We start from the raw sequence: 72,089 nt of genomic DNA on the forward strand, positions 1-72,089 counted from the left end.
TAAATGCTTAAAATTTATAATAATGTACAATTTTAAAACATAAATTCTTAAAAAATATAATTTCTTATTTTTCTCAAGAAATATAAAATAATAGTTTTTAAAACTTCAAAAAAAATAAAAAATCTGTCGTTGAGAATTGAGATAGTTGGGAATTCGGCCCAACATTGTCGAGCGAGCCAAGCCAAGGCCCTGCCCCCCGTTTTTGCTTCTTTTCATTTAAATTTGTCTGTCAAGTGTCAACACTCAACACAATATTAACAGTTACAAGAAATAGATCATACGAGAGGAAAGAACGCAGTGATGGTTCTATCTTCTGAAGATGAAGAAGAAGAAGAAGAAGAAGACAGCGATTGCGAAGAAAGCGATTGCGATGAAGCGTCCGAATCCGATGACGGTGACGTTGATGATTCCTCCCTCTCCAACAAAGTCGTCGCCCTCCTTCGAGGTTTTAATTTTACTAACGAAGTTGATAACGCTGTGTGTTAATGATCAGAGCCGTTGAATTTCTATGTTTTTAGTTTGTATTTGCCAGAAGGAAAAGATATCGAATCTTTGAAATTAAACGAATGCAAAGCGTATCTACGGAATCACGGCTTGAGGATCGCAGGAAATAGAGATGTTTGTGTTGCCAGGATAAAGGAGCATTGGAGGTAAGGGTTTCGGATTCTAGAAGCCTATTGACTATTGACTTAGAAGCATACTTCAAGACATTGAAATTTTGTATGAAATTGAAAACCTAATAATCATATGTAGATGTATTCATATTTACATGGTTCTTGAAAAGACATTTTAATTTAATTTAATTTTTCTTTTCTTGTCAATTTTGCTTCAATTTGTTTCAACCAAGGAATTATGTTTGTCCTATAGTTATTTCTAAGAAAAAATTGTGTCCTAAAGAGCAATATAGTGATTCTTTCTAGAGAAGATAAGGCATGTTAGTTTTGATTTAGAGTTGTTGTATTCACCTCTTAGAAATATATCTCAGGTTAAAACATGGAAGTGGCTACACGCTATACCCGAGATCGTCCTTTACCATTAATTGTACTGGTAAATTGTTTTTCTCTTTTTTCTTTCATTTGCCTTACTCTTATTGTTCTTTGAATAAACACTTGTTTTCTCACTTTCCTCAGGTGATGTCTGCATGGGAGATGTTGTTCTGTTCAGACAGAAAGTTTATGAAAAGTAATTTGTCTGCTCTGGTCATTTTTAATCAATGTTTTCCTTCTAGTCCTGAATTGTTCCTTTACAAGTTAATTACACATTTCACCAGGTTTGATAAAGTGACTCGGCATGGAAAAACTCTAGGAAACAGAACTGTTGCTGGGAGGGTTGTGAAGGAGAGCTATGGTGCAGCTAAACAACAGCATACCTTTACTGTGAGTCTAAAGTTTGCTGCAATAAGTTACATGAAAAAGAGTCCTGTATTACTCCTTGGTCTTTTATTTGGACATACATAATTCGATGATATATGCTCTTGTAAACCGAGGAGAGCAATGGCTATCTTGGTTAATGAAGTAGAGTTCCAGTTTCTCTCTCAAATTTGTCTTGAGAATTTCACTCTGGTATTATGTTTAATTTTTTATTGGTGTTGGTACAATTTTTTCTAAGCCAATAACTTGTACTTGAGAATAGAGAAACAGAGAATCAGAAACCAAAAATAACATACTTGGTTTCGTAGTTGCATTTTATGCCAAAGAAATTTCTTAGCCAAAGTTTTCATATTAATATTATACAGCTTTCTTTTACCAAATAAGGAACTCTTTACACGTTAATAGAAGTCAAATTCTTCATCTATGTCTTGCAGGTTGAGGTGTTGTGGAGTAGTGGGGTTAGGAAATTGCCTCCACTATCTCCTTTGCTTGTAAAGGGCCGGAATCTCTATAAACAGAAAACTTACAGACAGGTATTAATCAGTGCGTACAAGCCTTTATCTCTGTTTTCTTTTCTATCCTCTGGATGTTACAGTTTCTTTCTTACTTTTATTGTTCTTGATGCTCTAGAGATGGAAAAATGAAGCTGATAGAATCGAGGTGCTTCGTGAGAAGCACGGACGTGGTGCAGCAGCGAGATCTATAAGATCATTGAAGCGAAAAAATAAAAGCTGTTATGCAAATGAATCTAAAGGTAATTTTGAACTTTAATGGATGCATTTGTTGCACTATCTTACAATTTTTCACATTATTGGAAACTTGTCACTCATCTCCTGCAATTATTAGGTTCAAAACGGCAGCATGAAATCCATACTAAAAAACAATCAAAAATAGGAAGATCCAATGTAGTAGACAAGGTTAGGCACCAAGATGGCTCCAAAAGAGCAAACAACTTTCAACCTCGAGAGGTCACTTCATCAAGTCAAGCAACACAGAAGGAGAAAGCATCTTCAAGAGCCTCCAGATACACAAGGGGAAGGCACAATTCGGCTGAATTTGACCGCTACCAAGTTCCAGTTTATCCATTACACAATTATCCACAGTACACACCAAGCAGGAATGAGCCAAGTGAGTTCTTTTATCACATCAGAGACCTAATTCCAAATATGACAGAATTCCCACCTTCCAGGCCTCGTGTTGGTGAATTCGCATCTAGATCCCAACTTCCAGTATCCAACGATATTTGTCATGCTCGTACAAACCTATACGACTTTGAAATGAGGAATTATGGATGGAGGAAATACGATATATGATGTGAATTGTGATCTATTTTTCATTAAGAAGACTCAAGAGTACTGAGTTTTGTTTCGCCTTTTCACAATGGCATGGTCTGGGCTTCTCATTTGCGCTTTTCCAGTCTGTTCTAGTGAGAACGTTCACATTCCCAATGGATGGAATGTTAGCATTCTTTTTTTCAAATGTGGTCTCGGGTAGAATGTATAAATACAACATCGATTGATGATGTTTTTTGGTTGAGATTGTTTTTCAGTTGATGTCAGCTAGAGTTTTTTTCAGCCAATGTTGGTTGGACTTATTTTTTGGTCAATGTCATCTAGAGTTTTTTCGGCTGATGTTGACTGATGATTTTTTCGACAGATGTCGATTGTGACTATTTTTCAGTCAATACCAGTTAGGGTTTTTTGCACTCAACATCAATCGATACTATTTTTTGGCTGACGTCGACTGAGGTTATTTTTTCACATGTTGACAAGGGTTTTTTTGGTTGACATCAATCGATGATTTTTTTTTACTGACATCGACCATGATTATTTTTTTGGCCAACATTGACTAAGATTTTTTTGGTCAACTTTGATTGAGGTTATTTTTTGTTGGTGTTAATGACCCTAGTTGACGTTGGCGAAAAAATAGTCTTGACTGACATTGCTTGAAAAATAACTTTAGTTGATGTCAACAAAAAAAAATCACCAACTAATATTGATAAAAAAATATCTTAGTCGATGTCGATCGAAAATAACCTTGACTGATGTTGGCAAAAAAAATCCTAGTCAACACAAATCAATGGTATTCTTGGACAATAACTTTTAAACACAAACCAATATCTAAAGGAAAATTGATTATTTCTCAATACCAGCAACAAGTGGTTTCCTAGTTGTCATCAACAAGGAGCTCTATGAATAGGTGTGCGAGGCCACTACACTATGTACTTCAGATTTGAACTTGTGATGAGAAGACAATTTCATGAGATTTTTTTCAGACAACAAAATATTTGTAGGTATTTTTGTGAAATTATTCTAACCAGTGATTGGCTAGTTTAGGGATGAAAAAGAAACTATTGAGATACCAAGGAAAAAAATGGAAGAGGAGGAAACTCAATGGAAGTTCATGTAGCACCTCCATTTGATATGTAGGAAAGTGAAGATAAATTTTTCAAAAGTTTAAATATATTTTTGCTTCTTGTAATTTTTTTCCATTTTAGTCATTGTAAAATATATTTGTTTTATTTTTCATCTTAAAGTAAAATGCTTTGAATAGTAACAAAAATGGTGCTTCAAACAGTAAAAAAAATGTTATAAAAAATGCTATAAGGATGAGAAACCAAAAAAAAACATATTTTGCAAGGACTAGAATAATTTTTTTTTTGCAAGGAACAAAAACAAAAGAAACACTAAATTGTGGAGACAAAAAATATATTTAAACTTTTTTAAATAATGTAGGTTCGGAGACAAAAAAAAAATGATCTTGTATGTTGTACTTAAATGTAAGTAAATGTAATTAATTTTATCATTCTTAAAATATCTTTTATTTAATTTTAATTATATTTTTAGTGATTATTTTTTAATTCAGGATATCAAATTTTAGTAAATAATATTTTTAGTGTGTGTGGGGGTGGGGGGTGGGTGTACGTGTCTTATCATTCCTAAAGTATCTTTTATTTAATTTTAATTCTATTTTTTTGATTATTTTTTATTCACGATATCAAATTTTAATGAGTAATATTTTAAATATAATAAGAAAAATTATACTCATCTATCTGTTTTATCTTCCATCCCGCTTTCAACTCATTTTTTTCTTTATCTTTATTGATTTCTCTATTCTTTTTTAATCACATCCATTACTTCTTCTTTCTACTTTTTTTTTTCATTTATTTTTATCTTTCTTGTTTTCATCCCATTTTGAAATGTACATATATCACTACTCATATTGAACTTTATGTAAGATGATAAATGAAAAGTGTACCATCTGTTATCTAGCGTGAGTGAGGGTTTCTGAAAGGAAGTTGGTAGCCGTGAACGTAACTTATCACACTGATGTGCATGAAGTGAATGATTCAAGGGCAATTATATTTAAACATTCATAAATTTCAAACAATAAACATTTTATTAACATTCTTATTTTTTTTTCTTTTTATCACATTACATCATTAATTAAATCAATCATTTATCTTTCTTTTCTTTCTTTCTTTTCTCTCAACTTGTTGACACTTCAAAAGATGTCTAACAAACATTTTTTATAACCGAAACATTCCTGAATTTAAAGCCAATTAATTTTAATACCATCTTCCTACACCATAAATGAGAAAGCCAGAAAGGGTAGTGTGATTAAAAGAAACTTTGAATCATATGTGGAATTGTAAATTTGACTCTCTTTTATAGTTATTATTATCAAACTTGTGTATAAGGATACTATTAAAATAAAAATAACCCAAAGAAAAAAATAGCGTGAAAAGACAAAATGGGATTGCAAAATATAATCCCCAAATTATATATAACCAAGTGAAGGTCCAGGGATCTAGACTATTCACTATTCAGAGGTCCAAGTCTTTTAGAAATATTGGGCTGTAAGCTTTTTGGGTGTTGCTATTGGTTCCACCACCTTTGTTATTGGCTCTTACCAATATTCAAAATTTCTAAAAATACTCTTTCCCATAATGCACAATGGAAACACATTTTCACTGCATTAGGGGGTATGAAAACATTGTGTAACAGAAGTTCAATTTTGTTATTCAATGTATAATGAAATTGTGATTTCATTGTACTTTTTTTATACCCCCATTAGTACAGAGGAATCATGATCCCATGGTGGAGCAAATCACAATTTCATTGAGTTACGATTTGTACAACACAATAAAATTATAATTTCGTTGGATTGGCAGGAAATTGTGATTCTGTTGTGTTTACAAACAAAAAAAATACCTTACACAAGGGAGAGCTGTGTGAGGCAAGGAGGGAAGAGAGGGAAAGAGGAAAGGAAGAAAGAAAGGAAGAAAGGGTGGTGGGGAAGGGTGATGCCAATTACTGGAAAGGGGGTACTTTGGTCTTTGTCATGCTCTGGTAGCAGCCAATAACAATTTTTGTTGGGCCAACATCAACTCCCAAGTTTTTTTTTTGTATGAGGCCCACATAGATACAACGAGCCATGCACGCTTGGTCCGTTGTCCTATTCTTCTTCCTTTTTTATAGTTTTAAAAATCGGAGTTGGTCGTTGCGTTGCGCGATTTCGCAGTTCCTTTTCCATTTTACGGTTAAAACTCGTTGTCGTCTTGATTCCATGCTTTCTTCTGAACCCCTGAACATGTTCTGCATCCTCTTCTCGATTCATTGCGTTTCGGCATTCTAAATGTAACGACTAACGAACGATGAAGTTGTAGGTAGAAACTCAACCATGGAGTGGACGACACTGCAGCACCTTGACCTGCGCCACGTTGGTCGTGGCGTCAGACCTCTGCAGCCACATGCTGCTACCTTTCATCCTCATCAGGCACTCGTTGCCGTCGCCATCGGAACCTTCATCGTTGGTGAGAAACTGCTCTATCACTCTCTCCATGTTCATTTCTAGTTTCAGGAATTTACCTTCACTCTGCTTATAGATTCTGGAAACGTCTAAACGATGCGTTTCGCATCATTACGGTAACGTGCTGCTCTGAAATTCGATTCAAATAATGAAGGAGAACCAGAGTTCATGAATGTGTGTGTGACATACGCTAGATATGCCATTGCATTCGTTTCCGACTCTTCGTTTGTACTTATCTTTTTTTTTTTTTAAAAAAAATCTTCCCTGAACCCATTTCATACTTTCTGATAGATAAATTTAAAAAGATTTAATAATTAATTTGGTCTACGTACAGTGTACTTGTTCGCGTTTTGCTATTTTCACTCTACACGTCAAAATTGTAAGTTTTAGCGACGAATAAATTTAGTGCGTTTTGGTCTTTGCTTTAAACATCATTACTGACGTTGCTGTTAACTTAAGACCGCTGCAATTTTTTTTTTGGAGGTGTAAAATTGTCAATTTTTTTTGGCGATTGTTAAACTACTAGAAATTTCTTCCATAATAAATATTTTCTTTTTGGCAGTTTTACACCCCAGAAGAATTTTGCGGCGGTGTTTCAACTGATGGCAGGGATCAAAATGTATTAAATTTGCTTGTCCAGGACTAAAACTTACAATTTTTACGTGTAGGGTCAAAACAGGAAAGTGTGGACAAATATAAGGACCGAGTTAATAATGAAATCTTTCAGAAATTAAACAAAGTCATGTTCCTAGTTTGGACAGTTTCTGAACTTCATAAATTGTAAAGCTATTGTCTAATTGCAATGTTGAAGGAAAATAAAGGTTATAAAGATAACTGCACAATATCCAATCTCAAACTCTTTGGGTTGTCCAATAGTACTGTTAAATTTTACACGACAATGAAATAGAATGGGAGGAGAAATAACAAGTTTGCACCTCAACATTGGAGAATTTAAATGAGAGCTTTCATAAAAGTGAAGTGCTTAAATTGATTTTAACTTAGAAGTCCAATTCATTTTATCTTCTTATTTTTTTTCCACTTATACACAAAAACTACTGTTTGGTTCAGTTTAACAGGTTTTGTGTGTGTGTGTGTGTCTTATAAGTGAGAGAGCTTTCATGATAGTTAAGTGCATAAGTTGTTTTGAACTTATAAGAGAAGCTCAATTTATTTTACCTTTTTAATTATTTTTAATAAGTGTTTATAGAGAAGTTTATCTAAACATGACCTTAGATAAAAAACCACAGTTTGCTTCATTTAACTAGTTTTCTCAACTCAATGGATGTAGCTTAGTTTGCAACACACATTGAGTTTGTGGAGAAAGACTTGAGTTTGATCCCACAGAATACACTCTTGGGGAGGAGAGAGGGTTGAGGAACTTTAACTGGGACTAAGCCTCGAATCAGGATTAGTCTTATAGCCGACCCAAAGGACCGAAGCTTGTAGGGATATCTTGGGGTCCCACCAGGGAGCTAAAAGTCCCTAATTACGGTGGTGGCTGAACAAAAAGAAAACTGGTTTTCTCAACTTGATTCAGTTTTTAAAATCTAGACCAAAGTAGTAGCTTCCATCCCAATGCACTTGCTTAATGCTTAGCTGTTTTTGGCTTTGCTAGGCTCTGCATTCTTTCTCTTTTGTTGCAAAGGAATAAAAAACTAAAGCAGAGATTGCTTCACTTGATTTTATGTTGACCCAAAAGCATGTAGTTATGAGCAGGATGATGTTCACAAGCAGTATGGTTTGCCCTGTCTAGTAAATGCATCAAAGTTATTCAGACAGACTGTTATCCTAAATTGAACTTAATACATGGATTTGAATACATAAATCAAATTCTTACCAGACGAGCTGGTACAATTCATTCATCTAATCATATCTAAAGCATTATCTTCAGTCCTTCTCCTTAAAGCTACCTGCGGTATTCTAGCTCTACTTGTTAACTGAATCTATCCATGCTGCCAGATGATGATTCCATATGTTACTCTATCTAATTCTAAATAAAAAATATTGAGAATGTTTGCATATCGCTCCTTACCTTGAGTTCTTGTCACGTGTAATTGCATTTCTTACTCCTTCTTTACTCATAGCTGCGCTTGTTTCTATTTTCTAAAACAGAGAACAAACACGTGAAAAGCAATGCATCATGAGCAAACATGAGCTATTGTCTTGATGGACGAATTAGTTAGTTTATTCGTAAATAAACCTAAAACACTGATATCCAATTTGATGCTTCAAAGTCATTGTTCACTAAAAAGTCCATCCAGAATAAGAAAGACCTAAGTACATAACTTTGTAAAATGTAAACCACCACAATGGCAATGCCTGGTAAACATTGCTTAACTTACTCTTGAATCTTTCATTTCTGAAGGAATGTACTAATAAAATCAATCCTCCTTGTTGATCCATTACATCTGAGTCATTGGTTTCGTGCACTTTGCGCTTTTGTGAATTTACCGTGCGGAGTAGATTTACCTTTTTTTCTGCTGCATTATTTCATTTTTGACGTATTTTTGGTAAGGTGTTCCTAACTGGTTTGTTTCCATGTGCGCAGAATTTGATGCATTAACAGGAAGCAAGATTTCAGCTCTTGACATTGGTGCTCCAGTTGTCCGCATGTTATATAGTCCAACAAGAGGGCATACTGTGATTGCAATTCTCCAGGTTGGCCCTACCTGAATTTCTATTATGTGCATATTGATTTATTTTATTTTATTTGTAGTTTATAGTAATAGAAGTAATTTTTTAGGATATGAAAGGTTAGTATTGGAGGAGACATTGGTATGACACTGATTGAGGAAATGATGCCAGGAAATCAAATGTCACACCAATGTCATGAAAGGTTTGGGTATGTACAAAGAAGGCTACTAGAAGTACCAGTGAGGAAAGTAGATTGCATGATTTTTAGTTTTATGAGAAGGTGGAGAAGGAGACCAAGAATGACATTGGAGGAAGTTGTTAAGAGGGATCTCACGATGAATATATCTATAAGGATTTGGTCTTTAACTGAGCCCAATGGCATTGTGTGATCAAATATAGCCAGCTTTACTTGGTGGGATAAAACTTTTGTTGTATTTAAACATTTTTATTTTCTGGTGCTTCAGTTCTCAATGGAACTTGTGGATCTTTTTCTCACATTAAAGTATGGACTGTGGAAGGGCAAAATATTACAATTAGGGTTAATGCGTTATTGCCTATAGAGTTGTTCTTCGAAGAGTCGATAAATTTTCAGAAATGGTTTTTGTATTTTTGGCTAGATATGCAACAAAATGCAAATCAGGTCCTCATGGGTATATTTAACATAATGGGGACAACATTGTAGGACCTGGCAGAATTATTTTCCATGGTTAAGTTCAGTTCAGAAAATGAAACAACTTTACGAAAAAAAAATTAGAAATTATATAGGTGTGCAAGATTTAACAATAATGTCTTCCTTTTATCATTTTGATTCTGATGTTATCATTCTCTAACATATGGCATAGATAATCAAGTGTAGTGAATTTCTGTTTTACTTGTTGGGAAAATTACATTATCTAACAGTCTGTTTTTTCTGAATGTAATGTTGCTAAATCCTGTTCTTTATTAGTTTATATGTTGAGTTGTGACTGTGAAGTTCTTTTATATTTATTACAACTATTGCTTTTCCATCTATAGGATTCTACAATACGATCTTGTGATTTTGACTTCGAGCAAACATGTGTATTGCATTCACCAGAGAAGAAGACCGAGCAAATTTCTTCTGATACAGAAGTTCATCTGGCATTGACCCCACTACAATCTATTGTGTTTTTTGGATTCCATAAACGGTTGAGTGTGACAGGTTGGATGTCTGATTTCTTATCTGTGAAGTTATACGTGCTATTGTCGCCAGTTCGATTACTAATCTTGAGATTTTTTGGGCTATATCTGTTTTTGCACAAATGAAGTTGTTGGAACTGTTGAAGGCGGTAGAGCACCCACAAAAATCAAGACAGACTTGAAGAAGCCTATTGTGAATCTTGCTTGTCATCCTCGCCTCCCTGTTCTGGTATTACTTCAATATATTTCTGGTTACTTTTGACAGGGTCTTGACTTCATGTTATATATATGTATTTGTGCTGCAAGAAAGACTTAGTCACCGGTCTTTCTTTTAATGATACTTCAGTTCTGTCCTTCTTGACTCCGTTGCTTTTCTGTCCTAGTATGTTGCTTATGCAGAAGGTTTGATTCGAGCATATAACATTCACACTTATGCTGTTCATTACACACTTCAACGTGAGATGATTCCTGACATATTCTATTCTTGTTGACATGGTTTATATTTCTCTTGTAAGTCACATCCTTAGTGTTATTTATATTTTGTTTCTTATTCAGTTGACAATACTATAAAGCTTAATGGTGCTGGTGCATTTGCATTTCACCCAACTCTAGAATGGATATTTGTTGGTGATCGACGTGGTACACTACTGGCATGGGATGTATCAACTGAGAGGCCTAGTATCATTGGACTGTGAGTAACTGTGGCTATGGTTGAGATTTCCCCATTTTGTAACTGAGAGACCTTGTATCATGGTTATCTATTTTGAATTTGTTGTTTTCTTGCAGCCAATCACTGGAAATATTTAAATTGAGGCTTGTTAGTCTTGGGTTCTGATAGTTATAATATTTCATTTTCAGAACACAAGTTGGATCACAACCAATAACATCAGTTTCTTGGCTAACCACATTGTGTTTACTTGTAACCCTATCAAGGGATGGAAGTCTGCAAGTTTGGAAAACACGGGTTATAGTAAATCCTAACACACCTCCTATGCCAGCTAGTTTTTTTGTGCCTGCTGGTTAGCTAACTTTGACTCTTTCAGTCTCTAGTCTGATTTTTCTTAGTTTTTGACCGCTTGTTTCTGTTATATAATTTGTCATGCAAAATTTCTGCTGCTACCCTCCCCCCTCCTGTATAGAATGTTTTAACATAGAGAAAGATACAGAGAAAGAACATGCCAACAGTTATCTTGCTTCACTCTCTTATTATTCATTTCATTAAACTTTGTTGGCTAATAATTTTTACATTCGATGCAGCAATTGAATCACTTGATATCCCTCGCATCCTTTCTCAACAGGGCGGAGAAGCAGTGTATCCCTTACCACGAATTAAAGCTTTAGAATTTCATCCAAAATCTAATTTAGCGGCACTCGTGTTTGCAGTTACGTTCAACCTTTCATTATTTATATCTTTTTTGCCAGTGTATATTGGATTTATGAATTTGTTGTTTATTTCAACAGAATGTAACAAGTGGAGACCCTTTGAAAAATAAGACGACATACAGTAGAGAAAGGAGAAAGCAACTTTTTTCAGTTTTGCAAAGTGCACGCGGATCGTCAGGTGATTCATTTTTATTTAGCTAGCATCAAGGTTAAAGATCCTTTAATATTTGAGGATATTTTCTTAGAATTTGGATTTGGACCCTAACTCAATCCTACAAAATCGGCTTATAAGGAGAGTATTGTCTCTCACTTATATACCTTAATTTGGCCATATTTGCATAATAATTACTGCTGCAATCTAGCTCTTTAATGTGATATATGCTAATGATAGAGATTCTATGCAGCATCTACTTTGAAAGAAAAATTGTCGGCCTTGGGTTCATCTGGAGTGTTAGCGGACCATCAGCTTCAAGCTCAATTACAAGAACATCATTTGAAAGGGTGAGTCAAAATCTGCAACTGGGTAGAGGAAAATATAACTAGTATTTTATGGAAAAACTGGTGGTTAGAATCCACTGTCTTATATTATGCTGTTCTGATTCTAAATAGCCCTATTATTTGTGCTTATTTTTAGTCTTGAAACTTGATTGGGTACTACTAGATTATATTTGGATTATGAAATTGCACTTGATATCTGTATTTTCACATTGGGCTTAGTTGCAACAATACTGTTTGAGTATTAGATGCAGCTTCTACTTGGATATGAGGTCCACTGATGACACAATTTAGGTGCTTTAATTAAAAAGGTTCAAATTGCTTTGCTACTCATTACTTTTGACTCTTTTCTCCATTAGTTTGTTATCCAGTACATGTAATTAGAGACATTTCATAATTATATTGTGCTATTGTTGACTGTCTCCTTTCTTCCTTAATTGCAGCCACAATCATCTTACAATATTAGACATTGGAAGGAAGGCTTTTCTTTACAGTGTATGTTTCTTATATTTTCTCTTTCTTATAGTCATGAACGATGCAATGGTTATGATGTGACTTTGACCACCAAATTTGATGGCTCAAATTTCCTTACAATCCTGCACTTAATCTCCTTAGAAAACATTTAAAATCTCCATGCTCCCTGACTTATATTTTGTTCTTTTACATCTTTCTTGTAGCATTTTATGGAAGGCAATACAAAAAGTGCTCCAATATCTCGCTTGCCCCTCATCACTATTCTAGACACCAAGCATTATCTGAAGGACTTTCCAGTTATACAGGCAAGAATCCTTTGACATTTGATTTTGAGATTGATTTATTTTCCATAGACATTTTTCTTCAATCAACCAATACCATTTATGCACTACCAGCCATTTCATTTGGAGCTAAATTTCTTCAATAAAGAGAACCGAGTTCTTCATTATCCCGTCAGGGCTTTCTATGTGGATGGACCCAATCTTATGGCACATAATCTTTCCTCTGGATCTGACAGTATCTACAAGAAACTTTATAATTCGGTAATGTAGAGACTAGAGGGAGTAGTAAGTTTAACAAATTTCATGTTGTCTATCTGATTTCTATAGCTTTTATCATTTGCATAATATTGATGAAATTTTAGGAGAAAAAATGATATTTCTTATTATTGATTGATCACAATTACATGACAGTTATATAGGTAGAGTTGGCTAGGAGAGATCCTAATCACCTTGATTACAAAAATAAATATAAGGATAAGATAAAGAGATAAATAAAGGAGAATCATTTGAGAACGTTTCTGAATAATTTGATCTTGATCTTAACTACCTAAATCTTTTATAATCCTTAATTGAAATTTAAAATAAAAGCACATATAGCTGTAAACACCTCCCTTAGATGTTGAGCATGTCCAACTTTCTTATAAAGAACTCAAATTTAGGTCTAAACAGGTCCTTTTGTTAGAACTTTTGCTGCTTGCTGTGAAAAGATACTAAAGTATAGCAGAAAAGGGACCCATATTGCCTGCAGTTGCTTTTCGACTGCAGGGTCCTGCAGTCACAATCCAAAGGTGCAGTTTTTTTTACTTGAATTATTTAATTTATATATTTTATTTTTAACGGTGGAGATTTCATGCAGTCACCGCAGTGACTGCACTGAATCCGTGTCCGTAGAGAAGGTACCATATGCAATTTTGACCTTTTTATGACTTGCACAAGGACTATACATGGAGAACAACTATGAACAATTTGCATGTGGTGAATAGCTCTGGAATCAATGATCCGTGGGTTTTACAATTTTCTTTAGTACTAAGAAGAGCAGTAGAAAAAGAGGTACCTTTTTGGTACTAACAGATACTTTAGTGGAAAGGAACAATTACAAGAGTCTGATTGTTCCTTAGACCTTAGTGAAAGACAGTGACTCAAAGTTGCCCTTCTGTTCCATGTTTTCTTCATTTGAGACTTGAAATGCCTGGCCTTCTCCATTCAGCTTTTGGATTATAAGCTGTGAAATGGAACCGAAAGACAGAGCATCTGCCACTAATGATGATGATGACCATCATGCAGCTTCGTCGCCTTCAGAATTCATGGAAGACATGGTGGACGAAAATAGGATCAGAGCCGAAGCTCTGATAGGAGAAAAAAAGGATATGTCTAATTATTGATTGATCAAAATTACATGAGCTAGTGAGGCAGCTAGCTAGGAGAGATCTTAATCACTATGATTGCAAAATAAATATAAGGATAACATAAGGAGAAAAATAATGGAGAATCAGAAAAGATCAGATTTGAATAATCTAATCTTGATTTTAGGTACCAAAATCTACTAAAATCCTTATTTGAAATTTTGAAATAAAAGCACATACACCTCTTGACAATTGATATGTTATAACTATTTATATTTTACAAGCGAAAATAATATTCTATCTTCTAATGTTCAGCAACTTTGTATAGATTCCTCGAAGTGTGGAGTATCAAGCAAAATACTTGATTTACAGTAAAAAGCAACACCTATTTCTTGTGGCTTATGAATTTAGTGGTACTACAAATGAAGTTGTACTTTACCGGGAAAATACTGATGCAGAGATATCAAACAGTAAAAGCAGCACAGTGAAAGGTATTATTTATATGAGCGGAATACATTCTTTCTGTCAGGGTTTGGTCATGCATTGTGTGCTGTAAATAATTTAAGTAATTGTCTACAGGTCGAGATGCTGCATTTATTGGTCCCAATGAAAATCAGTTTGCTATTCTTGATGATGACAAGACAGGGTTGGCAGTATATACACTACCAGGAGGAGCCTCCCAAGAAACTAAGGAAAATGATAAACTTTTTGAAGAAAATCAACCTACAGAAACTACCGTTGGTTCAATTCAGGGCCCAACGCCATTTATGTTTGAAACTGAAGTTGATCGTATCTATTCTACTCCTTTAGGTGCTTGAATACATACATATTTACTTAGTTCTTGTATGTTTTTTGTGAGCGTCTGTAGGGATGGGATCCATTGATACTGGAGTAAATCAAATCAATCTTATGCAAAATAAATTGCCTCCTATAGGGTTTAATTCCCATAAAATCCCTATTATATTAAAATTTGTATTACATTCATTATGCACATAAAATTTCATATTGAAGAGACTTTTTAAACTCCATCAAAAAGGCTTGAAGATATTTGTATACCATACTTTTCAAATAAGTGGTAACATTGCTAGGACTATAAGGAAGGGGGAGTTAGTTACTATAGTTAGGATATTGATTAGTTAGTTAAGGGTTTAGTTAGTTAGTTGGTTGGTTAGAGGGGTTTACGAGATATAAATAGGGGAAGAAGGATAGGAGAGAAGGGGATCTTATCATTTGTAGATTGAGCATTAGCTCTTTTGAAAGGAGAAATCCTTTGTGAAGGGAAAACCCTTGAAGGAGAATTTTTTCTCCTATTTTTTGTTCTTCTCATCCTATTACTTGAAAGATAATAATCTGAATATTACTGTAATTTTGTATTTCAAAGAGTGAATACAATACTTGTTTATAAGCTGCCAACGACCTAATTAAGGAAAGAAATACAATGGAACAAAATCTATACAAATCAAAATACAATGGAGCAAAATTTGTACAAATAAAAAAAAATCAAATTTGTACTAATTACAGAATAAAATATGTGCTAATTATGGAATGTGTCACAACACTTCCCCTCAAGCTGGTGAATGTATATCTATCATTTCCAGCTTGCAAGTAAGGTCTTGAAGCTGCTCTGTGGGAAGTCCCTTGGTGAACATATCTACCAAATGAAGCTTTGAAGGGATGTATTTGGTGGCTATAAGACCACTGTCCAATTTCTCCTTAATGAAATGTTGATCTATCTCTATGTGCTTTGTTCGATCAAGTTGAACTGGATTGTGTGCAATTCTGATGGCAGACTTATTATCACTAACCAGACCCATAGGAGCTTCATATTTTATTTTGAGGTCATCAAGTATGATCTTCATCCATAACAACTCACAAACCCCTGGAGCCATAGCTCTGAATTCTGCTTCTGCACTTGATCTTGCAACCACATTTTGCTTCTTACTCCTTCATGTTATTAAATTTCCACCAAAGAACATGCAGTATCCTGTGGTAGATCTCCTATCAACAATTGATCCTACATAGTCAGCATCAGTATATACTTTCATGGATAAATTTTCTCCTTTTTAAACAACAATCTCTTTCCTGGAGAAGACTTCAAGTACTGAATGATCCCATTCAACCAAGAATGTCAAGAAGACCATGGAAGGGAGTGGGTCAGAATGCTGCAATAATACAGAGGTCCATTCTTGGACAAGAAAGCATGTCAAGAAGACCATATTAGGGAGTGGGTCAAAATGCTGCGATAATACAGAGGTTCATTCTTGGACAAGAAAGGTGCAGTTAGCAACCTTTGGGGGTTGCACCAAGGGAGAAACAAAAGAGGATCACTTTGTTTGTGTGTTACATCAAGCATGAGAAACAGAACAATACAATGAAGTGTTGAATGAGAGCAAGATAGGGAGATTATCAGAATCCTTGAAGCTAGAGAAGAAGCTTGTTTTCTTTGAGGAAGAGTCAGTCAGCCCATCATCATCCTTGGAACCACCAAACAGAAAATCATCAGAGGTAGACATTTCTATCAAAGTTACTGGAGATGCATTGCTAGTTGTTGAAGACTCCCCCGTCAAAGACCACCCAATGTCTCAAGTTGGAAACCTCCCATGGGCTCGAATTGGATCTTTGTTTCAAACTCCAACAGTGTGCCTCATACAACACTCACCCAACTGAAGTCAAGGTCAAACTGCATTGTTCCTAGTCAAGAGCACCTGTGGCCCAACACATAATGCAAACAAGGGAAATCAATGAGTGGCTACAATGTGATTCAGTTGACTGCAAAGGCCAATGAAAGTCTTCTGTCAAAATATGCAAATTGGGATGAAAATGGGGGTGCGAGTAGATTTCGGGGAAACAGTTATATGAAATCTATATGTTATCAATTTGTTGTTTTCAACCTTGAGGACAAGGTTGTGTTTTAGGAGGGGTGGTATTGTTAGGATTATGAGGAAGGGGGAGTTAGTTACTACAGTTAGGATATTGATTAGTTAGTTAAGGGGTTAGTTAGTTAGTTAGTTAGAAGGGTTTATTAGATATAAATAGGGGAAGAAGGATAGAAGAGGGGAGGATCCTATCATTTGTAGATTGAGCATTAACTCTTTGTGAAAGGAAAAATCCTTTGTGAAGTGGAAACCCTTGGAGGAAAGTTTTCTTTCCTATTTTTGTTCTTCTGATCCTATTCAATAAAATTCTTTCTTTGCCATTTCAATTTTTGATTCCTAACAAACATCTACCATTTTCTGAAAATTTTTCTTGTTTAAATTTACTGGTGTCAGCTGATCCCTTCCCTTACAAACCAATACACATTTTTACATGCTTGCCTTTATTCTATTAGCAGTATAAAGTATTGATTTTTTTCTGGTTGTAGACTCAACTTTGATGTTTGCTTCTCATGGGAACCAAATTGGATTAGTAAAGCTCATACAAGGATACCGCCTTTCCACTTCATCCTCCAAATCCAATGGCCATTATATATCAACCAAGAGTGAGGGCAAAAAGTCAATCAACTTGAAAAGAAATGAGATTGTACTTCAGGTATCATCCAGTAGCATGCTTATTTAACTATGACTAGAACTAGTAGTGCACAGCTGCTTTGTGCAAGTTAAGTAGGAAAAACAAACAGGGATAAGATTGAATATTTTATATCCATGAATTTTAGAGTAAATATTCTTTTAGTCCCTCATACATAGTCTTCTCAATTATGTCTCTCAAACTCTAAATTTTAAATAATGCAGTCCCCTTGCTTCCATCTTATGGAGATGAAATGAACTAGAATTCTTGATCATGTCAGAGTCAACAGTCTACTTTTGAGAATTTTCAATTTAACATGGTTTCCATAAAATGGGAGGGACTAAATTTTGTAGATTTTAAGGGACAAAAAGATAGAATTTTGTATTATGCACTGTCACTGTCTGTCATTCTATGTTGAATTGCTATAGATCTCGTGTTCTGAGGCTAATATGGGTGGACTGAGGATGTCATAACCCACACCACATTGACATTTCCATAGGTAGAATTTAAACTCTTGGCCTCTGCCCCTATTTGGAAGTCTTCCAAAATGTGTGTAGAGGAATAAGTGTGCGGGTCGGTTCGCATTTCTGAATGTGTTAAGTCAAATGCATGTATGTTTATTCAGCCAATTATTCCCTTGTCTTATGGGTATTATAACCAAAGGCCTTTTCTTAGCATCCAAGGGCCCCTTCAGAGCCATGCCTCCCTTTGGTAGAGGTCAATACTCATTAGTTTTAGGGTTCCTTGTTTGTGGAAATAATATCAAATGACTTTATTATGGTTCTGCTTGATAGCAAATACATGTTTGTTCAAACTTGGCAGGTGTACTGGCAAGAGACTCTTAGGGGACATGTTGCAGGAATTTTAACAACACAGAGAGTACTTATTGTTTCGGCAGCATTTGACATACTTGCAGGCACTTCGACAAATTTTGACAAGGGGCTTCCTTCAATATCCTTTGATTTTTTTTTTCAATTAAAATCAAGGAGCCATTTATTCCTAACGCTTGATTGATTAGGTCGAAAATATGGAAGCAGATGAGGAGATGGAACATAAACTGTCCTCACTTTCACTTGAAGTCATTACTTTGGTTGAAAATCATGTTCACTCTATTCTCTATTTCTACCTTCAGACTTTCCACACCTACTCAGCCAAGAAACCATAAATTTCATATTTCAGTTGGATATATTCTCGTTTTTAAAGCCTTAACTGATGCCTACTTTAGATCACTCTTATGGGTTGGCCCTGCCCTTCTTTTTTCTACTGCCACTGCAATTAGTATACTTGGCTGGGATGGAAAAGTGAGGACTATACTGTCAACTAGTGTGCCTTATGCAGGTAATTTCTTACTGCATGCTTGGATATCACAATATCTTAGCGATCTGTTCTGTGGTTTCTGTTTTCTCAACTAATATATTACTTGAGATATGAGGAAAAGATGAATATTTATTTTACTGATTATTTCTGCACAGGCTGATTACAGATATATACTAATTGACTAATTAATTCTAACCTAGTATTTACACGAATGAAGGAATCTTCATATCATAATTACAGGAAATAAAATGGAAACTAATTACAGGGAAACAAATTTGTACAAATAGAAACAGAATCAGGGAAATTTAAGGATTAACGCATGCTTCAACACTCCTCCTCAAGTTGGTGAATGGATATCTATCATTCCTATCTCATAAGAAAGACCTTGAAAGTGCTCTATGGGAAGTCCCTTAGTTAGTATATCTGCCAATTGATACCCGGAAAGGACATATAATGTTGTTACAAGCCCACTGTCCAGTTTCTCCTTAATGAAATGTTAGTATATCTCTATGTGTTTTGTCCTACCATGCTGAACTGGATTATGTTTTGTGCAATGCTATGGCAATTTGTTGTTGCAGATAAGTGTCATAGAAGCCTCATACTTTAAAATCATCAAGAATGATTTTCATCCACAACAACTCATAAATCCCTTGGGCTATGGCCAGAAATTCTGCCTTGACACTTGATCTTGTAACTAAATTTTTCTTCTTGCTCTACAAAGTCTCTGCCCCCCCCCCCCCCCAAGAACGTATATATCCTGAAGCGGGTCTTTTTGTCTACAATACTCCCTGAATAGTCTGCATCTCACTACAAATATATACTAAGTGACTAATTAATTCTGACCTAGTATTTACAGGAGAGAATCTTGCTATCATAATTAAAGGAAATGAAATCGAAGCTAACTACAGGGAAACAAATCTGTATAAGTAAAAACTGAAACGGAGAAATTAAAAGACCAAGTAGCTCATGCTCTAACTTTTTTTTTTTGTGTATTGTCCTGCTGATCTATTTTTATAAATTCCTTATGCAGTCTTGGTTGGTGCTTTGAATGATCGATTGTTGCTTGCTAGCCCTACGGAAATAAATCCTAAACAGAAGAAGGGGGTTGAGATCAAAAGCTGTCTTGTTGGTCTTCTTGAGCCTCTTCTTATTGGATTTGCCACAATGCAACAAAGTTTTGAGCAGAAGCTTGACCTATCCGAAATACTATACCAAATAACATCAAGGTGTGCTTCTTTGCTACCTATTGCTATCAGAAAAATCTAACTTCTTTCTATATAGGGTAGAATGTTTAAGACTTCAAGATTTATTTCAACATTTCTTTATCTATGTTAAAGCTGGTAACAACTGACACGGTGACACTTTAAATTCTTATCTGAATGAAGGTTTGACAGCTTGCGCATAACACCTAGGTCTTTGGACATCCTAGCTAGAGGTTCTCCTGTTTGTGGAGACTTAGCTGTGTCATTATCTCAATTAGGTCCACATTTCACCCAGGTAAGTGATAGAATTCTCTGTCTTTTTAGTTTTGGTCTATCTGATCTTCTAAGGATGTTGAGTTTTGACATCAGGTGATGCGGGGTGTCTATGCTGTGAAAGCTCTTCGTTTTTCCTCTGCTTTGTCTGTTCTGAAAGATGAATTTCTACGTTCAAGAGATTATCCGCGATGTCCTCCTACATGTCATTTATTTCACAGGTTCAGGCAATTGGGTTATGCCTGTATCAGGTTAGTAGCGGTAACTAGGAAACTTCATTGTACTTATGATGCCTGCTACTGTATCTAAAGGAACTGCTGAAATACGGTGATTACGTGTTCCATCATTATTGATTTTCTTGAATTATTACTTGTTATTATTGGTAAGGTTTTACTCTCTCATCCCAGCCAATAGCTAAGCTATTATGTTTCTAAGATTCTATATTATGTTTGTAAACTGTAGTTTTTATTTTAATTAACTTTTTGTAAATGTTTCAATTGCTTGTCTATAGATATGATTTACAATAGACCGTTATGATGTCTTTCGATTTATGTAGCTGACCCACCTAGCGAGAAAAGGCTTGATTGTTGAACTTTTTAGTGGTTGTTGCATATCATCAATAACATACACTAATGATTCTGGCTTTGACACTGTTTGGATAAACTTCTTCATAAGCATTTATAAAAGAGGAAAATAAAGAACTAAAATGAATTTGAGTTTCTCCCATAAGTTAAAGTCAACTTATGCTCTTAATTTATATAAAACCTCTCTCAATAAACTTCTCCAAAAGCTAAGGTGCATAAATTGATTTTAGTTTATGGGAGAAAATCAATTCATTTTACCTTTTATTTTCTTCTCTTAAAGTACTTATGGAGAAATTTATCTAAATAGGATCTTATTCTTGTGTGATTTATTTACTCATTTGATCATATACCTACACATTGTTTACACTTTAGTCCCAACAGCTAAAAAAAACTTGTTTTAGTCGCTATACATTCACTTTTTAATCTGTTTTAGTCCCTTTCCTCTAAAATTGTAGACACAAAAAACACATCCCAATGCCGAAAGGCTCCTCACTGTGCGAAGAGGGGGGAGGCGGGTAATTGAATGCAGCCTTACCTTTGCATTTGCAATTCGGATTGGAACCCCTGACCAACCAATCATCGTACCTTTACCATTGTGTCCAAAATTATAGACACTAAAACAGATTAAGAAGTGTATGTGTAGGGACTAAAATGAGTTTAAAAAAATGTATTTGTAAAGACTGAAACAAGTTTCTAAGTGTAGAGATTAAAACGAGTAGTTTCTAGGTATAGTTAGAAATAACAATCTGTAACAGCTTATAATTCCATAAACCTTCTCTTTTACAAATGTGAAGTTAGCGATTTCGATATGCAGATCTCTCATCAAGAAAGGAAAATATAAAGAAACAAATAAAGTGGAAAATTCAAGATTTAAATAAAGAGATATGGTAATCCTAATTAGTGGTCCGCATCATTATTCTACTCATCTCATACTATCATACTATTTGATGAGCCAGTGTATAATGATGATACTTTAGTCCTTTGAATAGTTATGTGATTTAAAGGTTTGTTCACTTTTTGTTATTTAAGATACTTGCAGGTTTGGCCAGTTTGATAGAGCAAAAGAAACCTTTGAAGTTACTGCAGATTACAAAAGCATGCTTGATCTATTTATATGCCACCTTAATCCTAGTGCTATGAGGCGTCTTGCTCAGAAGTTGGAAGACGAAGATCTTGACTCAGAATTGAGGCGACACTGTGAATGGATTTTACGAGTTCGATCTTCTGGATGGACACAAGGCATATTTGCCAACTTTGCTGCAGAAAGTATGGTTCCTAAAGGACCTGAATGGGGTGGTGGAGACTGGGAAATCAAAACCCCTACTAATGCAAAGGATATACCTCAGTGGGAGCTAGCTGCAGAGGTGTTGCCATACATGAAGACTGATGATGGTGCAATTCCATCCATTATTTTAGATCATATAGGCGTGTATGTAGGCTCAATTAAAGGAAGAGGAAATGTTGTTGAGGTGAGGGAAGATAGTTTAGTTAAAGCCGTCATCCCTGCAGGAAATGATTTTAAAGCAAATGGTCTTGAAATATCTTCAGTTAAACCCATATCTAATCAACGAGTTGATAATTCACAAGGTGGTCCATTAAGTCTTAACAAACAGCTTGCCAGTTCCTCTACTGATGAACAGGCTAAAGCAGCAGAAGAATTTAAGAAATCCATGTATGGAGCTGCTGCTGCTGATAGTAGCAGTGATGAGGAAGGAGTATCGAAAACCAAAAAAATACGTGTTAGAATACGAGACAAGCCAATTGCCTCTTCTACTGTGGATGTGAATAAGATTAAAGAAGCCACTAGTAAATTTAAACTAAGTGGAGGGTTAACTCCGACGAGGAGCAGGTCGTTTACCAGTGGATCCCAAGATCTTGACCAGATTTTATCTCTGCCACCTGCAGCTACTGGAGTGTCTGCTCGTACTGTTTCAACTCCAGGTGACCTGTTTGGTACAGATGTCTTTACTCAACCAGAACCAATTTCACAGCCAACTACTGGGGTTGCAAGTAGGGGAAATAAAGTAGGACCTATTCCAGAAGACTTCTTTCAGAATACAATTTCATCCCTTCAGGCCGCTGCTTCACTGGCTCCTGCTGGGACATATCTCTCTAAATTCGCTGCAGGGGCTGAAAGTGGCAAGGAAACTCGTAACCAGGTTAGTGCTTCCAAAGCTGATGTTAGTCTTCAAGGTGATGTTCCTCCTCAAGTTGTTCAACAACCTGCGGTTCCTATTGAGTCCGGAGGACTTCCTGATGGTGGTGTCCCACCACAATCCTCAGCTCAGGCTTCAGCCATGCCCCCATCACAGCTGCAGGAACCAACTTCTAGCCAACCTCTTGATCTTAGTATATTTGGAGTACCAAATGCTTCTGATTCAGGAAAGCCTCCACAAACTGGTTCTCCACCATCTTCTGTACGACCTGGACAGGTATAAATTCATACATGCATGCCTATATATTTACATGTGGGATGAGTAATGCTTTGCTAACCAGAATATTAAAATTATCAGAATACATGCATGAACTAGATGTACTGGATTGAACAGCCATGTAGCATAAACAGAAATTCTCATTTTATGATTTTTCCTTTAATCATTTAGTGGATGCTAGGTATAGAGAAAAAAAAACTAAATAGGTTTGTAAGGAAAAAAATTCTGATTGAGCTGGTGTGCTTATAAACAGTGATTACTTATGATAATGCCACAGCCGAGAAATCAACTTTACTGAACCTGGTGAGTGTTAGCCTCCCACATATAACTATTGTGTATTTTAGGAAGAAAGGAAAGGACAGCAAGGAATTAGAAGCAGGTGGGATGATGGGGGACATGACATGAGAGAAAATTAGTTTGGGAGAGTATTGTAACAACTCCACAGATGGCAGGTGGGGAAGTGACTTGATTCTGTTAGTGAATTAGAATAAGGAGAAGGGAGGTGAGTGAGGATTGGGTAGGGAGGAAGCAAAGCCCTTGAAGAGTCTTAGCATCTGTGTCATTTTTCTTCAGTTTGAGTCTTTATCTTTGATATTTTATTTTATACAAATTATTATATGACATTAACACCAGAAGCTTAATGACCTTGTAGAGATTCCTTCAATAAAACTGTGATATAGTTCTAGTTTGCTATCTCTGAGTTTGTATAATTTTGTTTTAATTTGGTTCCCCATCTCATGGCTCACATGACAGGTTCCCCGAGAAGCTGCTGCTTCTGTATGTTTCAAGACTGGACTTGCTCACCTTGAGTTAAATCATCTTTCAGATGCTTTGTCTTGCTTTGATGAATCTTTTCTTGCATTAGCTAAAGAACAATCTCGTGGAAGTGACATAAAAGCTCAAGCAACAATCTGTGCTCAATACAAGATAACGGTCACTCTTCTTCAGGTACAATTACTATGCTTCAATTTCTAATGACATGGATAGAATGGAATCTGACCTACAAGTAAATTAGGCAATTGAGCTTCTGTTTCTCTAGGCCATAATGCAGTATTGTCGTAAAACTTTAGTAACAGATTTCCCATGCTGTGAATATTTATTGTGTAGCTAAGTAAGCAATGACAGCTCACTTAAAGCTGCGTTTATTGTTGCATTTGAAGTCTTTAATCCTTTATTACTTTAAAGGTGTCTTTGTGACTGCAGGAAATTGGACGTTTGCAAAAAGTTCATGGTCCAAGTGCAATTAGTGCAAAAGATGAGATGGCTAGACTTTCACGCCATCTGGGTTCATTGCCTCTTCTCGCCAAGCACAGAATAAACTGCATTCGAACTGCCATAAAACGAAATATGGAGGTGCAAAATTATGCATATTCCAAGCAAATGTTAGAATTACTATTGTCTAAAGCACCTCCAAGCAAGCAGGAGGAATTTAGGAGCCTCATCGACTTGTGTGTTCAGAGGGGTTTGACTAATAAGTCCATTGATCCATTGGAAGATCCATCACAATTCTGTGCTTTCACATTGAGCAGGCTGTCAACCATTGGATATGATGTCTGTGATCTCTGTGGATCCAAATTTTCAGCTGTGACTGCACCTGGATGCATAATATGTGGAATGGGAAGCATCAAAAGATCAGATGCGCTCGCAGGACCAGTTCCTTCACCATTTGGTTGAGTCACCCGGATTATATTTGCTTCTACCGTGTGTTCCCTTGCAATGCTGTTGTATTGAGAGACGCAACTCCATTGTAGGGAGGGGATATATACAACTGGGGAAAATTCTCACAAGAAGTCTAGGAAAATTATAGTTTCTACATGTTGAGAACACGGCTTTTCAGTTTTGTTATGATTATTTGTGATGGCCTGGGTTTTCCTTTTGTTTTTTCAATTGCCATCCAGGTGACGCTTTCTAATGTAATAACATAATGTTGTTTTTCAAAAAAAATTTAGGTTTAAATATATTTTTTATCCTTATAATTTAGTGTTTTTTGTTTTTAGTCCTAATAAAATTATTTTTTTGGTCTTTGTAAATTATATTTGTTCTGTTTTTAGATAATGTTTTAAACAGTAAAAAAATATTATCTAAAGCGTTATAAGGATGAAAAAAAAATATAATTTACAACAACTTAAAATAAATTTACAAGAATTAAAAACAAAAAAAACATTAAATTACAAAAATTAAAAAGATATTTAAGTCTTTTTTTTAACATATTGATCATTTGTGAACATAGAAACACAAATGTTGATTCGGAGAATAAACGAGTTTGCTTATAAGAAACCGCCATTTCTATGTATGTATTATTTTCTACAAAAGCCTTTCTACGTACCCAATTACAGTGTCCAAAAAGGCCAAAACCCTTTACCAAATGAATGCATCACATTATTTTGATAATATACTTTATGTGTGAACTATCCCATATACAAAAATCCACCACATCAAAATTCAGAAATCTGTGCTGACTGAAATGGTAGTGGTGAACAGTACCACTCTCTAAGTTTATTGGTGTAAAAGCAACCTAAAACTGAAGTCATAGGGCATCATTTGTACCAGCTGTGAAAGGGGCTGTCTTTCCCTTCTTTCAAGGCATTCAATTGCTTCCTTTCTCAGTTCAATGGGTAGTTGGAGGCAAACCCAATCCAACAAAGTTTCCAAGTCCTTTGCAAAGTCAAGTAAATACCAATCTAGTAACTTTGGAATTATTAACTTGTTTGTTTTTGTAATGCCAACTGTTGCCTGTAAATAATCCCTCTTTGCTGCTTCCAACTCATTGTCAACTTGTGATGCTGTGTATATCCTAACCTTCATACAATAAAAACACATTTGTTCCATCAATTCACCAAACCAGGAAAATACATAAAATAAGATTTTATCCACATCAAGAAAGAAAATTAGCATGTAGCATTTAATAATACTAACATTGTTATTGATCCTAAAAATGAAAAATGGAAAAGTGGCAACCTTTTTACTATGTTTAATTTTGTATTATAATGATTTCGAGAATCGCTTAGCTTATCCACGCGTGTCCTTTTAATTCCTATACCAGATATTTCAAATTTTCATAATATAACACCCGGTCTGGTAATTTTCAACCATACGAGAGATTTTTTTCTGAAAAAAAAATCCAATTTTGATTTAAGCAAAAAATTTAGCAGAACGCACGACATCTTTGGTTTGGTCATACATTGTCAGACTAATAATTGATCGTAAACCAAGTTATAGTTAAAAAAAGCAATTAGCCAGAGTCCACATAACAATATTGTATAATTTGAGAAACAAAGATACCGCAGGTGAAGACCAGCTTCCACAGGAAAGTGCAAATGTAACCAAGGGCTCTGACCATTCCAAGCCAAATATGCTTCGCAATTTCATCTCGCCGTGTTTTGCAGCTTTTGGGCAGGTCTGTCGCAGTAAGGAAAGATGAAAATCAAGGGATGAATTGTAATCTACAAGGCATGACAGGGACTTTAGAAAATTAGAAAAACTTTTTAGACATCTGAAAGCATAGGCAAGAGAGTAGATTATGCACTTACAAACATCAGGTGATAAGGAAGTCTCAAGATGAAGTGCTCTATTGTAATTGCATTGAGCAGCTGCCCCCCCACTTCTATTGTTGCCTGCACAAGCAATCAAGCATTGCCAAGTTTTAGTCAACTTGAATATTTACCTAGAGTTTCATCTTGACAGGACATAAAAATATTTAATAGTGGTTGTGGAGTGTGTGTGCGCGCGTGCATGCATACACTTCAGTTCAATCTGCCATAAAATTCATAGAATAATGATGGGATGTTTTTAATTCATCATCCTATCTTATTAGTGTTTTCTTAATTTCTAGCGGTAAAAAATAGTCATTAGAAGTTTAGATTGAAGAGCACTGAGAAATTCTATAACGTCAGCATGGGATGGCAGCAAAGATTATTGTTTCTGCTGCTTTGAACACTTGTTCTTAAAAGACAAATGAATATTAGAGAGATTATTGTACCTTCTGCATTAGTGCTACAATCATTTCAGGACTCTCGGGTATGCCGTGCTCTAAATATGCCTAAAATATACACCCAAATAATTGTGGTTACCCTCAACATGTTAGGCAAGCTAAGATGATATCAAATTCAAATCAAGTCCTCAAACAATGGCCTAATTCTTCCGCCTTACGTTGTACAGAAAGGTATCTTACATTAAGCATGCAGGAATTATAAGTGTTTATCCAAAATGCAAGTTTCTCTTGATGAGTAAGATCCTTCATGCTCACGGAGGCAAGTTTCCCGAGTAGAAACCTGAATATGTCTGTTAGGTTAGATAGACACCTGAAGTATCAATTATCAAGTATCAACCAACAGCTTAACAACCTGATATAACTTACTTTAACCTACGGATCAGAAAAACTACATATCTTGTTCGATTGAGGTCAACATTGGAGGCTTTGATCTCACACAAACTATTGTATGTACCAATATCCCTCATTTTAGATTCTGAACAGATACCATATGGATCACACAACTGATCCTTTTCCTTGCTGCATACAGATGTAGAACTGAGAGGTGTTTTTGATTCCCCTAATTTTTCCTTGAATGTGCCTACTCTCACAAATATTCTACACAAGCACTTGACAATATCCTCCGAAATTCGGTTGGGTGTGCTATCAACTTCTGACACCTTATCATGTAATGAACTTGAAGAACTCTCAGCTGTTTCTTGATCTACTAATCTCCCCTCCATCTGATCAAGCAAAACAAATCATTGTTAAAATGACAGCTCAATCATTTTTCACATTAAATAGTACTAATTGAAAACTGTTGGATACCTGTAACTTCAAGTGATCTACACACTTATCAGCTGATTCTTTTTTGATTGGAGACTTCTTCACTGGAGCAATGACTTTGGCCGTTTTCTTCTCTGGAGATTGCTTATCCTTCAGAGAGCTATAAAACAGTGGATTCTCTTTTCGCCGTCCCTCTTCTGGGATTGATGATAGTGAATCTTGATTTATGTGCAATAGTTTCCCGTTCACTAGCTTGCCAGAGTGATCAGTGAAAATGTCAGAGAACAGCCTTCTACTGGAAGCACTTCTAGCAAGAGAAATTTGAGGCCTAGCCATGGTAGTTGAATTGAGCTCACTTTGGGACAAAGACTTTGATCTTTGATGTTTGGAGCTCCTGATGGAGTTCTGGTCCATTGAGTCCCTCAAATTTTCTGCATTCCTCTTAGAGGAAATGTAGACAGCTTCCTGATATAGACCTTGTCTGAAATTCACAACCTTCTCTTCTAGTCTAACCACCTCCTCCTCCAATACTGCCACTTCAGCCACAAGCTCTAATGTCTAAAAATTCCATGAATAAAATAAGTAAATAAAAAGTGTATTATAACTGAAATACAATTGATAGCTGACTTCATCTGGGGTTTTCCTAAATTTATTGCTTGAAGCACTTCAATCAGTGTAGAAGAAAAACATGTTGCTTTGCCACTTTTGTGTTCCACCTAAGCACTAAATGGAAAGAAGAGAAATACTGACATGAGGAGGAAGATAAGGAGGAAGACGAGGAAGGGATCCCAAAGGTCTTGTCAATGCTCTTTCTAACGCTCTGTGAACATTCTCTTCATGTCTGAGCTTCCTCTTCAACTTATCAACCTGCACAGTTTGAACACATAATTACACTGCCAGAGGGGTTGTAGAATAAACACTTGGGGAGTTCAATCACAAAAGGAATATGAACATCATGCACATACATCTTGTGTCAAGGCTATTTTCCTTTCTCTATTGGATCGACGCCCATTTTTCACGGTTTTCTCTGCAGCCACCATTGCCTTGCTCCCTCGAGTTTCCATCTTGTCCTGCTTTTTACATTCACTGATGCATCAAATCTGTGATACAAGCTGTATTCATGAAAAAGAAAAAGAAAAAGGAAAAGCAGAAGGACAGGACTACGTTTTTCTCATGAGAAGTGAAAGAACCCAGTTTCAGTTTTGGATAAAAAGCTTACACCTCTTCTTCATACAGAAAGCAATTGCATGATCCATAAGAATAATTCCTAAAGAGAAATTAAAAAAAAAAAAAAAAAACCATGCGTAAGGTTAAAGTACTTCTTTGTTTAAGCTTTGAAACGTTTTATTTTTCAATTATTTAGAACTTTTGTTTATGAAGTATCCTCTTCAAGAAACAATCGTGCTAAAGTCCAGTAAGACCCCTATGAGTAATAAAACTTTTCTCAAAGTCAACATTTTTAGGACTCAAACTCGAAACTATTGATTAAGCACAACAACTATGTGTCAATTGATCCACGTTGGTTTAGAATAACTTATTTAAGATTATGTCATAATTTTTAGGAGCTTTTATGTTATATAGCTTCATTTTTAGAAGAAGCTGACAATCTTACACGACCATTTGCTTCTAAAAATCTTGCAAGTTGCAATCAAACAGAAAAAGAAAGAAAAAAAATCAGCTAGGCTTTTGTTAAACTATAAGAAGAAGAAGATGAAATTACTTTGTCATCATTTAAAGGTGGCTTCATTGCCTGAAGAGTGGTGTGAGCTCTGGTATTCACCTACTATGTGATCACTTTCCCGGAAAACGAGAAAGAAAACAATGCAATCTAGTACTGCAAAAAAAAGATGAAACATGTAAAAGTTTTATGACATTGATAAAGTAAATCTGCAAAAGGGTAATAAGCAATGATAGAAAACACGGACTATGGAAACAGAGTCACATAGAAAAAACTGAGAAAGCAGGGAAGACACGGGAACACAAATGCCGGCTTCTGCGTTTAAAATAAAAGAAGAAGAAGAAGAAGAAGACAACACGGTTTTTTGTTTGCATAACATTAAAAAAATATCGAACAGAGTGAGAACAAAGTAAGAGAAGCCCACCGTAGAAGGTGGAAGAAAAGGACGAGGTTTTAAGCACACTGCCTCATCTAAGGACCAATGTAAATGTTCCAGTTGTTCCAAGTACCAACGTTATATGAAAATCATAGTAAAACCAAATCTGAACTGATTTGGTTAATGATATTTTCTGCTACTATGCAACATTCATATTACAAACAAATAAATGTGGTTGGCAGACATGGAAGAGAGAGAAAGAGATTCTTCAATGGACTGTGACATGTAACTAAATAAATTTATTTTGGAATTTAGATATGAAATTCATGCGAAATCGGAAATTTATGTTTTATGTACAATTTGATTCACCCTCCCTCAATAATATAAATTATTAGATTCTGTCCAATAAAAATGCTTCTAGTTCTTTTTTTTTTAGGTAAAAAAATGCTTATAGTTCTAGAGGATAAGGAAGTGGATACACTAACTTTAACTTCTATCATCTTATTATTATACTGTTTTGTCTGGGCTTCTTCATCGTCAATATCTCTGAGTTTTTCTTTCTCAAATGCTTTTGTTATTAAATAAGAAATTTTAATTTGCTCCTAGAAACTCTAAGTGGTTATGGGATTGCTGTCTGTTAACCCTAAGCCAAAAAATAAGACAATTATGTCGTTGGCCTTGAGAGTGAAAGTAAGACTGTGAGAAGCCAGCTTTTATTATAGTTTATTTATTGCGTATAATGCCAAGTTTTTATTTTTGGTGCTCGTATAGTGCCAAGTTCGTTCTTTGTTTGACACCTTTCCATAAAATGTGACTTATCGTCATCTATGTATACATACAATTATACATGACATGACTTAAAGATATATATATATTTTTAAATTATTCATGTTTCGGCATCGAGTAACTTGTTCAGTTGCATGCTCTACAGCTTATGGAACAGAAAATTTATGATTTATGTTATTGCCAAGCAAAAGTAGTCAGAAATCTGCTCAGAGTCCCGTATGTAATGCATGCTAGTACAATATTTTTATCTTTTAATGTATTGCATCTATGATTCTCAAGTCTCAACAAATACCAATATCATGAATTGATGACTTCTTTTTTTTTTTAACAAAATATCATAAATTAACTACATGTGTTTTTACCAAAAAGATGTGTTGCACCACCTGTTTTTGGAAATATTATGTGTATACTAATCAGGGGCTTGTGGTGTATTTCTTTAACTAGATTATGGATCAGTATGATACACGGGACGAAAATTATGAGAATATAATTTTGTTTTCATGAAATAATATTTTTTTTATAAATTAAAATTTATAAGATGATACATTTAAAACCTAAAGTTTGTTTTGTTCAATCTTTTCCGTTATTAAAAAGTAATAATATGACACTAGTTGCAATACTCTTTTAGTTTTGCATTTAACAACTTGAAACCCTATATTACATTTGAAATCTTGCTCCAATTGTCCCAAGGATTGGTCACATCACCTAACATGGAAGTTTTTTTTTATTTTTGGTGAATTCACCTAACCTTGGAAGTAATAAAAAAATATTGTTTTTCTAATGAAAATACAATTATCATCAAATATTTTAATTGTGTGAGAAAGATCCATTTCAAGAATAGTTACTCTTCTTTTAAAGTTACTTTCCTAGCTATGTCTTGAAATCTAATAGTTGTTATGAGTAATTAATCTTAATCATTAAATTTTAAAAAGATAAATGATGAAGACGAGAAATAACTTTTTTAAAGTTATTTTTAAAGTAATTTGATCTCTCCCTTATTAGAATTATATCAGTCACGAATTAATGTGTATTTTGTAACAATAATCATCTCTGTAAGTGATTGAATAAGTGCATAAATCAATTTATTAGTAATTTTCTCACAAATATATGTAAAATATTATAATGAAAAAGTATCACATAAAAAACATTAAATGGGATAACACGATGTTTAAAGTACCGTAAACCTTCAATAATGTTAGAATTCATTAAAGACAATCATTACAAAACTTGGCTAAACTGTTCCATACACGAACTATAAAAAAAATGTTCCATACTGTTAGGAGGGAGAAAACAATCTAACAGCAAAGCAATATTGAGGGCACAACCACAGACCCAAATGGAAAACCGTACCACCAAATGCTTAGGGAATTTCACTTAACTAATTCTGTTAGAGCTTCTGAGCTGACATGATATTAGTGGCTAAGAAAAGATATTGTTTGTTGCTTGTCTAGGGAATATCCGATACTGGTATTCCATGCTTCTATTATGTTTCTTATTTTGGTTTGGCAGTACCTTGTGTGAGGTTTATATATATATCAATACTTATCATGTAAGGGTAGCAGAAAAAAATAATAGATACTTAGGTGTTCCCCTTTTATCATCTAGATTAAATGTATGTCATTATGCTCCCTTGCTTTCCAAGATTACTGGCCTGATTCAAGGATGGAGCAAAAAGTCTTTATCTTATGCAGGTAAGTTAGAATTGATCAGAGCGGTTATTCAAGGAATTGTGAATTTCTGGATGGAGATTTTTCCTTTGCCGCAATCTGTTCTGGACCGGATCAACGCTTCGTGCCGTAATTTTCTGTGGGGCAAAGCGGATATTGGCAAACACAAGCCCTTGGTTGCTTGGTCAGTAGTTTGTTCTCCGAAAAAGGAAGGGGGTTTAGGCCTTTTTAACAAGGACTGGAACCTTGCGCTTCTTTCCCGTATCCTGTGGGACTTTCATTGTAAGAAATATTCTCTATGGGTTCGGTGGGTTCACCATTACTATTTCAGAGGGAGCGATGTGTGGAATTACAATTCCTCTTCATCAGATTCAGTTTTGATAAAGAAAATCATTCAAATAAGGGACTTTATTATCTCTAAAGAGCTAATTACGGAAGAGGCCAAAAAGAGGATTCAATCTTGGAGCACCAATGAACAATTACTTGTTGACAAAGTCTATAAATACATTAGAGGTGTCAAGCCTACTGTTAGTTGGTGTTCTGTTATATGGAACCCAGCAATCCCCCCTAAGATGTCTTTCATTTTGTGGCTTGCTAAAAGGAATCGGCTGCTTACTCTTGACAAAGTTGCTTTTTTGAACAAGGGCTCTCTCTGCCCTTTATGTTCAAATGAGCCTGAGTCAAATGCTCATTTGTTCTTTTCTTGCAGGAAATCTCTCCAAGTTTGGGCTCACATTCGTGATTTGGCTCCTTTCCGCAGGCGTTTCACTTCTTTACAGCGCATTACTGACTCTTTAATTAGGGGCAGATTCACATCAGGTGTTCAAGGAAAATTACGTTGTCTGGTTATAGCAATTATAGTCTATTGCATTTGGCTGTCTAGGAACAAGCTGATTTTTGAAGATTATCAATTTTCTGTCATAGAGGTTATTAGCAAGATTAAGTTTCTTATGTATAGACAAGCGCACCTGTTGCATTTGTTTTAGCATCTTGATATATGTCTTCTTGTATTAGGGAAACTTTTGATTTTCTTTAACTGCGGGGTATGTCCCGTTTATTATTGTATCATTTTGGGTTTAATATAATTTACATTTTTTCCCCAAAAAAAAAATAATAGAATTCCCTTCTTCTCTTCCTTTCTTCTTGGGAGGGTTGTAGACCTCGAATGCTAGGAATCGTTGAGTTATTCTTTAGTTCATAACATTTGGTGCTTTCATTGAACTCCAATGGCTGCCATGCCAGCCCAAACCACCTCTTCCCACGACATCCTTTCCACACAGCCATCCATCAGCAACAACTTCTGTCGGAACTTCTACCTCTACCCTTGCCATCAACCACGACCGCTCATTACAGCCACCAAACCACCATGGACTACCTGGAGGCCGCCATGGCCAAACTTGCTGCAGCTCAACTCCACTTTGTCGTGACCTAAGCTTCCATGGAATCCAAACTGGATGTTATTCTTCTAACATTACCTATCCTGATAACCAGCCACCACTACCAATCTTCTTCCTCCGTGCAGTCACCACTGTCGCCTCCGCTTTCCAGGCTGACTGTGCCTCCATACCCGATGTCGATGCAACAAAGTCAATCGTCCATGCTGACTCCGTCGTCCATGCCGATTACATTTTCATGCCCCGCACCCATGCAACCAAGTCTCGCACCATTACTGGCTCCGCTTTCTAAGCTGACTGCACCTCCATGCCCCGTGTTGATGCAACAAAGCCAATCACCCATGCCTACTCCCCACCTTGCCGCCAACAACAAGCACCACATGCCCCACGCGCCGTCCTCCATCATCAACCAACTCGTACCGTTGTTTCCCTCAACAACCTCTTAAGTGTTGTTGTTCATTATGGTCGTACAGCGGCTCTGCATGACAAGCTTTTGGAACATAGAGACATGACACTGTTTGAGATGGGAGTTGAGTCCTATGGGTCTGCCATGGTTGCACGCAAGCGCCAACCAACTGTTTTTGCACTATGGATGACTACTAAATTAGGTGAGTTTTGTCGGAACAGACCTTGGAATCCTGGTATTACTTTTGGTAACCATGGTTTGAAGCCCCAACACCTTGAGGACAAGGTGTTTTTGATGGGCCAGAGAATGTTAGGAGGGAGAAAATAATCTAACAGCAAAGCAATACTGAGGGCACGATCACAAACCCAAATGGAAAATCGTACCACCAAATGCTTAGGGAATTTCACATAATTAATTTTGTTAGAGTTTTTGAGCTGGCATGATATTAGTGGCTAGGAAAAGATATTGTCTGCTGCTTGTCTATGGAATATCTGATACTGTTATTCCATGTTTTTATTATATTTCTTGTTTTGGTTTGACAGTACCTTGTGTGAGATTTATATGCATATCAATACTTATCATGTAAGGGTAGCAGGAAAAAATAATAGAATTCCCTTCTTCTCTTCCTTTCTTTTTGGGAGGGTCCTAGACCCCAAATGTTAGGAATCACTGAGTTATTCTTCAGTTCATAACACATACACAAATAATGACTTTAAAGAAATCACGTAAATTAATTTAATAAATCAAATTAATTTCATAGCGCGAGAATCATTTAGAACACAGTGCAAATAAATGGTTAGAATATAGTGCCGTAAACAAATCACTTACAGTTAGAACATCCTGTACGTTGTTTCTTATGCATATGAAGCGAAGCCTCTTCATTAAGGTTCAAGCACCACACACACATATTTAAATAACCCAGTGAATTAGCTTTTGGATATCAATAATCAGAATTAATAGCAACAATCATTTCACCATCTCAGCTTTTTTATGGGCAAATAAGGGAAATGGAGTATAAGTACCGAGAGATAAAATGAAAGATAAATGGGAATAACACCTCTACTGACAAAAAAAATAAAATCTACTTAAACCTTGAGATTTTAATCCAATATAATGAACGCATCTTAAAGAGCAATTGCAGAAGTTAATTGAATCCAATTTAATGCCTTGAATTTATTATATGTGTTGTAATACCATATATAACTAATATTTGATTTTAAGATTTCAAAAGGCTCTCAATTTGAATTGCTTTATATTTAAAAGTTCGTCACTTTTTATAAATAAAGAATATTACAAAAGTATTTTGTTACTACAAATGTAAAATAATATTTCATGTATTTACCATCGATAGTGCATATTTTAATTATTATTTCACAATAATCGATCATTTTAAAAAATCCAAAAACCCAATAAAAAAGATAAGTCAAATAAAGAAACATATCATGTTAATGAAGCATAAGCCGGAAAGAGAAACACAACCAAATATAGAGAATCATACACATCATTAATCTTTAACATGTAAAGGAAAAGTTTAGAATAAAAAAAAAATACCCAAATGTGTTGAAAGTGGCAATGATAGCTAGAAGGTCCTGCTTAGAGAAGACTTGAACAAAATCAAATTGAAAAGAGCAATAAAAATTATTTGTGATTTGAAAAAAAAAACTCAAAAGAGCAAACTTCAACTACCAGCAATCGGAATTTAAATAGGAAGAGATTTGTCTTGTTAGAAAATAAGAAGAGATTAAAAAAAACCACCTCTTAGTATTCCATCTTCCATTCCCTATGGTATGATTAAAATAAAGAGTCACATGTTTGCTAAGGAGAAGAATGCACTTGTTCCAATTTCCAACACATGTATTAAATGGTTTCATTAACTTTTTTCTATTTAATTTTTATTGTGCTCAATTACTTTTCGGTCTCTATAATTAATTTACCATTTCATCTCCCGTTTGAGCGGGAAAAAAGTTATTACAGACTTCCTTCGTTATACATATTAATATAAGAGGGAGATCAATTCCTTGGGCTTCCAAGAATGACAATAAAAGAAACAACAACCAAATAATAACGCTCTATTCCTTGATTTTTTTTCCTTCCATCAGAAAGACTTTTTTTTAATTCTCAAGCTTCTTTGAAACAAAATACAAAATGTTTCCAGTTAAATTCACCCAACTACCCAAGACCAAAGTTATATTTCGGAGTCTCATTATCACATACCCACGCAGACACGTTATTGTGTGCTCTACCTACTCATGGAACATCATTTTGTGCTACCCAGTTTGTCTGGTGAAGAAGGAGAATTTAACTCATGGAAGCAGGTGAGAGGAATGGATCAAGCATTATGATTCTCAGATGATAATATTCTTAAATAATAATTAATAATAAAATATCTAAAATTTGCGTCTATCCAGGAGATATTTTTTTAAAAGCTATCAAAATTTCATTTCAGGCAAAATTGGAACACGAGGTGTGTCCAAAAATTACCAACAACATCACATTGGAAATTTTAACCTCATTTCCACTCCTACCAATACGATTTAGTTAGTTATTTGCTCTGAATTTTAAAGAGGAAAAAAATGAATAGATGAAAGAGAACGAGTGTGAAAGGTTGCAATCAAAGCTTGTAATGTTAGAAGGTTGCAGTCCCATTGTCCCGAAAAATACAAGTATGTGGGGAACCTTCATCCTATTCTCTTGTTCATAATCTGATATTTGTTACCCCACATCACCACACTAAGCACTAAGATTGTGTTTATTTCCTTGAAAATGCCTCATTATATTTGGACAAAAGCTTCTTTATTTAAACTTTAATTCAAATAATAATTTTGAAGTTTCATATGGAAACTAAACTAGGTTACTAGATCATCTGTAATTGTGTACCTTACCCTTTTGTCAGACTCTGTTCACATCTATTTTAATTCTTCCCCTTTATTTCTGCATGCACTGGAAACGTAAAGATCTGAAGGAAGAAAAACAAAAAATATCCATTGATTTATATATTCCTCTATATAATTTAATGCACAATCAGAATGGTTGTTTTTATTTATTTATTGTGGTTTAAGTATTAATTTATTGTGGCTAATACAAACATGCACTAAGAAGAAGGACAATCAAGCATAGGAATGACATCTGTGTGTGAATTTAGGTAAGGTATTATCTACTCATATTTATATCTATATTTTCTTTAAAAAAATCAATTCTCATAATCATATATGTATGGATAACAAATTTAATTATCATTGTCATATCTTATAGGTACATAGACATAAGGCTGGCTCAAATAACGCAGTTAAAGCTCAAGCAATCAAAGCACTTTAGGTCATTGTAGTTCAAATATTCAAAGCTTTTTTTTATAAAAAAAAATCGTATACTATATTTATTCAATGTCGTATTATGCATAAATTGTTATGTCAACTAATTCTATTGAATGAAATCAAAACGAATGAACATGATTATATATGAGAAGAAACTGAAAGATTCCAATTAGTTCAATTGGAACATTTTTTTTCTTCTAAGAAACTAAAATGCCATTAAGCCTATTTTATTTTATTTTTTGAAAAAAAACTAACTTAAAAACATATTTCATGTGTAAGTTGTAGGTATGAACCGGATGGTCCCATCTCGTGTGTCAATGGAGGGTGCAAAGTGTCCCACCATAAAATTTTGGGCTCAATCACTTAGTGGTAACCAATGAGCAGTGATGCCATAAGTTGATCCAAAGCATAAACTCCAACGACAAGAGGTTACTTTGTTGTGATTTGTGTAAAGGAAAAAGACACGGGACTTGCACATGGAAAAAAATAAAAAATAAAAAGTGGTTTAATCTTCTAATAACCATCATACACTCATTTCTTCCATTGGAGTGCAATACTGCTTCTGTTTCCTTATCAAAATATCTAAAACCTAAACCTTATATATGAATCCCATGATAGATATATGGTTTAATTTAAGATAAATGATAATTAGTGAAAAAATCCCATAATGGATATATGGTTTAATTTAAAATATATCATAACCAGTGTCACAAAATCACTATTTAACAATTATAAGTGAATTTTTTTTTAATTAAAAATAAGCTTAATTATCAATTTGATCCTCATATTATATTATATTAAAAGGTTCAATTTGATCCTCAAGTTTTCTTAAAATACACATCAATTTAATCATTTATGTCCAATTAAATTGATATCGTTAGAATTCCAAATACTAACGATTTTATTTACACATAGTTGCGGTTAAAAACTGTCACTATATTTATTATTATTTAAAAAATAAAACAAGTCTCAAGTGTATATGATAATTGTCTTTGGAACTTTATTTTAGTGATCATTTTGTAAGCAATTATCTTAATATTTTAATATATTTAAATTTGTTTGGCCTTATTTATAATTAAGTTTTGAATAAATTAAAATAGTTCAAATGTTTGATTTTTAATCTAATTTTAGTTTGTTTGATTTTTCATTTTCATCTAATTTTAGTTTATTTTGGTGTAGAAATAAATGAAGAAAGAAGATAGTTGGTGCTGGGATCTAATTCAAGGTCCTTTTAAAGAAAATTTTTGAGGTTGAAAGGATCAGACATGTCAAGCTTAGTGTGCACTTCAGGCCGAGCAAATGGTTTCCCCTGCATGGTATTTGGGCTCAGTACGTAATTTATGCTTAGTGCGCAGTCACTTAATCCAATATTGTTGTTGTGTGTGCGTTTAGCGCAACATGTTGGGCTAAGCGCACATGCAATTATGTAGAAATGACAATACAATGTGTTTGATCCTATTTAAGCTCCAAGTGTAACATCCAATTTTTGTAAAATAAATTAAAAATGATTTTATTTAAAAATAAAGAGTTTTAGGAAAATAAGGAGATTTTTGTAATTAAGTAAATAAGGAGAAATAGTTTTATTAATTAAAATAATGGTTTTGAGGTAAACAAAATAATTGTGTTCTTAGAAAATAAAAAGGATGTTTTATTTATTCATTTGATAGAAAGTAGAATAGAATTTCTTTTTATAAAATAAAAATAAAAAAATAGAGTAAATAATAGGCTGGGAGTACCCTAGTCATAAATAGAGACATAGTAGATCAATTTTTACATTTATGATACGTTTATATGCTCTCTCTTTTCTCAAATTCGTTTTTCCTTTTCCTTCTCCCAAAATCCTCTCTTTTTCCCGTATACACTCAAAATTGTCCCAATAAAACTACGATCTCAAACTCGTTAATTGTTGGATAGAAATTTAAACACCTTGTTTGGAACTCATTTTCTCACGTCACCACCGTTGGGATTTGCGAGAAAATATATGTGGTGAGAGAAATGTCTCTCGCATAGAGATAGTGAAATGGAGGCTTCAATCCCTTCTTCTTCTTTCTAACGCTTGGAAACCCTAGCATAACAACCAGAGAAAAAGCTTGAGGAATCTTAGGGAACCTCTAGAGACATCGTTATCACTACTAGACTACACACGTGAGCCCACTTAGAGGTAATGAATGAGTTTATCATAATTGGGGTTAGAATAAACATGTGTAGAGATCCTTAGAGGATCAAATTGAGATTTATTTTGGGATGTTTACTGTATTGTAATTCTTCCTTTATGTTTATAATTAGGAGATTGTTGTGCTTGACAGACTAATTGATGCCCTGATGCGAATTGGTTGATAAAATTGAGTGCTCTTAGTGTTTTCATGTTTTTGACCTATGATATTGATTCATTTGATTTTGATATGATTATGTGAAATTGTTTGATGGGTTTAATCATATGAACATAACATATTAATATTATTATTGTGTGACATGTATATAATGCATGAGACGTGATAACGTGTTGTTTTGGTATTATGGAAGCGTGATGAACTATGTATAAGTGACAAGTTGAGTATGTGTTAAATTGTGAGATCACACATGTGTATTGAGATGTTGTATGCATTGAGTTGTGAGCTATGAACCGTAAAATCATACAACTGTAAGACCCTTTGAGGGCGACGAGTTAATACTCGACGAGTATTGTGATGGGATCCACTGTGGGAACCCAACGAGTTTAATCACTTTGAGGCGTGACGAGTTAAAATTATTTTGAAAACAATTAAGGAGTCGTGTGTTTTGTACAGTTTATAAATAGAGTCTGCGTGCTAAAATGTTTTCTCGAATGGACTTGAATTAGGAGGAAGAGGCTCTAACGGACTCTTCGAAGTGTAGGCCTTGGGGGTAAATACACACGATTTGAATGTTCCTTGAAGCCTATGTTGATCCCATATGGTTGGAGCGTTCTCGCAAACAGAGTGACCCTGATTGGTTTTCCTATGATTTTACATAGTGAGAGTGACTTGACTTATCAATGTGTGATCTGTCTTGTCATGTACTCCTGGACGCCCGATGAGATTTTTCATTGACATGGTACCACATTGCATATAGGATTGAGTCTTAGTATATTTGTTGCATAATGCTTATGTATTGATCGATATTGATTGGTTGAGTGATATTGTATTTTGATCCTTGAGTACGTGAATGATGTGAAAATGAATTAGATGTATTGTGTTGAAATGTGATGTTACGCGACAAGTGGTGGAGTGACGTGGGTTGTGTTTAAGTAAGTTTATTTCATTTATATAATATGTATATCTACATGTTATCATGTTTTTCTCTATTAGTTAGGAATATGATAACTCACTCCCCCATATTATTTGTGTTTGGATCATGTAATGATCTCGAACCTTGTGTTCATAGGAGTAGATGATTAGGTGGATGGCTATGGAGAATTTCATGTTAGAGGACGCTGGAACACAATGCTCTTATAGGATATGACATTGTGTCATGGGTTTCTGTATTAATTGAATGAAATTTTGGATATGTGATTTTTATCATATTGTTTTCCATGGCTTCCCTACCATTTTATATCATTTCTTTCATTTATTTTCTTGTAGTTATGTAGTTAGATTTACCCATTTTAAGGGTTGATGTAGTTGAACTCATCTTTATGTTTACATTTTGATTATTAATCTATGTTTATTATTCTTTATTAAGTGTTCTCTTATATGCATTAATGTTTGTTTTGACTTAATCACCCTTTGCTTGATGTTGTGGTTTGAATTGTCATTGAAAAATATTTTTGAACTTAAAAATGGAGAACACTTAATGAGTTTTGTATCTAGGGATGGAGCAAGACTTGTTAGTCGTCTAGAAGCGCAAATCTCAGAGCTTCAAGCATTGATCTACAATGATTGGGTGGAGGCAAAACTATTGGTGGCTCTATTGTCAAGGTGCGACGCAGACAATGAAGGGGCGACAAGGGGGTGGGGGTGTAGAGGGTGGAGGAAGGGAGAAAAGAAATGGGTTAGTTGTGGGTAGTGATGGTGGCGGAGCCTAGAGTAGAAAGATGTTGGAGATGATGGTGGATGATGTTTAGGGAGGAAGGAGGTGAACAATATTCATTGTGTTTATTTTAAAAATAACAAAAATAGTGATGATTAAAAATCATCACTATTCTTAAACAAAAATCGTGAGAATTTGTTATTCTAACGACAATTAACTTAATTGGACGAAAATAATTTAATTGATCTATTTATAAATAATTTGGAGACTAAAGTAAATCTTTTAAAAAATTGAGGATCAAATTAAATATTTTAATATAATTTAAAGACTAAATTGATAATTACGCCTTAAAAATATTTAATGTACCTCATCGTGATTTGTAATACATTTCTAACATAATTTTTAATAAAAATATCTATCATTAAAAAGCAGCAAGATTCTTAATTTAAAATAATTAATTATCTTATATAACATTGCTTCAATCAATGGGAAAATACCCCATTTCAATGTAGAAAACTTGCCCCAAGACAGAGACTTATTTGATCATCGCCTTCTTCTCATAGTTTTGACTATCGATATTGTTGGTTTAATGTCTTGCTGCCTTTGATTTGTAAATGGGCTTTAGATCTTTGCCGATAGCTGTTATCTTAATCTTCGCACGTGATCCAACGATCAAGCTAAAACTACGAGATAGCATGTGAAATGTTTGTGTCCTTTTTCAGGTGAATTCTAAATATTTTAGCAAAAAATAAAAGATTAATTTCTCTCGATATAAAATTTCTTTAAAGAATTAATTTCTCTCAACGCTATTTTTTATATACACAAACTTGATAATTGAATATATATATATATATATATATATATATATATAAACAAGGTTGCAGTATGTCATTCAATGCAAAACCATAATGACATGTATGTGCCCTGCTCTGCTCAACTATTGAAACATAATGATGAGAGCTCAAAGCCTAAACACCATTCTTGTTGTCACTCAAAGAAACCAGCTTTGGTGGGACATTGCCACGGCCCAATAACTTTTTCCGAGTTAGCTGTCCACTATAGTGGATACTGAACTCCAGTCCAAACTCGACCTACATTTAATTAATGAGTAAAGTTATTAACCTGTATAATAATGCAAGATAAATGTTTCATACGTATTGTTTATATAATATTAGATCTTCGATGCTTCTAAAGGGACAAAAAGGTCACGTGAACTCTAGTGAATATGCCTAGTGTGTTTGGGCACAAGTGCACTATTTTATTTTATTTTTTTAAAAAGGAACAATTTGTGCGTATATAATGGTAAAGCCAATAAATAAGAATTGTGTTGGAAGTATTACTCAATACCCATTGTTTGTACTACACAGTGATGGTGCCAATTGTAATCTTTGAATGCTGTGGAACATGGTCCTGAACTAGAATTTGGACCACCTCTTACTAGTGAATAGTGGTTCAATTACTACCGCCGGGACCAATTGAACGAACTTATAGCCTGAGTGGTACCTTTCAACTTCTTTCCAGACAGCTAATGAGGCCTTAACGGTAGTATAACCAAAGTATGGTTATATAGACGTTCTCAACTTTATGCAACTTTGCACTTCATTATTAACATTTTTAAACTTGAAAACAAAGGATGCAACATGTCTATGTGTGTGTATATTCAAAAAGTAAAGGATTGCAAACTTTCTTGCTTCGTGCATTATGGCCGCTGTGAATTTGTGGAGAGACATGGTCCCAAATTTCACTAAAATTTGATATTCTATCATTAATTGTTAAGTGAAATTAAGTTATGATAACTCTTAGAGAGCGTTTGATTTGCTAAAAAGATACAACAACATTGGACAAGTAGTTGAGTCACATGACAATTTTTTGTACTGTATGTTATTCGGTGGTTGATGCACAATACAAATAATTTTGTATTATATTTTATTTAATGTTCTTATGTACTGGACAAAATAATAATGTAAATTTTAATATGAAACCTTAGGTGCATTAGCAACACCATGACAATGCAACAAAGGAGAGGCACGTCCACAGAGGAGGCACGGCCCCTAATGCCACCGGGCACAGGGCCTAGTGGTGCGAGGCCGCCACAAGGTCACGGCGGCATAGCGGCGCGACGCGAACTCATCGGAGTTGGCAAAAAAAAAACATAGTGAGAAGGAAGAAGATGACGATGGAAAATTTGAATAAATTAACAATGAAAAAAATAAATAATGAGCAAAAAGGAAGCAACAGTAGTTCATACGGTCCTCGTCGGTGACCAAGGTACGGCATTTGGAGAGGGAGATTTAGAGGAGACACATATGGAAAAAGAAAAAAAGTGTGGAATAATGAAAAGACAGAAAATATTGATAGTATTATATTTTTACTTTTGTTAGTTGATGGATAAAAAGTTATACTGAAGTTTAGTGAGTTAGGAGTTTTTGAATATTTGTTTAGTCCATCATTTTTTTACTTTATATTGTTTCTCGGTCATTCTTTAAATCAAGTGTTTGACATATTTTTGTATTGTCCGGTCCTTAATGTTTAGCGAACCAAAAGCACCCTTAAGGAAACAAATTTATTGGAAAAAAAAAAGTGTATTCACAGAAATCATACCACAGAATGTCTTTGTTCCTTTTCTTTACTATTAATTAGATCTTAAATAGAGCATGCCTCTTAAGGTTACAGAATAACGACCAAGAGTAAAAGAAAACTATAATAAAAAAATTGTGGTTAAAGTACGGGCATCAGCGTTCAAGATGGAGCCCAGATAGGCAAGTAAACAACGCTATCCCTGTAATTTTATTTTATTTACTGGTCTGAAGCCAACTTTATTGAAACTGAAGACATTCAGAGCAAGCTCAAACACAAGAAAAATACGCATAAATGGGCCTAGTTGAGATCAAACTTTCTGTAACCACACCGATCCAGTCCAGAGTTTAGCGACGTACTTGCTGTAATCTAAAAGTTCAAAATTCCTGTATAGTTTCAAATATGCTAGAGGACTATAAAGCAAGTAATCTCACATCTATTGCTAGGCTATAGAGGACTACCAAGTACCAATAATTTCTCGTCTAGGAAAGCAACGGCTAGGAGCTCTCGTCAACCTAAAAAAATCCCATGTTATGAAAGATCGGGTGTTTTTCTTTCAATACTCAAAAGTCAAAACTAACCTCGTTAAATCTCAGACACCCCAAACAGCATTTTTCATGATCTTATGACAACACCTACTATACATCATCAAGTTCGGACCAACCACACCAAGCACTTGGTTTTCGTTATTTTACTTTCCCTTTACTATGCATAATTAATTATAGGATTTTCATGCACTAATTTTGTTAAAATAGTCAAAAAAAATTAGAATTGTTTACACTAACAGATGATAGTGAGTGTGCATGTGTGCAGATGAGGGCTTTATCCAGACCTTTGTTTTTCTTATTAACATAGGCCAGGAGTGGAGGCAAGAAAACTTGAAATAACTTTTTCAACTTATTAGCCTTCTTGAGAATTTGTCACAAGGGTTTGTGGACCTCTTACAAAAAAGCTGTCGAAATTATTTTCCACGGGACTAGACTTCATGGAAGTAACATTTTTTGGAACTAACAAGTGGAGTCCAGAAAAATGGTCACCCCAAATATCATATGTATACTCATTTGCAAGTCCTGTCTCTCGTGCTTGAACAGCTGTTTGGTTGTGAAGTTGGGATCCAGGAGCTCGAGCATGCAAGTTAACAGTAGATTTTGACCCCAAGGGAGATGGAAAAGTGCTTGCAGGAATGGGAGAAGTAGCACAAGGTTTCTGAACAGGTAAACTAGTAGCACTTCTTGAAGCTGAATGTGGTACTTGAGAAGACTTACTATTAGTGCACCTTTGTGTAGAAGCAGGCTTCAATATATTTGACACAGCAACAGCGGCAGAAGCTTGATCATTGGCAGAATGTTGGGTAGCCACCTGTGTCATTGAACTAGGAGCCTCAGGGGGTTGCTCCTCGTCCGGAGACATTGGCCAGTTACATTTAGGTGTAGCAGAGGGAGTAGGGGATAAAGGAGACGAGGGTGTAGAATTACCACTTTGACTACTTGAAACTTCAGACAATGCCGCTAATTTGGCACCGAGACTCTTCCTCTTTCTTCTTCTACCCTTCTCTTTACCAGTTTTGACCGTGAGATAACCCAACTGAGATGCTTTCATTGGGTCAGAGTTCTGAACTGCGGAGGATGACAATTTTCTTTCACTTTGAATATCCAATGCATGACTAGTCTGTTCATGATTTTCAGATTTGTGTGTCAACTGTTGAGATATTTCCAGTTCAGATGGATTGCCTTGGCCATAGGAATATTTGCCACTAGAGGCCTCCATTAGATGATTCATCTCACTAGCCATAGAGAGCTTACTCTTTCTCTGGTCATGATGTAGCATAGGGGTTTTCTCTGCACTTTTTATGGTGGTGTGGACCAAGTTATCATCACTCTTGCAAGAGAAATCCAAGAAGCCCAATGCAGTGGTTTGAGGAAATATGAAACAAAATATCAGAAATATTAAGGATGCAACAAGAATAAATCCAAGGGATTTCTTCAATCGCATCCAATACATGGATCTCTTGCAGCTACTTAGCATATAATAAGGGAAACTTGCTTTCATGGGTAACAGAAAAATACCAGTAGCCAAGACGAGTTCAAGATCTCGATGCACCACAGCTGCAGAAAAATCAGTTTGATATGATATCAGAAGTTTAGTTGATTCCCCAGGCTCAAGAGCAAAACCCTTACAAGAAAGAATCTTAAAACCATCCAACCCGCACTCTCTCCCAGAAACTCTGATACTTTTAACCTCCAATGGCAAGTCTCCAGTGTTTTTGGCATATAACTCTTTCACTAAATGTTGTGAACAGGCAGAACTTATCTCTTTCATGTGAAGTAAGGTATATGGAAGAGAAAAGTTGAGTGTCTTGGGCATTTTAAGATCAAAATCTACATTGTCAACATGCTCAGACCTCTCGAGCAAAACTAGAGAAAGCAACCCTCCATATCCCTTTAAAGGTATCCACTCAACACCTGAAAGATTGTTTCTTATCAATGCCGAACCACTCCACCCACATCGATCAGATGGATAAAAAATTATTGGCCCCAAAGTTACATGTTCATGAGGGTGCACATAAGCCTCTGTTAGTGCATTCTCTGGAATAGAGAATCCATACTTTTTTGGAGTAGCACCTTCATCTAGAACCAAATTACTAGATGAAGAAGGGAATAATAAATCATCTAAATCCCTACACTCATTAATTATTTCTCCTGAATTCAAGATAAGCTGCATCACCACTGGATGTTGACTGGGATTCTTTACAGTGATCCACTTAGAGACATAGCTTCCAACCTGAATCATCAAAAATAACACCTCACTGTCTTCAAGCACAGACATGCTACCCGTGACTCCCTGAGACTTCCAGTTTGCCAGAACCAGTTCATCTACATCTCTCGTCTCTAAAACCTTCAAATAAAAATTAGCAGAAAGACTTGACATTAATAGTTATTGGTGGAAATGAGTTTATCCACAGTGCCTAAATAATTTAAGGAAACAGTAAAATTATTTCCAATAATATTTGCTGTTGTACCACAGATGCATGTATACAGCAATTTGGGGAAAGACAAATGGCAATAAAAGTAGCAATGAAGGAAAAGTGGTAGAGGAGTAGGTTAGACAGAAAATTTCCATGCAATTCATAGGACAATTTCTGCAAACTATACAAGTTGATGAGACTCCAACTCCCGCAGTTGAGTCATCACTGAGATATCCTGCCATTTATTTGTATCAAAGACTGGGCAACATAGAAAAGAGAATAAGCTTGTTTATTTAATCAATATTTTGTCATGCCTGAAAAGTAACTAATTACATTGAAATTGTTTAAAACCTTTATATCCTAGAGCACCCTAGCCATTTTATTTCTCAACTCTCAAACCTGTCATACTTAAAGTTCTCAGGGATTGGATCTACAGATCAAAAAAGAAATTGAAAAATAAAAATAAAAGGCATATATTATTAATGCAGAAAATTAATTTTCATAAAAATTCCCCATGTCAACTAATTAACATGCAAAATGTAAGTATAGCTGACAATAATTGTCAAGTTCAGTATTTTATACAATAATATCCCAGAGGAAAAGCTATAAATTAGTTAAAGGAACATACTTCCAATGCATTTACAAATATGCCGCTAGATTCAGTAGAAATGTCCCATTGAATAAACAAATAAATAAAAAACAATATTCATTACTCAGTAGTTAGTAGTCTCAATTTTTGAGTTATAAATTAAAAACAGTTCATCAACCTGTGTTCAAACAGAATACAGACAGCGAGAACTGAATCAACTTACCTTGAGATTTGGCCGCAATTGCATGCTTCTGCCCATATACCCTGTTCTCCTACTGTCAAATTGGGTATGTTTGGACTTGCCTTCTACTTGATCAGATGAATGCATTTTCCTATGATGTTCAAAACAAATATATAAAATGTCCTCACATGGAATCTCAATCAGGGGACTAGTTGAGTCATTAGTAAGAATCAACAGTTTGCAGTTCTCTCGCAAGTTGGAGACTTTAGGTGCAAAGTCATGCAAATCCAAGTGCAGGTGACTACAGTAAATAATGCCAACTTGAGTCACAGTACCAGGGAAAAGCAGTAAACCTTCTTTGAACTTAATACGGAAAAGCTCAGTGTCAGAAACCTCCATGACTTTAACAAAACCTAAAACATACGGGGCATCATTCCTAAGAGAGATAGTGATAGCAATTTCACCACTATCACATGTGGCTAGACCCTCAAGAGTTGCTGAAATAAATATACCAACAGTATCACAAGCAGAATGACTATCTACTTCAGCTTCAATAGGAACCATAATAGTATCAGATGTGTCTTGTGAGGGCCTCAGTAAATGCAAACAAAATGCACCAAAGATTTTTCCCTCAAATCCAACCATAATATCCATCTCCATGAGATTTTCAGAGCCATGTGGAGCAATATCCCAATTCCTATGGGGCCTGATTGCTATCATTGGTGAATGACCACTATTCACAACCAATCGATCCTTAATAGTTGGGAAGAGCCAAGCATCAATAACCTGAAAGTCATTTATCCTACAAATTGCTTCAGTTTCAACAGAATTATGCCCTGAAGAAATTGATATCCAGGCAGTTATTTCTTTCACATAAAGGGTCTCATCAAAGGGATTGAACAATGAAAAATTCTTGCTCAGCCTTCCACCAGGAGAAATTTGCACACCTGATAAGGGCTGAATTCCAAAAGGACACTCAGTAGCATATCCTTTAGCTTCTACTATGAATCCACCGGAACTTGTCTGCAAAATCAGGCTAGCTGATGACAAGCCCAGACTTTTAGGGAAGAAAACAAAACAAATTAAAGCTGATTCACCAGGTCTTAGTGAAACATCACTGAAGTTACAAGGGTAGAACTGCAAGTCTGAGCTGAATGGCTCATAGAGGTTTAATATGCTATCATTGCATGTATTTGTCACAGTTAAAAAGGCTGCTGAAGAAGAATACAAGTATTTTTGTCCCCAGTCCAGCATAGTAGGGCCAATCCTTACATTGGGTGAGACAGAACCATCAAAAGAATTTGATTTGGAAACCTCAGAGTTCGTTGACCAAAAACGTGTTGTCTTCTGCTTAAGTGAAGAGCCTCCACAAGAAGAAATGTCATCTTTACAACCAACCTCGGTTGGAAGAGGTGGTATGCCATCCACTTCCTCTCTGGTGTTCAAAGAACATGAGACAACCCCTCCATTAAGTAACCTAAACACACCATGTTCAGCTGACCAGCTTTGGTTACTTGTTTGCCTGCCATCTTGAGGTAACTCTGCACAAAATGGACTGTTGTATTGACTGCCAGATTCTCCTAGAGAAGCTTCCTTTATAATTTTCTCTTTATGTGAAAGTCCAGACAACATTGATGGAAAGCAGAACGAATGACTTTTCGGACAGACATTTTCATAACTGTTATGGGGAGATGGAAACCCATAGCCTAAACTAGAGTCACTAACAGTAGCGTCTGAAGAACCCAAATCATAACTTCTCTCAAAAGATGCACAACCATCATAATCTGGTGGGTTTTGTATCCCATTCAAAGAGCACAGTCCATATCCAGCAAGCCAGAATAAGATGCACGACAGAACCACATAACAAGTGAATGTTTTGTGAAGCAATCCCCTAGTTGAAACCATAAATACAAGTTAGAAACTTTTATTCTTTTTCACCTCACAAATAAATTATGCGCAAACAAGGGTAGAGAATGCTTTCAGTGCAAATATAAATACATAAGAACAAATTTAACCGATTGCAATTAACCTGGCAGCATTTATTACAGATTCTTCACACGAGCTTCATGTGGTTCAAATTAGATTGATATCAAACAGCACATAATAAACAAACAAACAAACACATGCTACAGCAAGTAATATGAAGCAATGAATAAAATTCAGCCTTTGTAAGCTATAAATAGAGAAAAAGATAAGGATCCTTTGCGCGAAAAGTTTAAAACTTTAAATAGTTACGATACCATGCTAGAGCCAATAATCAATTTGACGAAAAATAAATAAACAAAAACGTAATAAACACTTAAACAGACCATTCTAAATCTAGCTTCCCCGAACCATTTACCCGAATTAAAAATAAAGTAGTAATAAGCAAATAAGTAAAACACCCACCCAGACACACACCACGTGCTTAACCTAAAACAATCACAGTACTCCCACTCAAGACTAAAAAAGGAAACAAACACCTATTCAAACCAAATGCAAAGAAGCGAAAAAATAGCCACAGGGAAGGAGTAAAAACCCAAACACAAATAGAAAAAAATAGAGAAAAGAAAGTGATCAAGTTCGAAAAAAGAGGAAAAGTGTGGAAAGGGAGGAAGAAGATAGCGTACCGGAGGCGGAACATGGAGAGTGAATGTGGCAGGGAGTGGGTTGATGATTAGGGTTTGACGGTGGAAGGAACAGAAAGTGGTGGGGAAGGGAAACCCATACGACACAACGTTAGAGGAAATTTTTTGGGATGTTCTTAGTGTCCACACAGACCCGATGAGTGGCTCCAGACAACTACTATGGAAATTGCAGACAGGGTGGTAAAGAAATCCCGGTTCAATAAATACACACACCATGTTTGAATTAAATAAAATAATATATCAATCATAATATTTTATCAAATGTTTAAAAATACACTTACTGAATTTAAACTATGTTTTATGGTATTCAATTATGTATTTTCAAATTTATTGATTCTTATGGTAATTATTTAAATAGTATATTTATAATTTTTCAGTAATTATTAATAACATAAAATGTACCAAAAAATAATATATAAAATTAAAATGTAATAATTTACTACATATATTAGTGTTACTTGTAGGCATGAATTTCATAATCAAGCAAGACTACACTTTTAAATGAAATATATGTCAACAGTAATTTTGAAAATGTTGATTAATAAGTTTATTAAATATTAAGATTAATTAAGTTTTTAGTTACTTAACTTTTTTTTAGATCCTAATTTTTAGTTTCTTCAAATTTTTTATATAATTTTTAATCCTTTGTTAATTTTATGTTAGCAATTTTAGTCCTTCTAAACAATTTTATTTATTTTTAGTCCCTTATTTATTTTTATTACTCAAAATTAATTCTTATTTTATCAATTCTTAATTATTTATTTATTTTATATTTGGAATTACTTTTGAGCAGTGACACTAAATAAGAAACTAAAAATTGAGCAAAAAGTTGTAAAGAGGCCAAAAATGATGAAAAAAATTAATGAAGGATTAAAAATTACAAAAAATATTTTTGAGGGGCCAAAAATTATAATATGAAAAAACTGAGGTACTAAAAACTTAATTAATCTTAAATATTATTAGAAATATGTTACTAATATTAAATATTAAAATAATTATTAATAAAAATGTTTTTTTATGGAGAATTAAAAAATACTAAAATATCATTACATTTATTCTTTAAATACTTTTTTTTAATAAAATTAGTATCTAACAAATTAGTTACTCAAAATTTGTTTCCATTAAATTAATAGTTAAAATTATTAATTTATTACATTGTGTTATTATTTTAGTTCTCCATTAGAATAATTTTATTGATAAATGTGTAGATTTAAAATTTTGTTTGATAAAAGAAATTAATTAGTATAATAATAATTTGTTGTCACGAGAATGATTAACAATCACTGAACTGAATTCAATTACAACTGCTCTAATATCTAATATGATTCTAAAATTTGACTGTATGAACAATATTAAAGAATTGAATTGAGAGTTTTTTGTTTAAAAAAATTTACAATTAGTACAAATAAGTGCTAAAATTATTTTTTAAGAATTTAAAATCTCAAATCAAGATTCCCAGTCTCTAGTTTCGTTTGAGATTATCAAATTAGACTAGGAAGTAGGAAGGGCGACAAAGCTATTACTGTTCCCAGTTGACTTGCAAGGTTTCGTGATTTTTTCTTAGTGTGTATTTTCTTTTATCCATACTTTCAATTTTAATGTTAAAATATTTTTTAGTGTGTCTAACAATATTTAGTTAAAATAAAAACAAACTCTAATTTAGGTGAATTTCATTTATAATTCATATGCAAAGCTTTTTTTTTTTTTTTCTTTCTTTCGTTTGACTCGTGTTATTTGCATAGCTTAGTTTGGAATCGTGATAATCACAAAGTCACTTTTAAATCTTAATTAATTTAAATTGTGTCAAGCGGACTCGTGTGAGAAGATTTTTCATTAATAAGATTCTAATATAATATCTCGATTTTAAGAAGAAGAAGAATCAATATTGTTTGTTCTGTTAAAATTGAATTATTGATAATAAATAAGTTGTATACCAACAAATTATTAGTTTTGAGTAATATTAAATTCAATTTTTTTAATAAATAAAATTTTAAATTTGAGTCTTATAAATAAAAAAAATTGTGATTGAAAAAAAAATGTATGAAAAAGTGTGTTTTGTTAGACATATAAAGAAGAATATAAATAGGAGAAAAAAAATATAATTATAGATATCAAGTTAATTTGATGCATGAATACGTGTAAGGCTATAACAATAGTAGCTAAAGAGTAAAAATTGTGTATATGTTACGTTTTTTTACGTTTATTTTTAAATAATAAATTTAGTAGAACGTATTTACAGTATGTTATATTTTGTCTTTAAATTTATATTTCCTCTAAATTTTTAAATGAGAAATCATCAATATAATAACTTTGAAAGGAAAAACAAATCAACTGACAAGTGAAGAATCACATTTTATTTTTTTACTTTTTCAAGATTAAAAAAATACTAGACATTTTTTAAAAGATAAAAAATATTCTTAAAAAAAATTCTTTCACTGTTCAGGAAAGACTAATGATAGGAACAGGCGAGGCTGCCGGATAAGGACTTATAGTTTAAGTGCTTAACATATAAGTTATTGTACTCAAATATAAGAAAAAAAATAATGTGTATTGAATTAAAATATAAGTAACTTTTAATTATTATTTTTTATTTAATGAAATTATATTCAAAATATATTTTATTTAATTGGAGTTTTATTTTTAATAATTTTGTTTTTTTATCCTATGTAATTAATGTATATGACATTTTAGGAAATGAATTAACTTTTTTTTATTAAGACTATCAAAATTAAATGATGTTAATTAATTTTTTTATGAACAATATTCATTTTTTCTTCTTATATTGTAATTTGGAGGGAGTATTTTAATATGAAATATACTATATGTTTTTTTAGGTTAAAATATACTACTCCCTTGAGATTGAAATATAAGCAAATAATAATAATAATAATAATAATAATCACTCCCATCATAAAAATTAGTCAACATCGTTTAATTTTGATATTCTCCATGAAAAAGTTAGTTCATTTTCTAAACTACCATATATTAATTGCATGGGACAAAAAAGATAAAAATTGTTTGAAATAAAAACTACCATGTGTATTAATTGTATGGGGCAAAAAAGATAAAATTGTTTGAAATAAAACTCCAATCAAATGAAAAATATTTTGGATATACTTCCATTAAATTGGAGAGAGTTAATTAAAATTTATTTATATTATAATCCAACATACATTATTTTTTCTCTTATATTTCAGTACAGAGGAAGTATATGTTAACTAAGGCTTTCAAAGAAATTAAACTAGGCCTAAAAATAAGGCCATGACAAATAAAAAAATAACTTTTGTGCTTTAACTTTTTAAAAAACAACTTATACATATTCAAATAATGTTTTATAAATAAAAAAATATGATTAAAAAGATAGACTTAAGTAAAATTTCCAATAGAAATTAAGCAAGACTAAAATAAAGTTAATGAATACGCCAATATTATTATGATGACAAAAGAAAAAGTCTAGTTAGACATATCTATTTCTATCTATAGGTAGTTAAAAACATTATATTAACATTGATGTTACTTCCAAGTATTGAATCACATCTTAAATTGAATTCATTTTTTTTATTATGAATGAAATGAAATAAGTTTGTTTTTTTTTATAAAAAAAAACTTATTTAAGAGAAGAAGAAAAAATATACTTATGCATGATATTTAAATATAAATCGATAGTTTACACTATCATTCATCATAAATTATAAAATATTATGTATGCTTAATTTGTTAAATTTTATAATAATTATTTTAAAATGATTTCTAATGTCAATTCGAATTAGTGGACGGTATATTATTTTACATTAAGAATGAAAACTAAATTCTTTAAAATTACATTTTTTTTATCATTATCTTTATTTAACTTTTAAAGTGAGAGATTTTATTTAGTAAAATATAGTAACTTTTAGTATAAGAAAATAAATTTGCTGGGGGAAATGCTCACGGACAAAGTTTACTGTAATAAACGTATTAATCTGGCAAACTTACTTTTATTGGAGGAAAGATAGCAATTTGCAAGGCATCATGCTAATTTTGTAGTCGTATGGTGCGTTTCATGAATGAAAATTTTCAAGAACTAAAATGGCAGGGGAAAAGGAATCAAAACCAGGCACGGCAAAGATATTTGTCGTAATAGAGTAGTTATAGGAGTAGATTAATTAACAAACATCAGCACTCCCTTTATTTTCTGTAATGCCATGTCAGTTGCCCCCACAAGTATTGAAAATATTGGTGGAAGGCTTGAATCGAATATAACCGTCGTGTCTTGACTCCAGTAATTGGTGCAAAGCACAAATGTTGAATTCGATGTGCCACTACTCAACTGTCACTGTCTAGTGTCCACACCAATACGCATCACACCAACCCCCCATTTCGTTTTTTCAGTTGCAATTTTCGAAAGAAGGGATGACAAATGAAAAATTAGCAATACTATAACTATTGGTATTTCTTAATTTGTCAAGTAAAAAATAAACAACGCTGAATTAAGATGGGGAATTTATTTCATTTCTCCATTCTAAAGAGAAAAAAAAAAGAAAAGAAACCGACATGGCGGCGCAGTCACTATCGCAAACGCTTTTTTGTTCTTTTGGGGCAGCCCCAGTGATGATGATGATGATCACTTGATGAAATCTGGCCCGTTTGATGAAGGCATTGACCTAATTATTGACCGTTGGATTGAATTGAAAGGTCCACCTAATGCATTAATAGGGCACCTGAAGCCCTAAGACTGGTGTGGGCCAAAAATAAGCGGAGCCAGTTAAAAGTTGACATTTGTCAACTGATTTAAATATAGACTATTAATTAATATTTGTTTTTCCAAACATATCCTTCCTTTTATTTTTTTAATGATTTTTATGGAGTAGGTATATATAATTAAATATTAACACATTTATGCAATATTATTTTAAATGGATAACCCATTGGAAAAGGAATAATAAGTCGAATCCCTTTGCAATTAAACATAAATACAATCTCAAGCTTCACTGCATTTTTGAGTTTTCCCTTCCCCGGGTGCTTCTTGAACTTCAAAGCGTAGTCATCAAACTTGACTGCGTTTCTGAGTTTTCTGAGGCCACTGTTTTTTTTTTTTTTTGGACTTGGCTTGTTGCACGAAGTCGCTGGAAAGAGTTGTAGGGATCGGCGTTGATGAAGATGACGTCATCGGTGACGGAGAGTGGGGTTGGATTCAGAGCCGGTGACCGTCGATGTCGTCTTCCACCTTCGTCGAGTCGTACGCCACAACGGGTGGAGAAATAAGGATAAATTTGGAACCATGTTATGCAAATTTCTGAAAATTAAATTTGTATGTATAATGTACTTAGTTCTGGAATTAAAACCATAAGTATATTAAGGTCAAGGTCCATCTCACTGCAAGACACCAGTGTGGCCTGCTCACCATGGGCAATATAAGCCCAACATGTTTTTTAACCGAGTAAAATGAAGGAATTTGCTATTTTCATTTCCCATTATTACAGATACACTCCCATGGTAATTCTTTTTCCAAGAATGTCCTGCAAATTAACTTCACACTCAAATGTTTTTGCACTCGTAATTCACCGTCCATCTTTGTTGCGCTTAACCTCCACATCATGGGAAACCCAATTTCACTTACACCAAAGGGTTTTCCACCACTTTGTTGCACCTCCAAGTTGCTTCCATTTTGTAATAAACATAGAAAGGAGATAAAGTAGAGGAGAAAAGGTTGCAAAGACAATTTTATTAATTTGTATGTGATTTGAGCACTAGGGCTGAGCAGCACACTTGACTAGTGCCACAGCAGTAACAAGAGTGTAAATATCAACTCCCAAAATGAAGCACAGAGCAAAGCTTGCTTCTTCAGTTGACCAAAAGAGAGCAAAGCTTCTTCGGTCCAAAAAAAATTAGAATGGCTCGTTTTGCCACAGAAACAAGGGTGTTTTTCCTTGGCTTTACATTCTGGAATGTAAAGGAGGTGCAGGAAGAAATTTTTGGAGTGTAGGAAGAAAGAGCCCAGAAGAAATTCATCCCTTTAAAATCGGCCTTATATTTAACCTTCTCGAATATAAGCTCAAGGATCCAAGTTACAATTTCTTTATGCTCTATTCATGGATTCAAAATTCTTCAATCTTGCGCTTCTTTATGCACATTGGGACAGTGTGTTTAAGTTAAATTGTACTTTTTTTTTAATCTAACATTTTCTCAATTTATTTACTTAATTTTTTGTCACTAAACCTCTTTTTAAAATTGAATTAAAATAAAAAATATTATAACCTCAACTGATAAACAAAAAACTATAGTTAAATTAAGTAAGTTTAATTGAATTTAACCCTAACTGAAACATTAAGATGTTTAGTGAAAAAAAAGGAATAAGTTGGGAAAGTGTTGAAATTAAACTGTACAGGAAAGTGTCTCGAGGTAAACGAAGTAAAAAATGCATGGCAATTACGAAGCAAAAGTTTCTTGCTAATTATTATCTTGATTCAAATGGTTACGGCTTCTGGATTTGTAGTTCTTGCTCGTAAATTAGTAAGCTCTTGTTTTTGGATATTAAGAGCAGCAATGTTCTTTTTTTGCTGAATAGAGCAGCAATATTCTTAACATTATTAAAATGGTCCAAAAAGGTTACATCAAAGGCGAAACGCTTATCAATTAATTAAAGTTTGATACTGTAATCGATTTAGTTTTATTCGTTACCTATTTTTAATGTTTTTTTTTATTCAACATATCATATATTTAAATATCGTATTGATCTTTCCTGATAAATATTAAATGAGGAAGCTGTATGTTTTTTTTTATGAAAATAAATAAGCTGTATTTAATGATCAACATCAAAACAAAAATTAGACTCTATTTACACTTGACAATTCGTCTACTTAAGGAGTTAAGAATATTCATTCCTTCGTTTTTCAATGAGAAGAAGCACTATTTTGTGGTATCATTTTAGCTTTTTTAAGGCTATAGATTACAGAATTTAGCTAGCTATAACTAGTTTGTGCAATTGCGATTACGTATTGCTTCGATAATATAGATATTGATATGTTATATAAACACGCTCCAAAAGGATTCAGTGCATATTTTTGGATACTTAATTAAAATAATGAAATGGAAATAGAGAATGTATACAGACACAATTCAAGTTTTGATTCACCATGCACCTTGTGAAGAAAAGACTACAAATAGTATGATCTGTGAACAAAATTCTAGCCATCTACCTAGCTAGGACGTAGGAAACATTATTTAGGCATTCCTAGAATTTCGTTAAGATCCGGTTGAAAACCTTATTATTTAATTAATTTATCGTGACCATGAGCACTCTCAGCTCTCACCCTTCCATACTTTTGAAAGTCAGGAAAAACTAGATGTACTACTACTTAAACAGCAAGACCCTTAGACACACACACACACATATATATATATATATATATATATATATATATATATATATATATATATATATATATATATATGCTCAGTGCCTCAAGAATCTTATAAAGTAATCAATAAAATTCAGACTAGTACTGACATCGTTGCTTAAATATTAGTCAGTAAGTCCAACAAGTGCTAAAGCGAAAATGAACTTTTTAAGGGAGAGAAAGTGTGTGTTTGTGTATGTGTGCCTTTATAAGTGAATATTTAATCAAACTATATGCCGTACACAACGCATGCCACAACTTGCAACTTTTATTAGCTGAAGAACGAGTGTTTGTCCCCATGTACAACCAAACCCTAAAAGATAGAAAAGAAAACTGTTTTTGAGAAATCTACAAACAGCTGTCCTAGCACTTTGGACAGCATTCTTTCCGTTTGAATTAGTGTGTTTATGTTGTTGGTTGTTAAAAAGTCTCATTTGTGGGGTCAGATTCTACAGGTGTTTGGTTTCAGCTTAAACTACCATAACCGCCATTAGGTCTAATATGCACAAGGAGGATGAATGGTATATATCTAGCACACCACTTGTATTACTACCCTAGGTTGTGGTCTCTCGTGTCTCATCCTCAATTCATCACTTGCATTAGCCTCTCATGTTCATCAAACCTAATTATTTAAGAAATTATTGCGTGAATGTGGAAAGATCAAAGAAGAGAAAAACTGAGAAAAGAAAAAGGTAGAAAAAATGTGATAAGAAAGAAGGAAAGATAGATATGAGGAATATTAAATGGAAAAGAAAGTGAGTATATATTTATGAAGATCCAAGTTATAAATATGTAAGGAGCTAGTGATAGATTGTATAGTCGTTCCACACCCCCAAAATATTATTTTAATTCATATCAATAAGATTTGAGTGTATCTTAGGGAAAAAAAATATAACAAAAGCAAAGTAGAAGAATGTTACAAAAAGTACCGGTGAACAAAAATGGAATCTTTAGTGTTATGATAGTAACTTCCTAGTTGTCACTATTGGTTAAAAGATAATCCTTGATCAACATATTCCAACTTCAGCTTCTGGTGTATAATAAGAACGTAGCCATCACACGATTAAGTGGGCATATGATCCGTCATTCTGATGCAATTGCAGCGCCAATTTATAACATAAAAAAAAATTCATGAATAGAGTTGTTGATTTTGATAGTTTATAATCTTCTACAACAGTACATATGTAATTTTACTTTGGTTGTTTTTGTCATTAGAAAATACTAACAACATTTTCTTTCAAATATTTTTTGTAGTTGACTAAAATTTATTAAAAAACATTAATTTTATTTAAATTAGGATATAAAATTTTATTACTAGCATTCATCTTTTGTTCCTCGTGAAATTTTATAATTGAAATCCACAAAAATGAATAATTTTTAATAAATTTTATCAAATCACATAAGAATTTTAAAAAGAGTGTTAAATAGAGAATTACTAGCCATTCCTCTTTTGTCCCTTGTGAAATTTCTTCTTAGCTTTTATTTTATTCTTGCTGATGTTCATTTTTTTATCAGCCAAATAAAATTTTATTAAACATGCTGCCTACAGATCAGTTGCAGCATGCAGAACACAAAACATACATCAGTTTCTGCAACCTATATAACAGATCACACAGCTACAGCCACTTCAAGTTCTCCAAAGGGATTAGTCGACCATTCATAGAAGGCAAAGGAGAAACCATGACCAAGCTCTAAATTTAATCAGATCAAACACAAGTTCACTGTTAGGCTCCTCACTTTTGAAAATGACACAATTTCTATGTAGCCATAATTAAGGACGAAATTGAGGCAAACCAAATAAACAACTAAGCTTTCGTAACTTTCTTCCCGTAGAGCCCACAATTGTGTAGTAGAAAATGAACGACACTTGGAATCCAAAGGTAAAGCCACTTGGATCCAATCCAATTATAGCAGCAACTGATCCAAACCAAAGATGAGAACCTACAATGAGAACATTAAATGGGAAGTAGTTTCATCCTCCAAATTACAAAATGGGAAAAGAGTAGTCTTGGTCCATTATTAACATGATGTTTTGCTTCCTGAAGTTGAATTTAGTTTGTATCCTGTCAAGTACTCAAGTGTAACCCTCCACGCAAATTAATGCTGCAACATTAGATGGGACAGGGAATGTTCCAGAAACATCTGTAGAAAGAAGAATCAGCTTGTTCAATTGCCAATTGCATTGCACTCTATACAACCTTCCACGCAACCTTTCACATCCATGCACAACTCTATTTAAGAAGCAAACGACATTTCTTTTCGAATTTCGAATTTTATAAAATTGTGTGAAAATTACTTATTTTTTTATCTTTTAATAAAATGCTCAAAGAAAATAATCATTAATTTGGTTAAAATATTCACTATTTCTTCAAATTTACACACCACATGCTAGAAGTAGAAGGAACCAAATAATCTATTAATTCTTGGTTAATTAGTATATCACCTTTCTTGTCCCTGTGCCCAATTATAAGCAAAAACATCTAGACCCAATCCCGTTGATAGAGACAAGGTGTGGATCAAGGATATATATGTGTGATTTCAATCCATAGCAAAAAGGCAACAAATGCTTACTAACATATCAATTTGTATTTGTATCCAGAAAATTAACCAGAGAGAAGTGGCACACCGAACACAAACAGGTTAACATTGAAATGAAATCAAGCGTGAGATATTTAGATACAGATGTAAAAGAAGGACTACATTTCCCAAGCTAATCTAACCATGCATTTTTTTCCTCTCTCACTCCGATTTCTTAAGCTTATATATAAGTTCATCAGCTATAAATACAGTGTATTCGTGTATGTCCGTGTATATGAGTTTAGGGCACTGGAATTTACTGTAGTCAAAATGAATATTTACACTCATTCACAACGCTTCATGTTGCACCACATCATTAAATAGTAGTACAATATAAGCATTTTAATTTGACCTCAGGAAATTTGGGCCTCGACAATTAATTAATTGTTGATGGAGTGACCAACACCTGGACTATGACCAGGGGAAGTTGGCCTAAAATCTTTCTCCTCAAATTCTACTCGCCCTTTTCTTCCTTGGTGTGCAGCATCATCAGTGGTGGCCCTGCTTTCACGATCACCAACACCATGAGCCACAACATTGCTGAAATTTTCACCATCTTTCGTGCACCGTTTGTTCAACCGAGGCCTCAAATGCCTCTTCCCTTCAACATAGAGATCTTGGTGGTGTAAGATAAAAAACAAGAGGAGAACGCAGACAATTCGGAGGTATATGTTTTCCATGAGCAATATAAATGTGATTAATTCGAAAAGAGAATGATATAAATGAATATACAAGAGAAATGGATAAGGGCGTGCCTAGCTACCTCCAATATTAATAGAGGGGAAGAGGAAGGTATGTAGTAAGCTGATGCTGAAAGCTCTTGCATCTGCCTAGATATTTATATCAGTTAATTAAAACAAAGTTGGATATAATTTAATTAGAGAAGTTGTATTTACACGACTAGTTTAGATAAATTTTTATATAATAAAGAGGAACTGAAGAAAAAAAAAATCAAAATGTGCGATATATAATGATAAATGTAATGAAAAGATGTAAAATAAACCATTCACCCACATTATTTTAGTTTAATCAATAATATTAAGAGGAGTTTGAGTTTTACTTATGCAGCTACATTAAATATTAAAATTTAATATTTACAATAGTCCTGCTTGATTAAGTAAGGTTGCCTTTTGTAGATGACACATGAGATATATGTTATGAAAAAAGAGATAAAATAATAGGAGTGATATACAATACTTCATTTAATTGTACGATTTTGGACCAGTGCACGTGATGTCTTTCACTCCCGATCGTTGGGAAAGATTCCACGGAGACATCCTATGAACTAAAGCGAATGGCGTGTATTAACTGTTTAAGCCCAACCTCTCGAGTAAAATAAAGGTTGTGGTATCTTGTTTGCTTTTGTCTGCTCGTATTGTTCTTCCTGTCTCTCTATCGGGTACGGTCATCTTTTATTTGGTATTCTGTTTTTTTTTTTTTTTAAATTTAGATCAATTTAAAAAATATAAATATAAATTAAAATATATAAAAAATATCATCATTGTAAATAACAGTCAAATCATGTCTTAAAGAAGAATAAAGTATAACTAGTGATTTAGTATCTCAATATATTGCATAAGCGTCTCTCTTTTTATTTAACTTAATTAAAATTTTAAAATATAAATTAAAAGATAAATATGCAAATTAGAAGAAAATAAGTGCATGGTTATAGTGAATGGACCCCTAGTTACAATTTTTTATTTTTTTTTGGAAATGAATAAAAATGTTTATAGTAAATGGACTCTTTGGTTACACATTTCTTACATAAAAAATGTCACAAAAAATTAACTTACTATTATTGTAGTTTTTATTACTCCCTCGAGTCTTTCATTGTGTTAAAATATTCTTTTGTATTAAGTAGTTTTTATTGTTTTAAAATAGTCTTTGCATATTAACACATAGTTTTTACGGTTTTGAAATAGCTGTTGGTCCAAAACGAATTAGGAAGACACAAATTACCTACACCCAGTCAAACCAAAAGAACAGCAAACATGAATAGTAGAAAAAACGCACAAACCAAAATTGCATAAAAATAGATAAAACACAATTACGCAGAAAACTGAATTTTCAATGTGCAGTAATTAAAGATATCACAACAGAAAATTAATGATAGAGGAGAAAAAATTGCACACACAAGATTACGTGGTTGGATCAACGGACCTACTATGACGGCAGATAATGGCCATTCTGTAAAGGATAGACTCAACCATAGGAAATTAAATTAATGCCTAAAAGGATTATAGGCTACATGGATATACTTGTATATATGCTGCATGTAAAACAGCAGTAGGTTTAGTTGGGTAAGAAAATGATAGTAGAATTTATGGTATTTTGTAGGACTGTTGTTAATTATTTAGAAAAAGAGATGCCAGGTTCTATATATTTTGTAAAAGGGCTGAGGTACCCCTTGTATCATATGTTTTATGCACTTTTATTTGCCGACACAAAAATACAAAACCAAAAAGAGAGAGCAGCTTCATTATAAATTAAGAGTACGTTTAGATCAAGGATTAATCAAATTAAGATCTCTTAATTAGTTTGTACCCCTTTTACATTCAAGAAAGCACCCACAACAAAACTCAAGCCTCCCATGACCGTAGTACATTTAAAATTGAATATGTATTTCTTATAATTAGGATAAAAATACACTCGTTCATTTCTTCTATAAAAGACTAGAGGTGTTATTATTATTATTTGAAAACAGGCATTCCCTGCCGTACCTATCTACGTTTTTAATTAATTAGGGTCAAGTGAAGTAAATAACTGTTAATAACTGTTGTAATGGGGTAATTTTTAGAATTAGTTTAAGGAAAAAAAGATTAAAAAATGTGTATATCAAATAAGGATATTTGCTTTATGATCAGTATAGTTTATCGTGCAAGTAGCATATTAATTATATTTGTTCGACGTAGACAAAAGCAGTAACTTTTTCCCATCATACCACTCAAGGGTTGTTTCTAAACATTAGAATTCTTTTTGAAAGGTCACTGTTGACGCTGCCTGCGTCCGCATGCGCCATTCCACTATAGCCATTCTGTTCTCAAAGTCATTAGTTTGCCCTTTTTGCGTGGGATTTGGTGTTCACTACCCCAGGTTAATATTATTTCTTGGATTGTATGTTCATACTATATAGTAGTATAAAACAAAGTAATCAGCGACCAACCATTTATTTTGGCTAACATCAGAAAATGTTCCTTGTTTGTCCTCGGCTACTCCTTCCCATCTGGCAAAACTAAAATTGCAATGACCGAGGCTCTAAATGTGGTACAGTACCCAAATGAATTAAACAAAGTCTTGCTAATCCTTGGTTATGAAGCAATAAATTTTATCGTTAGACTTATATGAAAATCACAAAAAAGTATATCATTACATTTTATAATAAAAACTTTTCATTTTGTATTCTTTAACTAGTTGTCCTTAAAATACCGATTAACATTTTCTTTAAAAAAAAGTAAAGAAGAAATACAACAATTTTTTTTTAAATAACATAAATAAATGACAAATGATCGTTGTTGCCCTCTGACTGGATTATGATAATTGTTTTTAGAATCACATGCATTATTAAATGAAAATATTTTAGATTAAAGGATAAAATTTAAATACATTTTTATGCATTTTTACATTATTATTTTTAATTAAAACAGAGTTTCTTCCCAATAATACGTGGAATAAGAAGAGTGTTAGCAATAGATTCTCTCATATAGTCCCTCTGTTATTGGTTAAAGATTATTAAGTTAGAAAATATATTAATAACACTACAAATAGAAATAATGTATTTAGAAAGTGAATTAAAGTGTATACTATTAATATTTCTTATATGTGTAACCATGTAGTGCAAACTTTTATTTTAAAAAAAATAAGATAAAATACCAATTTTAATTGATTAACATAAAAACTTATTGGGTTTGAAATATCAAACAAGAGAATAATATGCATCTTAAGTTAAAAAAAGTGAAATTAACAAAATTCAACTCATTAATAACGATTAATATACATGATAATAGTTCTTAATTTAGATATAAAATAAATCATATTAAGAAGAAAATACTAATTTTATTTGTATTCATGATTTATTTCATATCATTTCTATGAGAAACATAAAAAATTTAGACTGTTCACCACTTGATTGCACAACCTCAAAAATATTATTATTTATAATAATAATAATATTTAAACACTTCCTAATTTAATTAAGACATTCTATATATCAACATCAACACTAACTACTTCTAAATTGCTGTGAGGAAAAGAAAGGAGACAGTTGATTGTCAGCAAACCAAAATAGGATGATAGGTCCCATGTCAACTCTCATCAGTCTTTCGTCTTAGTATTCTCTTTTTTCTTCACGTACGTCATCTGAAATTTGGGTTTAGTAGAGCCAGCTCATCATCCTTTGCCTCCTCTAAATTATTTCTGTCCGTTAGTAGCTGAAGATATATAAACAAGTTTACAACTAATTACACTTGAAAGTTAGAATGTAAAATTGAGACATATATATTGCCTAGCCAACTTTTCTGTTGATGAATTGGAACTTACAAGCTAGCAGCTGTCTGGCATATTCTTACAGTAACCTAACCTAGCTAGGTAGATGATACAATATCAATCAGCAGCTTATGCAAAATAATATACTTTTCCAATAAAAAATTATACTAGTAGAGGTGGTGGGGAGACTAACTACCTAGCATTGTTTGAAAAAGGGGAGTAGGCCGGTGTCTGGCACACTTCAAAAATTAACTAGCTAATGCTAATCAAACAAAAACTAACAATAGTTAGGAAGTTGTGAGAACCAGTGATGGGGTGTAGATTTAAACTGGTTGTTTTCCCTTTTAATTTATGTAATATTTTTAGTTTAACCAAAAATATTTTTGAGAATTAAAATCAATGTTAAGTTACAAATTAATTAAGATTCACGATTGAATTGTAATAATGCAACATATTATTTTATTATATATGTAAAACATATATTATGATAGTTTTTATATGATAATTTAATATTTTATTTATAATTATTGCTTCTTACAATTTCATATTATTTTTTATATGACAAAAAATATTATATACTAATGAAAAATGTTAAGCATTGAATAAAAGTTAAATTATTATCATTTGTAGGCATATTATACTAATTAATTATTTAAAAATATAATGCCTCATATCATTAATACAAAAAACTCATTATACATTACCATGCCAGTTTAATTTCGATTAAATAAAAGATTATACCAACAAACGCAAGTCTAATGTGTAACATTATTTTTTGTTAATTTATGACTTTTTTATAGTGTGATTTACTTAGTATATAATATTAAAATTAGGTATTTAATTATAATTATTTCAATCACTATTTGACCACTGTTGCACTAGTAAACTTTGAATCAATGTCTTTGAGTATTTAACGACTGGTCTGAATTGTTACATGCACCTATTTATTAATTACATCAAATAGTTTTTTTTTGTTTTTTTATTTATTTCAGTTCTTGAAAAATATTGAATTCCAGCCTTGCTTGCCAAGCAAAGCACATATGTGATATTGCTAGGTTTTGCACTTTTCGTTGAAGTTGTTTTGGTTAATTATTTTCGAGTATCATGTTTTGCTCCTCCCATCTATTCTATCTTCCCAATATTTTACCAAAGCACCCTAAATTCAGCGGTTACTTTTCATTAGAAAAAAAAGTGTCGTGGTTATTCTAGATTAATAAGGGAGATTAAATGGTTCCAACATTTTTTTTTCTTTCATATTTGTCAACCAATGAATATGTATTAGAAGATTGAACTTGAGAATTTTCAAAGAATACAATCGTACTAATTATTTGCACAAAGCGAATAAATAAAAGCTAGATATCGAAAGAGATATATAAAAAGCTAGAAAGACGTGATGTTTTTGTGGAACATAATTAAGAATCACATGTTATTATCAATTTGGATCTTCTTCAGCAGCTGCATGGAGAAACACAAATATTTTTATGAGTCCCACTTGACAGAAAGCTTATTACAAACTGTGCTAATACACGCATGCATAATAAGAACCTAAACTTAAAACAGATATATGGATTGCCGCGACCACAAAATATTCCTAACACTAACATTGAAATGAAATAGCATTATAATAAGGATAGCAACACAGATATAATTAAGAGCACTTGCATTTGCATGTTACTTATTGATTAGTTGTTAACAGAATGGCCAACACCAGGGCTATGGCCGGGAGTTGTGGGTCGAAAAGCTTCAACAAATCCATTCAAACTTTTAGCAATAGTCTCTAACTGGCTAGGTTTTGCAACAGCACCTTTTGTGGTGCTCATTGCCCTGACGGAGACGGATTTTGGTGACTTAGTGGTTGCTTTCAAACCCCTTCCTTCTATGCAAAGTAGTTCACATGATAGGAACAATAGCACCAAAAGCAAGCAAGTGCGAGTGAAATGTGCCATGGTTAAACTCAAAGGTTCAAATGGGGAGGATGAGAAAGTAAAGAATATTGAAGGCTAAAGAAGGTGGTGTTTGGGGAGAAGAAATTGCAGGAGAAGATTGATATATGAATGAACACTACTTCAGTGGCATTTAATATTTATAGGCCATGAAAAGGGGAAAGCATGTGCTCCAAACACTGAGGGAAGACTAAAAAAAAATGAAGAGCCAAGAATCAAACTAGGGAAGATTCCATTGCCATACATATTCGTGACTTCAACTGTAAATAAATAATAGTCTGGGGGAAAAGAACGAATAAACAACACCAAAAAGTGAAGTAACTTGGTTGTTGGGTAAAAGGAAAGGAGTTATGGGCCACAAGTTTTTCTGCTCATGCAACTTTTACAACTTTTAATGTTTAAAGCAAAGTTAAGAGTAAAAGGTAATTAAGTACACCATGGACGTTTCTTGGGAGAGATCAGAAATACCTTCAAGTTTAAAATGCCGATTCCATTTGCTTATTTCTTTTCTGCTGACAGGGAGAAGTGGAAAGGGATTTTGTATCTATAAGGTTGATATATGTTTAATGGAGAGTAGACATTTTAACAAAAAAAGCATATGTTCGACCATTATTTGTGCTTACACTATAGAATGGCCAGGTAATATATGAAGAATAACAAATATGCACCATTCTTTACGTTAGCGTTTACTGTAAGTGATTAACTGCATGCCTTGTGGTTCATTTATTTCAAGATCAGGAGAAACATATGTATCTAGAGTCTACCTAGCTATAATCACCTATCAGCTAGATTTGGTTCTACAGTAAATTTTGCTCTAGCTATTTTGCAATCTGGACCCATCAGGATGAAATTCCAGCGAGTTTGACGTCTATATGTACCAGTAGTGCATGTATGATACATAACACACTATAGGTGGATAAAAAATAAATAAGCCTCTCTCTCTTTTTATAGGCACATTATTTTGCTTTATAGTTAATACGTTAAAAGAATAGATTTACAAACACTTTAAGATTTCGAGAGTTTATATTTAGTTGTAAAACTGAAGAAAATTTCTTAATTAGGGTATTGGTTATTGTCCTGGACCCATCCTAGTCCTGTCACGTAGTTTGTAACTCACAGTAATTACTAAGAATATATTTGATCTGCAGTACAAAATTAGGGAGACAAAAATAATTTTGTCAATGGATCATGATTTTTATTTTTATATTTATTTTATTTTTTATCGATTAAAGTTACATTGAAATGTGGATTACAATATTTTAATTATAAACTAAATATACACTAAACTATTTTTTATGTTATTTTGTCATTATATAAGACATTTTATGCCTATGGATACATTTATAAAGCTTTATTACTCATCTCACATATTTATTGACTTGGATATTGGAATGTCAGTATAGGTCTTTGGAAATTTCGTTGTTTGCGAGAGATCGCTGAATAGTGTCGCGTGTCTACCGCATAGGGAGGTACCGAAATTCCCCCAACAATTATATATAATTATATTTATTCTCTGCCATTGTACAGAGAAGATGTCTTTTGTTCTCTAGGGCCTCGTTTCAGTTTAAGCTTAAAAATCAAGTACAAAATTAATAATATATGGACAGCAGCAGAATCTGCGCAGTTAAATATAACTGCAAAGGAAGGTTTGTTTGTGATACAAAGTTGCATTGTGTCTCAACCGCAACTATGCTGAGACTGTCTAAAGAACAGAAATGCACATGGTGTGAAGCTTGACACTTGTGAGCTCCTGCAAATTGTCGTTCTTTCGAATCCTTTTGTCCTTGGAAACATAGCCGCCCTTTTTTGAAGCGCGGATGAAGTTGTTAAGAGCTATGCAATAAATTAAACGATCAGAACAATATTTAAACCAATCAATAAGGAATCTAGCTTACACCATAGGCCAAACAGGATCCAGTCTCAATTTTGCGGCTGGTCAAAATTACCACAATAACCCATAAATTTGATGTAACCTATAGTGTTTTTTTATATATAAGAATAAAAAATACGTATTCAAAAATTTATAACAACTCGATCTCACCCATCTTATTTTATTAACTGAATCTAACCTATAAAAGAAAAAGAACGATTGCTAAGTATAATAATCTCATTATTTATTTTGAAAAACTTTCACTTTATAATAAAACATAAGTTATTAACAAAATTTATTTAAGGGTTCAGGATCTCATTCATCCGGTAAAAGTGAAGTGCTACTAGAGAGAACCCGTTCCCATAAATTTATAAGATATTCATATAAATCTTTCTATGAGAAAGTATATTGAATAAAAAACAAATACTTTATATGCTCAGTTTTATAGAATAGAAAGAAATAATATAATGGATGAACACAAAAAAGGTAAACAAATAAAGTAAAAATTAAAGATGTTTGATTGAAGAGAAATAAAAAAAATAATATTAAGTAAATAAAAATGAGTGAGAAATAATACAATACATATATAAGTTCGGCTATTTTTATAAATGTTTCCGCAATTCTGCTCTCTTTCTCTCGTAAGTCAATGGCAAACCTATATATATAGAGTTAGATAGATAAAGAGAGTATTCACTTATTTTTAAAGTAATTCTTTTAGATTTTTTATTTTTTTTATTTTTACCGTTGATTTTTTTAAAATCTAATGATTATAATAAATAATTAATTTTAACTATTAAACCTCAAGAAAATAAATAATAAAAATGAGAAATAATTCTAAAATAATTATTCTTTGGAAAAAGTCGATTCCTCCTCGTATATATATAAAATATTTTATGCTAACAACATTTAAAAATTAAACTCCTAAAGAAATGGTTTTTGGAAACATGATTGAGTTCAAGTGGGTAGCCTTTCAAATGATACCATGAAAATATATAAATGCAAGCACTCGAGATTTACACTTCCTAATAATATTAATTGAGGATATTGCATGTACACAATAGTTACCAAATAATGACCATGAAAATAAATATTGTAATTTTTTAGTTTGTACACTTTTCAAATAAAGTAATATATAAATGCCTGCCATTTTTTTACCGTCGGATTAATGTCTATTATTTTGCTAGCCAATCGAACTAAACGATGATTTATTGTCTTTTCCATATATATATATAAACAGAAAACATGAATGAAGTTATTAGTGGTCTAATTTAATTTATACTATGTTTTTTAAATGATATAATTTCAGCAGACACAAAAACATGAAGGACTCTGTGGAATGTGGATGCAATTAGTAGAGAAAGAAAAATAAACAAAAGAACCGTCTTTTTCTGCAAAAAAGAGTTCAACAACATGAAGTACAAAATGATTTCACACCATTGTGTGAAACCAACGTTACAACATTTTTTTTGTCAGCAAACAAAAGTTATTAAAAAAGAGGATAGTGAGTACAAGGAGTACCTACCCTTAACATAAAGTATGATGAAGCCCCCAAACTAAGTAAAAATCCTCTCTCCCAATAAATCCATCAAAAGGCCCTGTAACCACATATAATTCTCTACTAACCAACGTTACAGCGTGATACTCAAAGAGAAAACAAGTGGGTTCATTTCCTTTTCCTATTTTTGGATGCAAATGTTGGTCATTATTTTGATCCCTTCTTCAACTGTACAAACAACTAGAGAAAGCTTTGTTTTTTTATTAGCCTTTTTTTTGTTCATAGGGTGGATGGATTCAATTTCATATTTTGTTGCGCTTTTTTTTTTTTGTCGTGGTTATGATTCTTTTTGTTGTTGTTTTTTTTTTGTTTAATTTGTTTACTTCATTATGAAGCTCAATTATTATAAGGAGAAGCCTAGATTGATTATCATGGGTTTAGGAATTGAGATTAAGTTGGAGGGGCCTCTGATTGTGTTTATGGTGGAGTATAGATGATGATCAAATTTACTAAATTTTAATTGTTTCATTTTTATTTATTGATTATGGTCTCTCATGCTTAATTGCTACTTGCAAATGTCTTTGAATATTGACTAATTTACCCCTGAATGTAATCAATTTATTAGTTTTCATGCTTATTAGATCATCAAAAACTTAAGAACTTTTACAAAAAATTCAAAACCTAAACATTTTAGATAATTGACCACGTTTCTAATTTCTTATCTTTTTATATATACGCACACGCCACACTTGATTCTTCTTCATTCTTTTAACTCCGGGTGCCTTTTGAATTGATCAAAGCTGTAACCTTTTGTTTTAGATAAATCCTAAATGTTCTTTCCAAATTCCACCACTTTGATCTCTTTCCCGATTATTGACCACTGAATCATTGTTTTTGATTTCATCCTAATTATTTTATTTTTATTAAATTATTGGGCTTAATTTTGATTTCCTCCACCTGATCAGTGCATAAAAGGAAACTTTGATGCTTATTTGAAAGATAAGAATGGAAATGGTTTTGGGGTGGTCTTTGGGGACTCATCAGACAATGTATTGGCTGCAGCTACTGATTGTTTACCCACTCTCTATCAACCTGCAATTGTTGCTGAAGTTCTTTGTTTCGGATGGGCTCTGCATATGTTGCGTCTCAAATGGACTTCCAAAGTGTGATTTTTGAAACGGGACAACCTACAGATATATAAGGCCTGGAATCAAAATACTGGTGCTTCTCCTCGCAATTATTTTCGAAGTCTGTTAGAAGACTGCAGATCCAAAATGCCATACTTCTCAACATGTGAGCTGCAATTCACAAAGAGAGCTGGTAACATGGCATCTGATGATCTAGGTGCATTTTCATTTTTTATTTTTATTTTCAAAAGATTGAAATTCTGAAAATATATTTAGTTTGACTTCTTATTTTTTATTTTTAAAAATAAAAATCCTGAAAATATATTTTCAAACAAAAATGTATTTTTAGATTTACTTAAAATTATATTTTTTTATCACAGTATTCTCATTTCACCTAAAATGAAATTCCTAATCTTAACTAAAAAATGAAATTTTATATTATTTTCAGTTTTTGATTTGTTTGAAAAAATATTTTTACTGAAAATGAAAACAGAAATTCAACTAAATACATTTTTATCATTATTTTCTATATTTTTAGTGAAAATAAAAATAGAAAACAACCCAATCAAATATCCATTAACCAACCTTGCTGTTTCATTTAAGGAAATGTTTTGGTTGGAGGACTATTCCCACCAAATCAGTGCTTCGATCTAT

At 33.4% G+C, this 72,089-nt stretch overlaps 5 protein-coding genes and 1 pseudogene across 15 annotated transcripts; 3 read left to right on the forward strand and 3 right to left on the reverse strand.

Moving 5' to 3' along the window:
* Positions 1–245: 245 nt before the first annotated feature.
* Positions 246–3,721, forward strand: LOC100787318 (uncharacterized). Its single transcript, NM_001253346.3, has 8 exons — positions 246–445; positions 533–650; positions 986–1,047; positions 1,131–1,182; positions 1,271–1,376; positions 1,805–1,903; positions 2,001–2,124; positions 2,217–3,721. Exons 1-8 carry the CDS (start codon positions 301–303, stop codon positions 2,681–2,683), a joined length of 1,173 nt encoding a protein of 390 aa, NP_001240275.1. The 5' UTR covers positions 246–300; the 3' UTR covers positions 2,684–3,721.
* A 2,332-nt stretch (positions 3,722–6,053) lies between these two features.
* LOC100787845 (uncharacterized) lies at positions 6,054–25,041 on the forward strand. Its single transcript, XM_041015062.1, has 23 exons — positions 6,054–6,186; positions 8,731–8,840; positions 9,831–9,996; positions 10,103–10,203; positions 10,358–10,430; positions 10,530–10,665; positions 10,761–10,791; positions 11,436–11,535; positions 11,762–11,858; positions 12,296–12,347; positions 12,530–12,631; positions 12,722–12,868; positions 14,279–14,441; positions 14,530–14,760; positions 17,312–17,478; positions 18,277–18,405; positions 18,675–18,792; positions 19,802–19,997; positions 20,157–20,268; positions 20,343–20,497; positions 21,870–23,262; positions 24,016–24,210; positions 24,466–25,041. The coding sequence occupies exons 1-23, from the start codon at positions 6,054–6,056 to the stop codon at positions 24,934–24,936; spliced, it is 4,578 nt and encodes a 1,525-aa protein (XP_040870996.1). The 3' UTR covers positions 24,937–25,041.
* Positions 25,042–25,500: 459 nt separating this feature from the next.
* Positions 25,501–30,244, reverse strand: LOC100794704 (uncharacterized). Of its 11 annotated transcripts, none has more exons than XM_014776122.3 (11): positions 30,121–30,244; positions 29,739–29,852; positions 28,984–29,088; positions 28,769–28,885; positions 28,061–28,576; positions 27,620–27,975; positions 27,434–27,533; positions 27,242–27,301; positions 26,793–26,876; positions 26,545–26,661; positions 25,503–26,061 (listed from the first exon to the last, which is right to left on the reverse strand). In XM_014776122.3, the coding sequence occupies exons 2-11, from the start codon at positions 29,763–29,765 to the stop codon at positions 25,759–25,761; spliced, it is 1,785 nt and encodes a 594-aa protein (XP_014631608.1). In that variant the 5' UTR covers positions 29,766–29,852; positions 30,121–30,244; the 3' UTR covers positions 25,503–25,758. The 11 variants fall into 11 exon arrangements, 9 of the variants coding, with proteins under 9 accessions (XP_040872427.1, XP_014631608.1, XP_006573628.1 ...); XM_006573565.4 differs by lacking the exon at positions 30,121–30,244 and adding an exon at positions 29,944–30,110; XM_041016489.1 differs by lacking the exon at positions 30,121–30,244 and adding an exon at positions 29,944–30,106 and having other exon boundaries at positions 28,984–29,118.
* A 3,719-nt stretch (positions 30,245–33,963) lies between these two features.
* LOC106794510 (uncharacterized) lies at positions 33,964–34,652 on the forward strand (annotated as a pseudogene).
* Positions 34,653–45,078: 10,426 nt separating this feature from the next.
* On the reverse strand, positions 45,079–50,743 carry LOC100795770 (uncharacterized). The gene is made up of 3 exons (XM_006573572.4): positions 50,545–50,743; positions 47,978–49,826; positions 45,079–47,095 (listed from the first exon to the last, which is right to left on the reverse strand). The coding sequence occupies exons 1-3, from the start codon at positions 50,556–50,558 to the stop codon at positions 45,101–45,103; spliced, it is 3,858 nt and encodes a 1,285-aa protein (XP_006573635.1). The 5' UTR covers positions 50,559–50,743; the 3' UTR covers positions 45,079–45,100.
* A 15,790-nt stretch (positions 50,744–66,533) lies between these two features.
* Positions 66,534–67,038, reverse strand: LOC112997784 (precursor of CEP7). Its single transcript, XM_026123803.2, has one exon. The coding sequence runs from the start codon at positions 66,944–66,946 to the stop codon at positions 66,683–66,685; it is 264 nt and encodes an 87-aa protein (XP_025979588.1). The 5' UTR covers positions 66,947–67,038; the 3' UTR covers positions 66,534–66,682.
* Positions 67,039–72,089: the final 5,051 nt, after the last annotated feature.

Source organism: Glycine max, chromosome 1 (genome assembly GCF_000004515.6).
Source record: "Glycine max cultivar Williams 82 chromosome 1, Glycine_max_v4.0, whole genome shotgun sequence".
Classification (NCBI taxonomy): Eukaryota; Viridiplantae; Streptophyta; class Magnoliopsida; order Fabales; family Fabaceae; genus Glycine; species Glycine max.

Excerpts from the sequence above, each read along its gene's own strand:
- LOC100787318 (NM_001253346.3), top strand. The coding sequence starts at position 301 with ATGGTTCTATCTTCTGAAGATGAAGAAGAAGAAGAAGAAGAAGACAGC. Across the intron at positions 651-985 it reads AGGATAAAGGAGCATTGGAG|GTTAAAACATGGAAGTGGCT; the intron begins GTAAGGGTTTCG and ends AATATATCTCAG. Across the intron at positions 1,183-1,270 it reads AGACAGAAAGTTTATGAAAA|GTTTGATAAAGTGACTCGGC; the intron begins GTAATTTGTCTG and ends ACATTTCACCAG.
- LOC100787845 (XM_041015062.1), top strand. The coding sequence starts at position 6,054 with ATGGAGTGGACGACACTGCAGCACCTTGACCTGCGCCACGTTGGTCGT. Across the intron at positions 12,632-12,721 it reads AGGACTTTCCAGTTATACAG|CCATTTCATTTGGAGCTAAA; the intron begins GCAAGAATCCTT and ends ATGCACTACCAG. Across the intron at positions 24,211-24,465 it reads TAACGGTCACTCTTCTTCAG|GAAATTGGACGTTTGCAAAA; the intron begins GTACAATTACTA and ends TTGTGACTGCAG.
- LOC100794704 (XM_014776122.3), bottom strand. The coding sequence starts at position 29,765 with ATGAAGCCACCTTTAAATGATGACAAA. Across the intron at positions 27,302-27,433 it reads ATAATTCCTGCATGCTTAAT|GCATATTTAGAGCACGGCAT; the intron begins GTAAGATACCTT and ends TGTATATTTTAG. Across the intron at positions 26,662-26,792 it reads TTCCTTATCACCTGATGTTT|ACCTGCCCAAAAGCTGCAAA; the intron begins GTAAGTGCATAA and ends TTACTGCGACAG.
- LOC100795770 (XM_006573572.4), bottom strand. Across the intron at positions 47,096-47,977 it reads AATTGCGGCCAAATCTCAAG|GTTTTAGAGACGAGAGATGT; the intron begins GTAAGTTGATTC and ends TTTTATTTGAAG.
- LOC112997784 (XM_026123803.2), bottom strand. The coding sequence starts at position 66,946 with ATGGCACATTTCACTCGCACTTGCTTGCTTTTGGTGCTATTGTTCCTA.